Raw genomic sequence first — 72,089 nt, 5'->3', positions numbered from 1 at the left:
AACATAACTCAATACAATTCAATATAACACAATAAAATTCAACACAACTCAACATAACACAACCCAACTCATTTCCTTAAATTTCCACTTCATCATTTCATCATAACTTTCATATCATCAATACAATTCACAATTCAATGTTCTCAATCTCAATCTCAATCTCATTCCATAACACAACTTAGATTATTAACAACAAGAGTTCAATCATAAATTTTACATAAATTTTCAAACTTTTTAAAATTTCAATTAAACTTGTATATATGTAACTTAACACCTCAATTTCATGATACTATTTTCAATTTAAGCAAAACCATCATCTATCTTCGTGAACTAAACTAAGGTTTTTAAGAGAAATTAAAGTTTTTCACAAAACACTTTTTATTCCAACTCTTCTATTGCTTATACACCCAAATTCATAACCCAAAATCATAACCCAACAAGTAAACCCTAACTTTTCAAACCGTAAACCTCCAATCTCATGATTTATCACAATATGCTTTAAAATGTAAATTTTGTATTTATATAAGGAAAATACCACAAATCTATCTATAAATGAGAGTATTGAAGGAGAACTAGAAACCCCTACCTCAATGCGAACTAGAAACCCCTACCTTCTTCACTTTTTGATAAGAGATATTGGCCAAATCTTTGAGAAATGGAAGATATTTGGGTAAAAAAATCTAGGGTGTTTCGGACTTAGGATGAGAGGAAGGAAGAAAGAAAAGAAAAGTGAAGAGAATGATCTAGAAAATCACTTTTTAAACTGTTGAATTCACGTAGTCCGCTCAAGCGCAACTTCCTACGCTCGAGAGCACTTGCTTCCAACACAGATACAAAAACTTTAAACGGGCATAACTCTCTCATCCGGCATCCATTTTAGGTCATTCTTGTGTCCAAATCGAAGCCCCGGAAACAAGTTTTCCAATGGTTTTAGGCTCACACCCAAATTCAAAGTGTGGAAAAAGAAAAGAGTAAAAGAGTTATGGTTGTTCATAGAAAAATTATCCGAGTCCAAGTTTTTGGTCCAATCTTACTCTGCCATCATGTTACCACTTTGATCAATGTCCCAAAATAAAAAAAGGAGGCTCCAAATACAATAATAAAAATTTCAAGAGCAATCCCACTAGTCCCATAAATTCAGACTCCACCAGGCAAATCGCTTAAGCGTCCAATCTTGTGCTCAAATGAACAAATTAACAAAGTCGACCGCTCGAGCGACCACTTTTGCACTCAAGAAAAAATTCACAACTCTAAGAATCCCGGACAGACAACAAAAGTATTGGGAGTCTCACAAGATTGCTTGAGCATCAACTCTTGCGCTCGAGCAGAGGAAAAAATTCTAGGGTGTTACACACATAACTCAATTAGTCCAATTAACTTCAATTAAGGCCCAATTAGATTTTTAATCAAACTCCCAAAAGACTCCAAATATCAAATTAGACTTATTACCACCACCAATTTTGGTTTCTCAAATCATTAGGGCCTTTAATTTCATATCAAACTTTGAATCTCTGTCAATAAATTACATACTCAATTGAACACCTCGTAAATAAATTTAATCTTAATTCCCAATTCTCACAATTTAATCAACTCTAATTCAGACCCACTTAACAAAATCTCAATTTTACTAAACTGAATTGAATATTTAATTAAACTCTCATATGGTCTGATACTCAAAATTAAAATAATTCAATTCACCAATTATAATCGCTTGAGCCATTTAGGCTTTCAATTTCTAATTCTAAAATAAATTATCAATAGAATTATATACGAATTAGTCTCATCACTTTTCATAAATCCCAAATTAAATTAGAATAATAGGCAATTAAAATTCAAATCTCGTTAATTAATTAAATGCTAATTATTATACGAAGTGGGGTCGTCACACTTTTGGTGCTCTCTTAATACAAATCCCACAAACTACTAGGCAAACCCAAAGCAACAAGAGAAGAGAAGAGAGATAAATGTAAGAGAGTGGATGTTGTTTTAATTGTGCTTGTGTGTGTGTGTGTGTGTGTGTGTGTGTGTTGTTTCTGATCGATAATGGAAGAAGCTATTATGGGCAGTGAAACACAATGGGAGGACCGCAGTGACCACTACTTCCCTAAAAGAGAGCTCTACAACTCCTTGAAGAGGACCACCACCTCCTCCATCGCCGTCGATGGCAGCGCAACAAAGAAAAAATGCCACCATTGTTGGTTTGGCTTGTATAATTTTTTTATATACTTTCTGCATGAAATGTGGTTTGGCTTGTGATTCCTACGCGTGGCGTGTTCATTTACTTCTTTTCATGTATGAGATTGTTGTACCTTGTTTTGGTTTGTATGAATGTAGCATTTCTTTGTATGACATTTGCATCTAAATGTTTCATTACAACCTCATTGCGTGATCATAAATTATGCTCTGCATTGTGCATATCACTTGTATCTTGCCCCAGAACTACGCTGGTTTGATTCCTTGCAAAGGGATACGTAGGCAGCCTGCGGGCGCAACCGTTCTTTGTCTTGCTTGTTTGTTTGTCCAAGTCTTTGGCCTTGTCAAAAATAGATCGTCTCTGGGCTTTGACATTCACTCTTGTCATTTCATGACTCTTGAGTTCTGTCAAAGAGGGGCAACTGTAGACACGCCATTTTTGACCGTCCTCAAGACTTAGACGTCATCGCTCGTGCACTCGATGATTGTGTGTTTGTGTTCGTTTTGAGCGCCCGAAGTTCTTAGGGGAATGCCCTGTCTTTGAGCCTTTGAACCTTGTTCTTTCTGTGCCTTGTTTTGGACCAAAACTTGGTGTCTGGACCTCTTGGTGACCTGTCAACCACCACCCAAGGCTGTCGACCATGGAATGTTTTTGTCGACCATGGGTATGGGCGGTTGGCCACCAGTGGTGGCCGGTCAACTATCAGTGGTGGCCGACGGCCACCAATGCCTTTTTCCAGATATTTATTGACAGTTGTGCCAGCTGTTGCACACTGAGTAGCATCTCCATACACGTGTATGGTGAGATGTTTCTAAGCTCAAGGGGTGGTTTTTCTATATATAGGGGGGTTCCTCCCCCATTCTGGAGGGTTAGAAAAATTGGAGCAAAATATATATATATATATATATATCTTGATATTTTGTACACATTTGCATACAAGTCCTTAGCTTTTACATACCAGCCCTTAACCAAATACTCTCACCTTTGGCTGAGATTACTTGGGATCTTGTTTGAGCTTTAGAAGGTGGTTTAAGCTTAGATTGTTGGCTATTTTGTGCCTGGCTTCAAAAGTTATAGGACTTACCTTGTTTAAGCTTGTTTTGGTATTTTTGTTTTGCTATCTTTTCCAACAGTTTTTTGGCTGATTTTGAACTGTCAAAAACTCTATTTTTGTGACTTAAAAGTGTTGGTTTGAGGTCTCTTTGAGTTAGGGGGTGGTCCACCATTCTTGTTCTTTTGTTTGTTAAGCTTTCGTACCATTTTTCATCACTTTCAAATCAACTTTTTTTAGCCTTTTAACTACTGAATTTTAGAGGTTTTTCAGTGGTAAAAACCTTATTTTGAAGTCCAAAATTGGAGGGGTTAGCCTTTCCTCCTTGTGTTTATGTTAGCTTATTATTTTAGCTTTTTGTGGCTTACGTCCAACATGTTCTTGCCTCTGAAATAACCTATTTTGGCTCTATTTTGGGTTGGTTAGTTCAGTTGAGGCTTGTTTTGCATAGTTATAGTGTTAATCTTCTTCACTAGCTTGATGTTTTAATGCTTTGATCATCATTCTTTTGAGTTAATAGCATGTTTTAGTGTTGTTTTACACTCATTTCAGCACTTAGGGTCTCTGTAATCTCCCTTCATTCTTCACTCTTTTATTTGCTTTGAAAGTGGCTTTAAACCTCTTGTTTGCCTAAATATGAAATGGAGGTGTTGTACATAATGGTTTAATCCCTTAGGGAGTTCATTACCAATAGTGTAATGCTTCTTTCATGCCCAAAGCAAGTTGTTGTTTGAGCCATCTTTCCATTAGAGGACACTCACTAATGGACAAATCAATTAAAGAATGGTTTTGGTAATTAAAATGAGTAAACAAAATTGGACAAGTAAAAGAGACAAGATAAGCATCTTTCGTGTTGCATTGCATGTGTTCGAATCGGATGTTAATTCAAATATAAGGAAAATATGACATTTCATACTCAAAAGTGATGAAATGTGCCACCCTTGATCATGCATGATAGGGTGGTGGTCTTTTTGAGTCTTGTTTTGCACTCATTAAACTTGTACAAACTTGGTTCTTTGGCCATCATGCATGGAAATTGCTTGATTGGTGGTTTGAGAGCTAAGAGTTTCACTCATTTGAGCTTGTTTGATGATAAGGAGTGTAAACAGTACACACAAACCTGTGAGAATACACTGTTTTGCTCTGTCTGCTCTCTGTTGTAGCAAAAAAAAGAGTTCATGTCATCAGTGGCCGACCGGCCACCACCAGTAGCTGATCGGCCACCACCAGTAGACAACAGGCCCCTTGTCGGCCACCAATGAAATTTTCACAGTGTGTTCCTGAGGTGGAGCAGAGGTATTCTAGAAGTTGGCAAAATTTTTGGTGTTCAAATGTGCAAACAGAGGCTCGCAGCAACAAAATGGTGGCTCTTCAGGTGAGGAACCGAGCATGCATGCATCCCTCGTTTCCCGAGAACGTTTAGTTAACTTGTGGAGTTAGTTAGTTGTTCAATTCGTGTTGTAATTAATTACCTTAATTGCTTTGTAATTAGTTGGTTAAGTATTGTAATATTTAATTAGCTTAGAATAGTTAATTAGTCTCAAGTGTTGTAATAATTAGCTCAGCTTAATTAGTGTAGCTAGTTGGTTAGCTTTTATTCATTCAGACCCTTCTTCGCAAAGGCGTAATGTTGTAATAAGTGTGTGTGTGTGTGTATGTCTTCTAACCCCACATCTTTCTCCCATTTATTTAATCACTTTTGATGGTTAGATTAGAGACATATTTCAATTAGCATACCTTATGCTTGCATGTTTGTATCCATTCATTTGTTTTGCATGCACCGAGGCTTGGCGCATTATTCAAACTGCATTGTCATTTCAATATCTTCCTTGAATGCGTGTTTAATCGCATGTTGTTCAAATTGATTCATATGCCACATTAGTACCTGAGCCTATTAATTGTATTATTGCATGTGTTGCATTAGGCATCTTGTATAGTTAGGATCATGCATCTTTCTAACTAGTTTTTGTTTTGGCTTGGAGTACTCGGTGAGTTTTATGCTTTAGCATACTTGCATGAGTGTGATTGCCATATTGTCATGTTTAACATGCATTCCATGATGCTATGTGCTTAAATGCTTAACTATATGAATATCTGTGAATGAAGGCTTATTGTTTGAATTGGAACGATTCAACGAATGCAAGTTTTAAGCCCATTTGAGTTGGCAAATTCAAACCATTTTCGAAAACAAACATGAGTTGAATTGTTTCAAGTCTTACGACTAGTCTATACTTGCTTGTATGCGTCACATAGTAAAGCTAGTTTAATAATTGGAATAAGAACACATAATGTTTATAAAAGAACATATCATGATTAGTAGAGGCCGATCTTTGATCGGGCGAGCGGGGGTGTTCAATTCATGACCTTCCCCCTTTGTACCCAAGTTCCTGAGCCGAGGCAACTTTGGTGATTACGGACACGTGACCTTCGGCACGAGTCAGGGTTTTCTAAATTTCCCTAATAATAAAATATTTAGGTGGCGACTCTGTGTCTGGCAAAGCAGTCCAATTTTGGTATTATTTGATTTAAAATTGATTTTCCAAAAATGTTTGCCGGATTTGAACTCTTTTGTGATTATCAGTTTCACATTGCACTTGTGAGACTAGATTTAGAACCGCGGAAGTCCAAACTGTGAGGCCTTTCTTTTCAAACCTTTCCGAAAGGCGGGGCGCGAGAAAAAGGTGAGTCCACAGTTTCTGGCAACTCTGCTAGGGATTTAGAGAATTTGACTCGAACTCATGATATGTTGTTTTATTTACACTTATGGGTTTCTTTGCATTTGCATCGGTGCACCTAAGTCACAGTGTTTGCCATCTACTATTCTTGAGCGATTTACCGGAGGCTTGCTTGGAAAAGCTTGCCAAAAGGCTGACCGGTTGCAGGCTCTGCCATGATGGGAACACAAATCATGGATCTGGACTATCGCTGTACCGTTTGATCCTCCTTTCACTTCTCGGTGTTAGGTGTGATAGGTATATTAGGTAGTCTTGCTGAGGTACCATTTTTGACCAATCGACCTAGTTGCATATCGGAAACTATAGAGACTGCTCCAAACTAGGACAGGTTGCTTACCCGAATATAGGAATTGTATGGAACTGCTTGTTTGTGTAGTGAACCCCTAGCTCCTGATGAAATTAGGACAGGGTAACCTTACCCCATCATAGGGATGTTTTGGCTCTCACTTGCTTGATATGTGCTTTTGGAGTGAAGCTCTGCAGGAATGTATGTGTCAGTTGCAAGTCTGGATATCAGTTTGAGGGTATCAGTTTTTGGGAGGCAGAAATTCAATGTTGAGTACAGTTCTCCAGCTTATGATTGCAATTGCGTGTAGTTTCTGTCTGAGCCGAGGTACTGTGCGGTTTCTGATTTTTTGTTTCTTTTTGCTTTATTTTCTTTTTGCAAGGTAGTCTTTCACCATTGTTTCAGACAAGTCTGTTACCCCCCAAGCACTCTAGATCCAAGTAAGGCGACTTTACCGATCCAGGGATCTTGTGAGAGGACAACCAGTGTTTACTTCACTACCGTCGGTTACAAGACGGAGGAGAGTCAGGTATAATTCACTAGTTTGGCAGCTACCTTCATTCAGTGAAGTTCAAACATCTACTTCTACTCTAGACAAAGAGTGTTCATCAGTTCCGGTGGCTCAAAATCCTTCATTCACTATGGAAGATATGCTCTGCCAACTCCAACAGACTATTGAGAACATGTAGCTAGATGCTACTCAACAAGCTGAAACCACAGCTCTCCAAGCCGAGGTTGTAGCCCACTAAGCAGAGGTAATAGACAAGCTTCAACAATAGCAGTCGCAACCTGCAGTAGCCTCAACATCCCATGTACTCCTCAGCGGGAATTCCAGCACCCGGGGTCACAATCAATGTCCAAGAAAATGTTGGCATTCAAGTGGATCCTATCCTACCTCAGACCTCCAAGGCACCAGTTTACCCAACAGAGGCGCCGTTTGAATTCAAGGTCAACCCTACTACACTGAAAGTGAGCAAGCTGGAAAAGCTCTTTAAACGGGCATAGGGCGTGATTTCGATCCCTGATATTGAGGATGGCTATACTGATTCGGCGGTGACATTGCCAGATAGATTCAAGATGCTGCATATAGACCGGTTTGACGGTTTCGAGGATCCTATGGTCCATTTACGGCTATTCTCTGATATCCTACAACCCATGGGTCTCACTAAACTACAGAAGTTGTCGCTCTTTGACAGGACCCTGTCGGATATAGCAGCCATCTGGTATGCTAAGCTTTAAGACTCGGTGAAGAGAAATTGAGAGGAAATGGCCGAAACCTTCATAGCACAATACTCCTATAATACTCAGATCGAGGTCATAACTCGTGATCTCGAAGCAACTTGCCAGAAGCCGAATGAGAGCTTCTTAGATTTTGTGACTCGGTAGAGGGCCAAGGCCTCTATGATGAATATTCGGCCATCTGAAAAAGACCAAATCAGAATGGTGGTCCGTAATTTGCAAGGAAGATTATTACAAAAGATGATAGTCTTGCCTTTGTCTACTTTTGCTGACCTCAACGAAATAAGGGTGCAAATAGAGGATGCAATAAAGCAGGGTCTGATAGACCACGAGAAGGAGCAGCCCAAGAGGGCTTTCACACATAGTTCCAATGTGACTACAAGCGGTAGTGCAGCTGTTAGGCCTTCAGATGTGACCATGGTCACCACTGCACCCAAGACTGCCAATCCCTTTGTCGGCACATCCAATATAACTTCCCAAACCTCAAGCCATCAGGCCTCGTGGCCAGAGGATTTTCACTCCACTCTACATGTCTCTATCTGCGGCCTTGAGGGTCCTGATCAGAAAATGACATCTGAAGTCGTTAGAACAACGCCCATTGCCCGATCCTCTCCCTCCGAAACACAACCCGACCAAATACTGTGCCTTTCACCAACAACATGGTCATGATACTGATCAGTGCTTCAGATTGCATCATCATGACATTTAAGATCTCATTGACAATAAGGTGATAGCACTCCCCGAAAAACCCAACGTCACTACAAATCCTCTCCCACCACATAACCAAGCCCCTCCACCCCGGCAAATAAACCTCATATAAACACTGGCTGTCCCTTACAACCCCAGTATATATATCACCCCTGTCCACCTACCTAAGCCGACGTTGTTCATCCTGGAAAACACAGATTTGTGCATGATGAACGCGTCCACATCCCAACCCATACCTATGGTGGTGACCGTGGTAGATGAAGGCAGGTTAGCCTTGGTGGAGAATGGGAATGTTAGTTCAATACTTGAGGGCTCTGTGGATTTATCTGATGAATACAACCCATGCCGTTATATTGTGCCGACCAACCAGGCCAAACCAGAGGTGGAGTTACCATTAGGAATGGAGGTCTGTGCAGTCCGAGAGGATGGCCCAAGCCAGGGATTAGATGATCTAGCTGACTTGGAGGAAGACATCAATAATCTGTAGTTCTTTGATGAGCAAGATTCGGGAGATGTGCACATTAACTGGTTCGATCTGAACAGGTCGACAAACAACTCTGGGTGGTTCAGTAATGAACCTAATGTGGATGAGAGACTTCAACCAAAGCTATAACATCCAGAAGTAGGAACTACTACAAAGGCCGGAACGACCGAGGACAAGGGAAAATTACCAGAGGGCACCGGCATTAAGAATTCAGCTCAGGAATCGGGCATTGTTTGTACTGCTGATACGGAACAAGAAGCCGCACTGAAGCGGTTTAAACAGGAAAGGGATGAGAATAGTTAGAAAAATGGAAAAGCCAAACACCCTGTGAGGATGACTGTGATATAAGAGTGATTACAACAGAACCAGACAACTGTCTGTTGGTTGTCGGAGGAGTATGGTTAGAAGATGATGATCTGCATCTTGCCTACACAGACAAGGATTGAGGCCACGACCTGCCAAACGACACTTGGTACTCTGAGGAGGTGGATCATATGACTAGAAATGGGCGGTACTTCAAGCTCCTACACTTACACCAACCTGGAGCATCTAGAAAGGATAAGGAGGCTAAAAAATAGAAAGACAAACAGTTAGAAGAAGAAGTTGTACTGAGGCAGCTAAAGAAGATCCAAACCGATATATCTATCTGGGGTTTGCTCATGGCTTCGCGCATGCACCGACAAGCTCTATTGTTGACAATGGATAAAGCCAAACTATTTATCGACACAACTCCAGAGCAACTAGTGGGACTTGTCTTCCCAGGAGGTGCTTCGTCTACTTTGACCTTCTCAGATAAAGAATTGCCGCCTGAAGGCTCTACACATAACAAACCGCTATACATCTCAGTTAAGTGTAGAGAGAAGCGGGTGCTGGTTGTATTGGTTGACACTAGGTCTGCAATCAATGTTTGTCTATCTCGCATAGCCTATGTTATTGGCTTGAAGCTAGCGAATTTTGTACTAATAGCCCGGGTGATCCGGGCTTATAACAACACAAACAGAGAGGTGATGGGAACAGTTCAGATCAGAACACAGGTCAGGCTGGCCTAATAGGATGTTGAGTTTCACGTCCTGGATGTTCCGGCTACTTTCAACTTATTACTTGGGCGACCATGGCTGCAGCAAGTAAAAGTTGTTTCTTCCACCTTGCATCAAATGCTGAAGTACCCTCTTAGAAAGGGAATAGCCATTGTGTTCGCGAATTCATCTATACATCCTCTGCCAGAGGTTATTACACCCATACTAGGATTGTACATGGCGACGAGGATGTTTTCTTGTCTGGTTTTACCTTGGCTGAAGCCCGGTGGTGCAAAATATCTTGGCTGTTGATGAGGGCTTGTATGTCAGTGCTCAATCAGTGTATCTCATGAACATGCTACAGCATATACTCGGGATGGGATTAGGCAAAAATGGCCAAAAGGGCGTTACTACACTGTACTCAATGCCACATAACCCTCATGCCTTTGGCTTGGGCTACATGTCCACCAAAGAGGACGAGGTGAGGAAAGGGAAAGAAATGGCCGGAAGAGCTAGAGCAAAACAAAGTATGAAGCACTATAAGCTTGTACATAGACCAATTCAGGGAACTTTGAACGGCTGCTTTGTCCGGGAGGGGGAAGACTTTCCATTTTGCGGCTTTCCTGAGCCATAGTTGAATTCAGAGAAACGACGTCTACCCGGCTTCGAGATTTTCTTTGACCTACAACTACAAGAGAGTGAAGCCATAGAGGAAAGGGCTCAACCAACTGTTGAGGTTGCACAGAGCATAGAAAAGGAAGTCCAACAGTAGTGAACTTAAGGTAGGAGCAGCGCTGGCATGTCTCTTTTCAGATCCTCAGATCAACCCGGAGAGCTTGGAGGATGACATAACCATTTCTATGATCGGAGACCAATCAAGTGTGGACCTTTTCGGTGGTATTCTGGATGCATCCGACGCACCATCCCTCACTTGGTAGCTGGAGGAGGGTTTTCTGTCCAATAGTTTTGAATCAGGTAGTGAGCCAAAATCAGATTCCACAGAGTCTGTAGAGTCGGAATCAGATTCCAATTCTTCTGAGTCGGAGTTCGGTATTCCTAGGGTTGATAACCCGATGCCGTAGTTTTGTCCAGGTTGTCTTTTTCCTTTTCTTTTGAGTCGGTTGTAACCAAGAAATTAGATGAACTGGATTTTTTGAATGAGAATACCACTTTAGTTTCTGAGTACTTCTCTGTGCCACTTGTATATTGCATTGATCATGACTTTCAAAATTTTGATAAAAACAACGAGGAAGGAATTCTTCTAGTTTTGAAACATTTGATTGATCGGAAGGAAGAGAGGTTTGTAAAACCCTTTGTTGATGAAATCATTCCAATTAATGTGGGTACTGAGAAGGATCCGCATCTGGTCTAGATCGGGTCCACATTGTCTTCGGAGGAGAGCAAGCGCTTAGTCGCTTTATTAAAAGATTTCAAAGATGTTTTCGTGTAGTCCTACGAAGACATGCCTGGAATCGATCCTGAGATTATACAGTATTGGAGAATACGCCTGGATTGGGCTTTGAAGATTAAGGAAGAGGTCACTAAGCAGATAGACGCAGGGTTTTTGCTAGTGTCTGAGTATCCGACTTGGTTGGCCAACATTGTTCCAGTGCCAAAGAAAGATGGCAGAATTCGAGTGTGTGTGGATTTCAGAGATCTGAATAAAGCCAGTCTGAAGGATGACTTTCCTCTACCGAACGTCGATGAATTGATGGACTTCACCGCAGGCCATGCGTTGCTCTCCTTCATGGATGGATTTTCCGGGTATAACCAGATTTTGATGGTGCTCGAGGAAAGAGAGAAAACTGCCTTCACCATGCCGTGGAGAACCTACTGCTACAGGGTAATGCCATTTGGGTTAGAGAATGCTAGGGCCACCTATCAACGGGCTGCAACCACAATTCTACATGATATGATCCACAAAGAGGTCGAGATGTATGTGGACGACATGATTGTCAAGTCTACGAAAAAAGAGGGCCACTACACCGCCTTGAAGAAATTCTTTCCACGGATCAGAGAATATCAGTTGAGGCTAAATCCACAGAAGTGCACTTTTGGTGTAACAACAGGGAAAATACTGGGGTTCTTGATTACACAGAGGGGCATCGAGGTAGACCCTTCCAAAATCAAGGCCATCCTAAAAATGCCACCACCAATGACTGAAAAGGAGATGTGAGGCTTTCTAGGTAAAGTGCAATTCATAAGATGATTTATTGCAAAATTAACCTTGACTTGTGAACCATTATTTAGTCTCCTGAGGAAAGGAAAGAAATTCCAATGGGATGACCGATGCCAGTTTGCTTTTGAGCAGATCAAGAAGTACCTTTCGAACCCGCCCGTGTTGTCACCACTAGAGTCGGAAAAGCCATTGATTCTGTATCTGTCAATAATGAACACAATTATGGGCTGCATGCTTGCTTAGGAATATGAGGATAGAGTGGAGAAGGCTATCTATTACCTGAGTAAGAAGATGCTGGACTATGAGACCCGTTACACCCCGTTGGAGAAGGCTTGCTTAGCCTTGGTATGGGCTACTAGGAAGTTGAGGCACTACCTGTTAGTTCAATCCGTAATTCTGGTTTCGAGATTAGATCCCATCAAGTATCTCTTTAAGAAGCCAACGCTTATGAGTAGGCTAGCTCGTTGGTTGCTTATTCTTTTTGAATTTGATTTGAAGTATATAACTCGCAAGTCTATCAAAGGGAGAGCAGTAGTAGAGTTTCTGGCAGATCACCTAGTGAAAGAGGACGAAATAGTGGAATATCTATTCCCAGACAAGGCTATTCTACAAGTCGAGGAAGAAACCTGGACAATGTACTTTGACGGAGCATCTAACTAGTACGGTTATGGGATAGGGGTGTTGCTGATAGCACCCGACAATTCCCATATACCTTTAGCCTTCAAACTCTGGTTCAAAGTATCCAACAACGAAGCAGAATACGAAGCGTGTATCGCTGGATTGGAAGCCGCCCTAGAACTAGGGGCAAAAAAGTTGGACGTCATCTGGGATTTGAACCTGGTTGTGTCTCAAGCAAAAGGAGACTGGAAGGTTAAAGAAGAAATGATGAAAATCTATCACCAAACCTTGGACGTTCTGATTCCAAGGTTTCAGAAGTTGACCTTCATGCATCTGTTAAGAGAAAACAATAGGTTCGCTGATGTCTTATCAACTCTATCTTCTATGATAGACATCCCTTTTGGAGTCTGGATGCGTCTGATCATTATCGAGCAAAGATATGAGCCGTCATACGAGCTTATCGCCGTAATAGATGAAGTACAAGATCAAAACCCTTGGTATTATGATATCTGGAACTTCTTGGAAAAGGAAGCTTATCCACTAGGGGCAAATACCAAAGATAAAAAGGCAATACGGCGAATGGCTGCTTAGTTTATCATCTATGGGGGTAAGTTGTACAAACATGGTCATTTGGGAATACACAAGCTGTGTGTTGATGCAGAAGAGTCGAAGCGCCTAATGAAGGCTATCCATAGGGGAGAGTGTGGAGCACACATGAGCGGAGTAATGCTAGCCTGAAATATTCTCAGGCAAGGTTATTACTGGTCTGCCATGGAGAAGGATTGCATTGGTTTTGTTCGACGATACCACAAATGCCAAATTCATGCAAATCGCATGAATATTCCGCCGTCGAAGCTGTACAACATGACTTCACCATGGCCTTTTTCAATATAGGGAATTGATGTTATTGGGGCAATTATGCCAAAATGCTCGAATGGGCATGAGTATATCGTGGTGGCAATAGACTATTTTACAAAGTGGGTCGAAGCCCAATCCTATACAGTGCTGAAAGCATCACATGTAGCCAAGTTCATCAGGAATAACATTATTTGTCATTATAAGGTCCCGAATGAGATCATTTCGGACAATGGCTCCTATTTCAAGAGAGAAGTGATCGACTTGTTGGAGAAATACAACGTGGCTTTTCATAAGTCATCCACATGCCGGCCACAAACCAACGGAGCTATTGAGGCCGCCAACAAGAACATCAAGTATATTTTGCAGAAAATGATTAAGACTTACAAGGACTGGCCAGACAAATTGCCATTTGCTCTCTGGGGCTACAAGACTTCAATTCGGACATCTACTGGGGCAACTCCGTATTCTCTAGTTTATGGAATGAAAGCTGTTCTGCCAATTAAAATAGAAGTTCCATCACTGCGGGTGATGGCTGAGTACCAGATAGTAGAAACGGATTGGTAATCGAGTAGGTTCGAAGAAGTCATGTTGTTTGATGAGAGGAGGCTGAAAGCACTGTACCATGTTCAAGGATATCAATGAAGGATTGCCAGGGCCTTTAACAAGAAAGTTAAGTCTCAGAATCTTAAGGAAGGGGATTTGGTGCTGAAAGACAACCGAGCTCCCATCCACGACCCTAAGGGCAAGTTCAGACCTAATTGGACTGGTTCTTACATTATCAAGACCATTTGGTCGGGTGGAGCCGTTATTCTTATGGACCTGAATTTTTCCAACCGATCAACATGGACAAGTTGAAGATATATTACCCTTGAGTGGCTTGCTAGGCCAAAAACCTGGAAAAGCGACCTAGGCAAAAGTTAGAGCACAAAAAATTAGAAAAAAAAAAAACTAAGCTCACAAGATTGAAAACCTGAAAGGGCACCTTGGCAAAAGTTAAAGCGTAAAAGGAGAGTGTTAATACCCGAGTGAACCCGTACCGAACTACGTAAGGCCTGATTCCCATCTTCGGGATATGTAGGCAACTTTATTCCGAAGTCTGGCTGTAAATAACTCCAAATCAACTGTGTCCATATGTTTGATCAAGGCATCCTTGTCTGTTCGTTATTTGAAAAATACGTTATGATCCTTACCCTGAGAGAAGAGCTGACTACAGTGTTGAGCAGTGCTATTCAATCAAGGGGCAATTTTCCATTTCTGGATGCGGGGTTGTACATCTCGAGGATAGATTCCATGTGTGTCAAGTTGTGATCATTATCGAAAATGGTTTTGAAAAGTTTTGATAAAAGTTGATTTTGTTCAAATTAATCTTTTTACAACTTAGACTATTTTTAGACCAAAAGAAAAATTTTCAGTGTCCACAACTTCAATTTCATTTATTTCAATACAAAGTTCTCTAACTCTCAATACAAATCAAAGTTGCTTTTATTACATTCAAAAGGAAAACTTGAAAAGTTAGATCAAAGAAATAAACTTGGGCACAGATGAGTCAGGTGTTCCTGCGTCTACTTCCTGCGCTTATGGAAGCTTCCGATGCTAAAGTAGGCTCGGTTTGCACCTCATCTTCGAGCCAAGCTAGGCACTCGCTAGAAAGGGCGTAACTGAAATTGGGAACGGGATCCAGAAATTCTCTTGTCCTCCAAGTATTGGAGTATCGAGCCACCTATGAACCTCGGATTGGGAATGAAGCTAGGTATTCTACCCCCTCTTCTAGGCGAGTCTGGTCAAGTCCGAACTGACGCTTGAATTGGAACGGAAAGTAGAATACACAATGTGTCAAGCCAATTAGCTGAATGCTGGGTTACCGAGCTATGCTGTAGCTCATCTCAGGCAAATCAAACCAAGGGCAACGCCAAGTAATGATAATAACAGACCTATTGCACATCTAATGGCACCACCACCCTTTGTTCAGGAAATCAACTAGTTGCAGGCAAAAGAAATAGCCTCGTGCTAAGTATGCAGGGCAGGAGTCCACTACCTTCAACCTGTCTATGAGCCATATCTGGGAAAGGATGAAAAATAAGAGAGATTAAAGAATAGAGAGATGTGCACTGAAAGAAAAAGTGAGAAAGAGTTTTGAGAGAAAAATAGAGCCTGATTGTTGAGAGGTGTGAGAAACACATATGCAAAAATAGTGGACTTCTCTCAAATTTGGTCGTTTATCGCCGATGGAAGACGTCTAAGCCTATCAAAGTCTCGGCCAATACTAAGCCAATACAACTCTTGCCCTCTTTCAAGCCTTGGGCCACTTTGATCAAGCGAATGCTAGACCCACCAAAACTTGGAGCAAGAAGAAAATGAGCCAACATGCACAAACAAAGGGCATGCAGGCGAAATCTCTGCCAAAGACAGTCGTCGCAATCACCGGTGTCAGAAAATCGATGAATGAGGCTGGGAATATCCAGCTCTCTGTTATGAACCAGGGATCAAGCCTCATGTAAATTGAGCCCCCACATCCTTCCTAAAGCTTGGATATGACCAAAACGGGACTGGGGCAACATTTTCTCGTCACACCGGGATTCCATCAAAACTTGGAATTCTTCAATTGTAAGGCACATTTCTTGCCCCTTGAAGTTAAACACGCGTGTAACGGGGTTCTAACACCTAGCTGCGGCTTGAAGGAATGGGAAACACAGCGGAGAATGACTTAGCGGGAATAGTGCATTTATCCCAAAACTCCAGAACTTCACTTTTTCCAAGCCATCTAAAGTTGCAATCCAATTTGAGAGTTTTTTGGTAAAGAATGGCTCCATTTGTGGCAAAAACAGCACGAAGTTCCAACTTTTGTAGAAGATAAGGTGCTGAGTGGAAGACAGACGGCAACAACCTAGCGATCCCTCACATTGATGGCCGACTGGCCAGTGGTGATGGCCGACAGCTACCTTTTGTAGCCGACCAACCACCACTGGTGGCCGACAGCCTTTGTTCATCATCGGTAGCATTCTTGTTTGTCCTGTGTCTTCCTATGTGTTGAGAGTGATGAGAATCTGTGTTTTGTTCTGCTCTTTGCGCATTGTGTTGTCCTATTTTAGTTAGTTTTGTTGAGCTGCTTTGTTTCAATTTGTTTATCGAGTTGTATTTGTCTTGTTTTGTTTATCAAGTTGTATATTACTTGATTTTATTTATCGAGTTGTACATTGTTTTTCTTGTTTTGTTGGTAGTTGGTTTCATTACCTGATTAAGAAGGTTGTGCCAATACAATGTTCAAATTCCATCAATCAAGTTCACTCTCGTTTTTATGCAATGCGGTGCTCAGAATGCAAAATATAACTCTTTTTCGTATAAAAAGACTGGTTTTCATTCCGATCATGGTTACCTTTTTACAAAAGGAGTACAAGTTTTTAAAGCAAATAAAACCTGTCTAAAGTTGTACAAAGTGCTAACACTACTAGCAAAAAAAAACTAAGCAAAAAATACAGAAAATCAGCGCCAGCTATCTCAGTCTCGAGAGGCCCTCTTCGTCCTCTTCCTAGGTAGAGCCTTAGAGCTGTCTCCGTTAGCACCGCTGTCTGCACCCCTCTCTGAACCAGAACCAGAATCGTCGCTACCATCTGCCTCGGAGCCTAACTCAGCATCATCTCTACTAGCAGAACCCGAGCTAGCGTCATCATCTTCGCTCTCGAATGACTCTGTATGCTGACTCGCTGCCTCATCGGCCTCGCTGGTCTCTGCCTCATCATCGCTCAGAATGGGCTCGGAAGGGCCACTCTCATCTCGGGCGTCGTTGGCTCTGCCTCGGCTGTGTGTCAGAGCTTGTCTCTCTCTCCTCTCTGCTGCCAAAGGGGGCATTGAAGGTCTTACTGTAGCCGCCGCTGGTGCTATCAGTATGGGTGGGACCTGAAAAGGCGGTTATCAAATGTCAGCCACAGTATGTGTATCAGATACAAGTATGATGTACAGAATGAGTATATGCGGGAGTTAGATACAATGTATGAGTATAGTCTAGAAGTGCAGTATTTCAGATGCAGTGTATCAATGCAATGTGGATCAAATGCAGTGTGTCAGTGTAGTGTCGGGAAATGTTCAGTTGAAATGTCAGTTTCAATGTGTCAGCAAAAATTTGATAACTGGAATGTAAGAAAACTGAAGAAATTACCTGAATGCCGTGGAAGCCGAACAGTGCCTCCCTCCTCAATATCATGCCCTCGAATGAGGCTAATAGCTCCAGCAGATCCTCGGTGTATCCTGGAGGTGTCTACGAAAGCATTTGGGAATGATCAATGTCCAGAAAGAATGAATATCTGAAAGAGAATGGAAAAAACTGTGGTACATACCGGGGGTGCGTCATGAGCTCTAACGTTTCTATGACCAGCTCCGCAGGCTCAATAGGGATCTGATATGCCTCCCTAGTATACCGCCAATAAGTGAGTGCAGTAGGTAGCTCTGGCTAGTCGATCCTCTGCCTTGCTTGAAGAGCCCCTCTGCCATAGTCCCTGGCTGCCCTGGTCACTCTAGGCCCTATCCTCACAACAGGGGCTCTTGTTTCCTCACCTCCGCAAACACCGGTCAGAGGTGGCATAAGGTGTATCTGAATGAAGACTGCATAATCACCCTTAACTCGGAAGTACTCCGCCTCCAAGCCCACTATGAACTGGATAACTCTGTTAACAGATAGGTTGTCTGCTGATCTCATGGACTCTGGCGGCGTCATCGGTATGAACGGAGCAGGCATACCCAAAGACTAGCGTACGACTCTTTCACCTAAGTACCAGGCTTGATAGATTGGACCCTGAAGCAAGATGCGATAGTGAGAAATGTCCCAGGCCACATTATACCGGCCTCCAACTCCTCTCGGTATCGTGGCCCATGGCTACCATGAGATTTACAAATGAAAGTTGTATGGATTGTTAGTTGCTGTCAGTGGCTATAATGTGAATCAGAATAGTGTGAAAGTAAACAATGACCATGTTTTAGGTTACCTCGTGAGCAGTTACGGTGTCGAAGTAACACTTGAAGAAAGAAAAGGGCTCGCGAGTCCTGCGGCGAAACTGACCATCGTGCACCCGTGAATAGGGGACTGTCAATGGAATCTCAACCTCTAGCTCCGGGACAAGAGTCGAAAAGTATGCATACACCCATAACTGTGGAGAAAGCGTAGGGATATATGATCAATATAACATGAACAGGTATAGAAAGTACAAAGCAGAAAATACATGCGTTGAACAGATGTAAAGTAGGAAATGCTAAACAAAAAAATGTAAAGTGTAAAGGAAGAACTAAGTTATGTACCTCTCACGCTCGCCAATAGCCTCTGATCAAGTATCTAATCCCGTGGGAGGTCGAACTCATATAGCCGTATAGCGTGGCGAATCTAGCCCCGCCCCAATTGTAGAAACTCACTCGGGGAAGGACCACCAGTGCGCTCAGCAAATATAGCCCTACGGTGTTCACCCTGTTTGCGAATAGGGTGGAACCGAAGAGGAACATCAGGAAACCCCAAGTGTAATGCTCTATCTCCTCTACTGTCTCTGGCTTGGTCCCCCGAAACCGCTTCTCAAACTAGCTATATCTGACCTGGGTTGTCTGGAACAAAGATAGGCGTGCCCCTAGAAGCTCAATCCAAGCAGCCTCCCACTTCCCCATATCAGGATTGAGAGGAATTGGATCACCCCCTACGCCTAGGCCTGTGATCATGGCAACGTCGTAAGGGGTCATCATCATCTCTCCGGTAGTGGAAATGTGGAAAGAGTTGGTGGTGTCCCACTATCTCTCCACTAGTGCTCCCAGAAGTGGACAACTCGCTATGACTCGTGTCAGTTTGGAGCAGAATAGGCCGAAACCTACTTTGTCAATAATAGCTCGTACTCCGGCAGGAAGCTTGTCGTACCAATATCTGGCCGTCGTGGCCCCGTAACCCCTGTATGTGCGAGCGTCACCCTAAAGTAGAGGACAGGTGAATTAGTGTAAATACAGTTCGATAAAAAGGAAGTGCAAAACGAATGCAATCGCATTGATGAAAATACAGTCAAATAAGGGATAGTGCAAAAAATGCAAGTAAAGAATGTCAGATGTGCAAGTGCGTAAAGTTCGTACCTCAACGGCAATGGCTAAAAGATGGGAGCCTGGCTCCCTCAGTAAGAGATCCGCCGATGCATCAACGAAATCAGTGAAGTGCCTAACACCTCCGGCAGACAGAATGTATGTTTGGGGATGACACCTCGCCCCGTCAAAAGGCCTCACTCCCAGTGGTAAGGGCTCCGGCTCTACATCAGAATCAAACTCTGCCTCTGGAGAAGCCCCGTCATGTGAAAAGTCATCTGCCATCTGGAATATAGATGAAGAGTCGATGAAAAGTGAAGAAAATGGGAAAAATTGGTGGAAAATGCCAAAAGTCAACTCAAGTCAAACCCTAAGGAAGAGAAAATGGAAGAAAAAGTCAAAGCCCGGGAAAATGCGCCAAACCCAAGAGAAACTCGAGGGGAATAAGCCTCAAGTGGTGAAAATGAAGAAAAAAGCACTGAAATCAATTTTCAATCGGTTCAAAACGAAGGAAATCAAGAGGTTTTAACAAATCAACTTCGCGTGGGGCATTGGAAAATGCGTATAAAGTTCGGATCTAGAGAGAAGGAAGGTGTAGAGAAAGGGATGGAGGAATTTCGGTCATGGGGTATAGAGGAAATAAGCCCCATGACCTATACATAAAGACCCGAATGTGAAATGACAAAAAAGGCCCGACATGCCATCGATGGCTGGTCGGCCACCACTGGTGGCCGACAACCACCATTGGTGGCCGACAATGCTTGGAGGTGGCCGACAATGCTTGGAGGTGGCCGACAGGTGGTCGACACCCCTCCCTGGTGGCCGACAAGCTTCCAGTGCTCGTCCTTTGTGTTTTGTTGCTGTTTTGTGTCCTTAGTTCTCAAGAAAGTGCAAGAAAAGTTCACTTTTAAGATCAAATTGTCTTTGCAGAAGCTCTAAACCGTGTCTTCGATGCATGATACTCATCACTAATCAACATGAATGAGGTGTATCCTTTTTAACTTGTTGCAACTCTTCCAAGAGGTAAATCGGAAGTTGCCATTCAATTATTTGTTGCATAGAATATGCATTTCTTTATTTGTTGCATAGAATATGCATAGAACATATCTTTCATCATTTGTTGCATAAAACATGCACTTCTCCATTATAGCATAGAACATGCTTCCAATTATCATGCATAGAATATGCTGTCACTACACTTGCATAGAACATGCTTTGTTTATTGTGCATAGAACATGCACCCTTACTATACTATATCTGTTAAGTCTCCTTCTTATGCAAGCATGATATTGTATGTACGGTTCATTCAGAGAAGTTCCAGGTGAAATCATTCTTGTCCTTCGAACCCCTTTCTCCACTTGCGTGCGACGCATTAGGACGCCTTCGGTTAGAGACATTTGGGTGCGTCTCAGTGTTCTCGTTACCACTTTCTCCTCTCCCATGCGACGCGTTAGGACGCCTTCGGCTAAAGACTTTTGGGTGCGTCCCGGTGTTTTTATTACCCCTTTCTCCTCTCGTGTGTGACGCATTAGGACGCCTTCAATTAGAGACATTTGGGTGCGTCCCGGTGTTCTCGTTACCCTTTTCTCCTCTCGTGTACGATGTGTTAGGATGCCTTCAGTTAAAGACATTTGGGTGTGTCCCGGTGTTCTCGCTACCCCTTTTTCCTCTCGCGTGCGACGCATTAGGACGCTTCGGTTAGAAATATTCGGGTGCACCCCGGTGTTCATGCCTCTCTTTTCTCCTTTTGCGTGCAACGCATTGGAATCTTATTTAAGACCACGGGTGCGCCCGACGGTGGTGTTGCACTTCATCTTTCCTGCGCGTCGCGTAGTTAAGCTTGCATAATTTTCTTATATCCTTTTTGTATGAAATGTGGTTTGGCTTGTGATTCATACGCGTGGCGTGTTTATTTACTTACTTTTTTTTGTGTATGAGATTGTTGTACCTTGTTTTGGTTTGTATGAATGTAGCATTTCTTTGAAGAGATTGTTGTAGCTTATTTTGGTTTGTATGAATGCACCTTGTTTTGTTTTGGTTTGTATGATGCGTTAGGACGCCCGAGGCTCGGCGCATCATTCAAATTGCATTGTCATTTCAATATTTTCTTTGAATATGTGTTTAATCGCAGGTTGTTCAAATCGATTCATATGCCACATTAGTAGCCGAGCCTATTAATTACATTATTGCATGTGTTGCATTAGGCATTTTGTATAGTTAGGATCATGCATCTTTCTAACTAGTTTCTGTTTTGGCTTGGAGTACTCGGTGAGTTTTATGCTTTAGCATACTTGCATGAGTGTGATTGCCATATTGTCATGTTTAGCATGCTTGCCATGAGGCTATGTGCTTAAATGCTTAACTGTATGAATGCCTGTGAATGAAGGCTTGTTAGTTTTAAGCCTACTTTGTTGCGGCAAATCCTGTTTTAAGCCCATTATGTTTGGTAGCAAATCCACATTTTTAAGCCCACTTGAGGTGGCAAATTCAAACCATTTTCAAAAACAAACACCCAAAGGCCTCTAAACAGAATAACATAAGATAGGGGCTGCGAAAGCAAATGTACCAAATTAACATAGTCCATAGAGCTGTGCAGACATACATGGGATAGAAATTTTCAAAAACAAACTTATATATATATATATTTATACAGATGTGACGTAAAAAATACAACAGTCTTATGTCACTCAGTTACATAGACAGAGTTAAAGGGTACTTAGCCCAAGTACAGATATACAAAACAAGCTCAACTAAAGCTTTGACATAAACCTCTTAAAAGGAACCTCCTCAGGAGGCACGATAGTTGGCTGAAAAATTAGAAACATAAGCCGTCAACTCTGAGCCTGGTCACGTGCTTACTCACCTACATACATAATATAAATAATGAGCTGGAGCCCAGTGAATAATAATAGAGTAAAGAGGTTTAATGATTGTTGTTCATAACAGTTACAGAAAACATAATTCAATAGTTGTCATAAACGAATTCGTAATTATATTAAAAAATCATGGTACATAACAGATACATTTTCAGAGTCGTGGTCATAATTAAAACTTGCAGTTAATCATACGTGGTACATTCATTAGCACTAGCAGAAACAGTTAACCCATAAAGTGACGTCCATAAAGGCATACAGTTGACCCATAAGGGACAACCATAAAGGCATACAATTGACCCATAAAGGGACGGCCATAAAGGCATACAGTTGACTCTCGTGCACGGAGACGATATAATTGGCTCATGAGACGTACAGTTGGCCCATAAATGAGACGTATACATAAGGATCCGTAACAGTTGGCTCATGAGATGTACAGTTGACCCATAATTGGGACGTAACAAAATAGATAACAGATGTCATCTGAAGCTAAGAATGCCACGAATACATTTCAGAAACATTGGACAACCATTCATTCATACAGAAAATAATATTTCAGAAACAAATCATCTTATATCATTCAGAAAATACTTATAATTGAACATAGCTTTACAAAGTTATTACTCACAGATAACAGAGGCTCCAAGGTAAACAAACAGAATAAGCAAATCAGATGTCTTACGGCACATGACCTACATAACATAACAGATACATACGTTGGAACACACGCTCAGAGTGTATATAACTTATTTCATTGTTCTTAGTGTGTTTCTAGCCTTTATCCTCATTATGGTATCTTGATCTTGGCCTAGAAATGCCTAGGATGGAATGAGGATGCAAAAATGTACTTGAAAACACTTTTCAAAACTTGTTGAAAATAGGGTCCACCCTCGAGCGTGACTTTTCTCGCTCGAGCGGACATGCAAAATGAGAGGGTCCTCTCGAGCATAACTTTCTTCGCTCGAGCGGTCTGCAAACTTTGACAAAAGTACTGGTTGCTTGATTTTCATGCTTGACGCATGCTCGATCCTTGCTCGAGCGTGAGACTTAGACCTTCGCTCGAGCGTGACTTTTGTCGCTCGAGCGATCTGCAAAACAAATGAACTTCTAGGAGTATGTATTTTACGCTCAAGCAGGCTTCAGGTCGCTCGAGCGGAAGTGCACACACTCAGAGTGGTTGCTCAAGCGTGAAATCCTACGCTCGAGCGTAGGTGCAAATTCTGGAATTTCTAAATTTGTTTTCCAAGTTCAAAACTCAATCTTTAAGTATCAAAACTTAATTTTTCTGGGCCAAAACTTGAGAAACACAAAGAAACTAATAATACATCATGAATTAAGGATCTTTTCAAGAAATCATGGCCAAATAGCTTGCCAATTGTGCAAAAATTCAACTTGAAATTTATGTATATTCCATGAACAAGACATGCATGAATTTCTTTGAACTGAAGCTTCTCAAAACATGATCAAATGCTACAAATCAACATGAAACTTGATCATTTTCTAAAATAAAGGTGAATTCAAGACATGCATGAGGGAATTCTTGGAAATTAAACTCAAAATGTGAGAAAATATGTATGCATGCATGGTATGACTTAGTTTTCTTCAATTCTATCTTAATTCCTACTTGAATTCACTTGTTTTCATACATTAATCAACTACATTACAAGATCAAAGGCTAATTCTCTTACCTAAAGTTTGAATTGCACAAGTGAGGGAGCCCCAATTTCCAAATTCTTGGCAAATCTCCATTACTTCTTGGCAATTCACTCATAACCCAACTTTTGATCTCAATTGCCTTCTCTCCCCCACTCTCTCATGTTTTGCTTGAATGAGGGAGTTCAAATATGTTGAATGAAGAAGGAAGAAAAAATAAAGGCATATAAGAAGCCTTATATAGGCTCACTTGAAGATAATTAATTAAAGCTAAATAAGTGGGTATTAAATTAATCTATTTTATTCGTTCCAAATCGAATTTCAATTGAACCTACCATAAAATTCTAAAAATTCTAATTAACACATAAATCAAGTCAATTCCTGATTCGGATGCCGATGAGACTTTCAATTCACAAACCAAAATGAAAACACGAACAGATCTTTCTACGTTAAACAGATATAACCACAAATAATGCAACACATATGTAATTAATTCAGAATTTGAACTCAAGAACTTATTAGGCATATTAAGTATGAATTAACGTTAATCATGGGTCAGGATTGTTACAATAAGGGTTAGCGGAAGCCAATAATATCAAAATACATCGCCCAATGAGCTGTGAAACTAAAATGAATAAACAACCTTGTATGCACATCATTGTACAATCATCCAACACTATATCATATACATGTACCAAAAGGATATACAATACCTAGGGAATTACTCCCTTAATAATATTCATAAGACAAAATATTTGTGCTATGAGTCACTTGATCACTATACAGAAGGGTGAGGTCATAATCACCTAAAAGCCTTGGAGTTAGACCCAAAATAAACCTCGAAGAGAGGCACAACGGTTGGCTTGACAAAATAAAAGGTAGGTTGACGCCCTTAAGTCCTTTCTTGAGCTTGATCACCTACATGACTGATATAAACTGTGAGCCAAAGGCCAATGAACAACAATGTGTAAAGAGGTTAGGACTAATGTCCATTTAAATGTTAAAGCTAAGTCACATAGCAATAGCATGTTTGTTAAAAGCATAGCAATCATAAGGATTTACGTGCACATATGACGGTCTTTCAATCATAACCTTATAACTCGATATCTCGTACACATTTAGCCACGGTACTATTACTCCCAGGTGAGGGCCACGTAAATATAGACCACGGTATTATTACCCCAAGTAAGGGCTATATAAACATAGACCACGCTATTATTACCCTCGGGTAAAGGCCATGTGAACATATAGCATGAAGTGGACGCATTCATTCAGTAAATCATATCACTGTAGAACAAACTTTAACAATAACAATAACAGTCAAAAAGAATTATAACTCAAACATAGCTTTATTACATTGTCACTCACAGTTAGTTCTGTGTAGCACGTGACTAGGATGCGGTGTCTGATCTACATAGACACATGAAAGCACAATGGTTCAATATACGGTCCTTCAGTTCAATTAGTCACTAACTTACCCGTTATTGATCCGTTACTTATTATTTAATCCGATCTCATTCATTCTTTCATTTCCTCTTGTGTTCATACAATGCATATGCACATGGAAACTAGGGATGTAATCGATTCGGTACGGTCGGTATTTAGGTAAAAACTTACACCGAACCGATAATGTCGGTTTTATTATTTTGAACATTGATACAAATCATTTCTCACATCAAACCGTATCGAACCGAACCAATTGAAACAGTTCGGTTTTGTGCGGTTTAATCGGTTTAGAATTTTTTAAACTTGAGCCACTTTTAAATATAATCATTAATCTATATAAAAATATTAAATTAGTTATTTGTCTACCATTTCAAACATACCCAATCCATCCATTTAATACATACTTTTTAATTCCTAAATTAACAAAAATAAAAACCAAAAAAAGTTTAAAAATACTAAGGTTTCAAGAATAATGAGTTAGAGTTAAAATTATATATAATAAGAGTTTACAAACTTAGGTTATAAAGATGATAAGGTTAATTAATTAATGTTAATAATTTATTATACTTATTAATATCATTAGATTATTAGATTATATATAAATATATATATTATAAATACAACATGTGTTGAAGCGGTCGGTTTCGGTTTAGATTGGTGCACAAAGTGCTTAAACCGATACCGAACCGAAAACCGAAAAAATTCAAATTTTAAAACCGCACAAACCGATTCTTATTAAAAAACAGACCAAATGTAGTCGGTTTGGTCCGATTCAATCGGTTTGGTCGATTTTTTCGGTTTTTCTTACATCCGTAATGGAAACAGTTGAAAATCATGTAATTGGAGGCCCGGAAGTCAGAGAAAACAGAAGGAAAATCAAACGGGGCTGCCTTGCTGATCACACGTGCGATGGCCTCAGCCTCACATGCAGTGGTCTAGCCACTCGTGCGGTGGCCTTGGCCACACGAGCGGGTGAACTTCATAACCGAATTTGGCCAAAACAAGGTTGGCTACTCATGCGGTGGCCCAGGCCACACGAGCGGTATGGGTTGCAGCTTAGGCCGAAAATCTGCTCTAAGTTTGAAGTCCCATTTTTGCAACCTTAATCAAATTTATGCAAATCAAAACCCAAAACTCACAAAAACAAGTTGAATAACTAAGTTCTAGCTTTAACCTAAACCATGATTACAAGACAAGACTCATTTGTTATACAACAAGATCAATTCTAGGCTTTAGGGCCAAAAATCAACAATTATGCAAAGGTTCACTTACCAACTCAAAATCCATGGAGTTTCATCCTCACTTTTCAAGGATCATGCAAGAAATAAGTGATTAATCATAAAAGATGACATGTATGAGAAGATTTTGAGTTATTCCTACAAGTTCTCCCTTTAGGGTTTATAACATGAATTACATCTCCCAACTCCTCAATTCAACTTAAACCCTACAATCTCAAGTGTAAATTAACTTAATCTCAAGAATTTAGACAAGAATTCTTACCTTTGATTGTGAAATTGATGAAGTTTAACTCTAATCCTGTTGATTCCCTTTCTTTTCTTCTTGAGCCCTCTCTCTCTCTTTTCTAGAACTCTCTCTACAACTCTAACTCTCTCTTCCTTACCTATTATTGAGTTCCAACTTACAAAATAGCTAGTCTCAATTTTTTTTAATCAACTTTTAAGCTTAAAATAACTTCAATCCAATTCACTTAATCCAGTCAATCCTCATTATAATCGAATTAACTTAACCCAAACTTAATCTTGCAAAGGTGAATTAGGTTTTAACCACCTAGTCCAACATTTAATTTTTTTAACCTTCTAATTTCACAAACCAGACATGTCTTTTCACAAATTATCATATCTGTTAATTAAAACATACATCAAACAATTCATGGCACATAATTTTCATCCATATAAGCATATAAATCACATAAGGGCACATAATCAAAGTAACTTCCAATTTAACAGGTAATCAAGGAGGCGGGTGTTACACTTATTATAGTTAAGTTTATTGGTGAGAAGCCCGTATTTATAAAGGGATACGACATTAGGTTGTGGATTAATTACCTTGTTTGGTTTTGAGTTTTTAAAAATATTTTTTTGAATTTTTAATTGTATTTTTATGTTTTTAATGCATTTTTAAAAATATTTTAATCAATTTTTTAAATTTTTAGATCTACGTAATCTTAATATACTTAAAAAGTAAAAAAATTATATAAAAATGTTTTTAAAAAATCATTGAATACAATAAAATACGAAAATGTATTGAATTTTTATTTTTTTTATTTGGTGAAGTTTTTTAAAAAAAATTCACAAATATTATACATTTTAAGCATATTTAGATTAGGAAAATGTCTCGTAGCTCAAATTTTGTGGCTCAAAAGTGGCTCAAATGGCCAAAACGACGTCGTTTTGGCCATTTTTATGTTGTTATGTACTCAAAACGACGTCGTTTTGGCCATTTGAGCCACTTTTGAGCCACAAAATTTGAGCTACGTAGCATTGTCGTTTAGATTATGTGTATCTAAAAAAATTGAGTAAAATATTAAAAAAATACTAAAAAAAAATACAAAAATTAAAAATTGAATTTTTTGAAACCAAACATGATGAATATTTTTTTTAGTGATAAGAATACGTCACAAAAGTCAATGAAAAAGTCACAGGGTCAAAAAATTAGCCAAAAAAATCTTTGGCTGCAGCTAGCAGTGGTAAGATGGGTCAATATGATCAAATGCCACTTATATGTATACTTCTTGTTCATTTTGACTTATTGACCAAAAAATAAAAAATTTGGACATGCAATTTAAGGTCTTATTTGACAATTTTATATTTTACTCTAAAAGTTATTAAAAAGTCAAAAAGCGAATAAATTATACAAAAAAAAAAGTCTAAAATTCTATTTTTTCTCTACTTTTTATGTAGTTTTTCGTAAATAATAAAAAGTCATCCCAAATATAATAAAATTTTTACCTCATATTTTAATAATTTTTTTATTTATTAAAATAGCATATTCTCAAATGAGGTCCGTCCATTATATTTTTCCAAAATATGAGGATATTTTGTTTTTGTTTTCTTATATCAATTAGTATGAAATTATTTATGAACATAAAGAGATATACATTTAACTAAATAATTATTGAGGATAATTAGTAAATGGTGGGTCTATAAAGGTAGTTGGATCCACAATTGTGCTGGAGTAATTGGTCGGACTTTGGGTCTTACCATACTGATTCGGCAAAGAAATTCTTGAGAATTCATCGGTAGATATCCTTTTCCATAATTTTTTGACGATCAAATTAGTTCTCTAGAAGATAACATTTTAATGAATGAATGTAGAGAGATATGGTTGGCATCACATTTTATTTTTCTATCAATTATGACATATTAATTATGGTCAAATTCGATTATACTCTATCAATTCAGATTATAAATTATCTTTTTAATTGATTATGGCCACATTTTATTATTTTTATCATCCATTATTATTATGAATAATTAATAATATTATTATTGTTATTAGTTTGTGCAGGGTGAACTTGCTTATTAAGAGGCCAAAAGAACTCCTCAAAATCTGAAGGAGTTGTACAGAATAAGGGATCACATGAACCACTCCTTGAAAATAGGTAACAACCTAACAGATGGGTCATGGCAACGGGTGTGGAGAACTTTAAGGAAGTTGCAAGCTGTGGCTTATAAGTATGATGAGAAAAGATAAGCAAAGAATTATATCTCAAATCACTTAAAATTGGTAAATATCTAATTAGGAGTAATTGAATTAGTAATTTTAAGAGTAAGTCAATATTTTAGTATTTTCAACCCCCATTTATTTTTTTTCTATCGATGGTTGTATTTTTCAGTTTTTTATTTTTGTTTAAGTTCTTACAACTTATAATAAGTAACAATTTATTTGAATAATACATATTCTGTTTTGTTTTATTTACTCTTTATTTAATTACTTATAGAGAAATCCACACGTCTAATATATTTGTGTTTGTGTGAAAATTCATTTAACTCTATTGATTAGACTTAAACCAAATTCGTCTATTTTTTTTCAATTTCTTTTTTTATAAAAATTAAAAATAAACCATACCCAAACCATCCCTTAATATCCCCTTGTCTATACTCATCAATTACAATTTTAAAAAGCACGCGTTTAAAAATTCAACAACTAACATTAAAAAAATCATTTAATAATAAATAAAAATAAATAAATTATAAACACATTTTCTGATATTTACATAAATTACAAATTATCTTCTGTATTTCTAGAAATTACATTATACCTCTTAAAATTTCTAATTTCATAACAAATATATCTTTTTATTAATAAATCATCAAATTAATTAACAGTTTTTAATAAAGTTAAAATTTTATTTCAATTAATAATTCAGATAATTTTATTATTATATAGGTGAACAGTTAAAAATTTTACTTTTTTAATTAATTTTGTTAAATTAAAATTTTTGACAAGAAGATATTTGTAAATTTTCAAACCACAAAAAGCTATTCAGTGTGTTTGGTTTGAGTTTTTTGAAAACTGAGTTTTTTTAATTTTTCATATTTTTTTGTTTTTAGTGAATATTTTTAAAATTTTAAACATTTTTATTTTTATTTTTTAAATGCACATTACTTAGATATATCTAAAAAGTAAAAAATTTGTGAAAAAATATTTTAAAAAATTAATAAATACATAAAAATATAAAAAATATACTAAATTCTAGTTTTTTTTATATTTTTGGTATTTCATAAATTTTTAAAAGGTCATTTTCATAATTTTTTTACTTTTTAAGTATATTTATGTTAGATATATTTAAAAAGTAAAAAAAATTACTTAAAATATTAAAAAATTTTAATAAAAACAAAAAAAATATAAAAATAAAAAAAATAAAATTTTTTAAAAAATATTTTTAAAAATATGAAACCAAACAAAGTGATTCGTATTTTAAATAAATCTCGTGCGCACAATTAGCCATAGGATGATTGGAGCAAATCCGACGTCGTTTCACCCCGACGAACAGTCAATTTGGATGAAGCAGTTTCCCCAAATTCCAGCAAATCAAATCTTTCCACGTGGCGTTTTCACTTCACCACCTCATCGAGAAAGGTTCTTCCCTATCCCTTCCCGGTAGAGAGAGAAAAAGCGACGAACGCAGAACCAGCGATACAGAGAGAGAAGAAGAAGAAGAGAGAGAGTAGAGAGAGAAAGCAAAGAGTTCGTCATCGCTACAGTCCCAGCACTCTCTGCATTTCCAATTCCTAAAGCTTCAAAGCACATTAATGGCTACAGAGCCAAGGTTCTAAAACCAGAGCCAGAAAATCAATCCCAATGGAGTGTATCGGAGCTCGAAACTTCGCTGCAATGGCGGTCTCCACATGCCCTACTTGGAGGTATCGAAAGAAGAGACAGAGAAATACGCTGACTCGTGTAATTCACAGACACAGTTCTTATACATCGTCTCTTCGAGTGAGGTCTAGTAGTGCAGGAAGCGAGAGCTGTGTCGCCTTCAAAGAAGGATTCGCCGACGAAGAAGACTACATCAAGGCCGGTGGCTCTGAGCTTCTCTTCGTCCAAATGCAACAGAACAAGCTTATGGAGAAACAGTCTAAACTCGCCGACAAGGTTTGATTCACGAGCTCTTGTGTGATCGTGTATATCTTTATCTATATATATGTATGTATGCATGCATGTATGTATGTATATATATATATAGAGAGAGAGAGAGAGGGGGGGGGGGGCGTTTTGTTATTTAATTGTTATGATGTTCAATTGGTTAATTGAAAGTTATCCTCAAGTGCTAGTATGATTTGTTAGAATGAAATGCTAACCACAGCGGCCATTGTTGTGTGTGTAAAAATTGTATTGATATATGTAAAAAGGTATGAAAATGTATGGTAACATGTGAATTATGGATTGGAATTTGCATTATTTAGTTGTTGCAAATGCCCGTTAAAGCATCAAACTCAAAACCAAAGTCGTGGGTTACCAAAGTCTAACGGGCGTGGGCTATTTAGTTGTTAGCAAATCCAATTCAAAACCAGGGTTTGAATTCCTATGTGCCTGTTGTGACTGGGTATCTTGATGCAGTCATACAAGAACAGGAATACAAATGTTGTAAGGGTTTCATATTTTTAGAGGGAAGAAAACCCTATTAATCCTAGAAGGTTACATTTGTATTTTTTTTATGGGGGAAAAAGGATCCCATGTTGCCGTTGCTGTAGCTTTGCTTTCAGCTTTGTTGTTCAGTAGTTTTACTTGCAAATTTATCCAAAGTCAAATTAAGTTTATGAAATGTTACGGTCTCCGTCAACAAATATGATATACTACAAGTTGCTAACATTCTCATATGCATCATTATAGTCTTTTGTTTTTGCAATAGTACTATGTTATGATTACGGGTTTTGGTTTTGAAATCTATTCCTTATTGTCTGCCTTTTCAGTTACCCCGTATATCGGTTGGAAACACTATACTAGATTTGGTGGTGATTGGTTGTGGCCCAGCTGGCCTTGCTCTGGCTGCAGAATCAGCTAAGTTGGGTTTGAGTGTTGGACTGATTGGACCGGATCTTCCTTTTACAAATAATTATGGTGTATGGGAGGATGAATTTAGAGGTATTGATGTTCCAGTTGGAAAACGATTTTAATGCATTCATTCATTATATGTGCAATATTTTGAAAAATTTTACCATAAACAGCAGAAAATGTCTGTTTTTTTCATGCTAGTCAACATCAGGACATGCAACCTACTACTTTTATAAGGTTATCCTTTTTTATCACAATGTTGGTTTTCACTTTCACTTTCACAAACACAATCCCTTTCAATCTCATGCTTTTGTGCCATTTTCATGGGTGCATTAAACATTAAATATCCGGTTATTTTTTCCCTTCATACAAACTTTCTGAGGTGGCTTAGCTAATTACAAGTTCAGTAATTATTGCTGGGCTTCATCTGAGTTAGTATTCTGTGAAGGATATAGATGTCAATGTCATTGTATGTTATTTTTCCAATTATGGAGTTTTGTGGAACTTCATGTCTGCGGCAGCAATAACATCCCTGCCTGTCTGTTGTTTTCTGTTATATGTTGGTTAACAGCTAGACTCGAACATCTAATCCCACCCTCCTTTTGAATGGTGTTCCTGCACCACTATGCTACAGCGAACTTGGTTCCTTTATTTGTACTTAGTTTTGGCAAAGCATAGACTATCCATTTTAATCAACCAAGTGTCCTATCAGTAGCTTGAACCTTCTCATACTCTACAAACTTTGTTATCATTCTATTTTTCAAGGATTGGTAATTATTAAAAAATACCTTTTGTGGAACTCTGATATTGTTTGCCCCCATTTGTAAGGCAAAGCTTATTTTAAATATTTTTTCAGATCTTGGACTTGAAGGGTGTATTGAGCATGTTTGGGGAGATACTATTGTATATCTTGATGACAATGATCCCATTCTGATTGGCCGTGCTTATGGGCGAGTTAGTCGATACTTGCTCCATGAGGAGCTAGTAAAAAGGTAAGATAAGATTTTTTCTGGACTTGTTTGTTATTGTTGTTTTTCTAGCAGTCGTCGTTTGTTTCATTATATTGTCAACTCACCATTGTCTGGTGCTATCGTATAAATTTATAATTGATATTAATTTTCCCTAGGTGTGTCGAGTCAGGTGTTTCATATCTTAGCTCAAAAGTGGAAAGGATTATTGAAAGTACAAATGGTCAGAGTCTCATAGAGTGCGAACAGAATGTCGTTGTTCCATGCAGGTAAAATGAAATATTCCTTACATTAAGTACTATTTACGGCAGCATAGTAGTTGTACTTTTGTGTTAACTATTACCACTTTTTTCAAGCTTTTACCATATTATTATTATAGGCTTGCTACAGTTGCATCTGGAGCAGCTTCGGGGAAACTTTTGCAATATGAGGTTGGGGGTCCTAGGGTTTCTGTCCAAACAGCTTATGGCATGGAGGTTGAGGTAGGAATATAGGATCTTCTGTTTTAAACTATACTAGAACTTCAAGTAGTTGATGAAGTTACATGCACTGTTAGAAATATCAATATAGGCCTTTCCAGCATTTGTCGTGAAATACAGGGAAGAAGATGCATATCTCACCATATGAAGTTCCTCCAGTGGGTTTAAGTGTAATTATGATGCACTCTTTATACTGTATCTTCCATTGAAGTCGTGATGGCATGAATGCACCATGCTCAGTAGATACATTAAGGACGTAAATATGATGATTTTGTTCTATCTTCAGTGTAGTGAATTTCTGAGTCAGTCATGACTGCTTGAGTGCACGATGTTTAGTAGGTACATTACGGATGTAAGTATATTGTTCTATCTTCAGTGCAGTCCATTTCTGAGTCTCTGTCTCTGACTATATTTGCTTATACTGGTATCATAACTAAGCTAATTCATCCCAAATTCTGCTTCAAGCTCGTGAGTTGAATAATTGTGCCGATGTTTGTTTGGTCCATCACCAAAGATAAATTAAGTTTATGTTCCATGGTTTTCCAAAAGGCGAGCCGGGTGATTGGGAGGGAGGGTGGAAGAGGGGAAGAAATTTGGAAACTTATGATAACTATTAACTCAACTAGTAACATAGAAATTGTCATTAACTATACCTCTTATCCTCTCTGCTAGCATTTGGAAGTTTAAAGAAATTGTTTGGAGCTGCCGCTTAGTGATCATTTGCAAGTTTTCTTTCAGGTAGAAAACAATCCATATGACCCCAACTTGATGGTTTTCATGGACTACAGAGACTATGTCAAACCAAAAGTTCAGTGTTTAGAAGCACAATATCCAACATTTCTTTATGCCATGCCTATGTCCCCAACAAGAGTCTTCTTTGAGGTTTGCTTGATTTGTGTCAGTTTTCATATAAATTAGAATTACATTTGTTTCACAATTATGTGAGTATTCGTACAAAGTCTATTGCAGGAAACATGTTTGGCTTCAAAGGATGCCATGCCTTTTGATATATTAAAGAAAAAACTCATATCCAGATTAGAGACAATGGGTGTCCGTGTTATAAAAACTTATGAAGAGGTAGTATTCTCGAGCCCTTGCCTGAGCATGTAAAATTTTGGGACTTCTATATTGAATCTAATTGCGTTGATAGATACTCGCTGCTATACTGCTTTCTTTTTATATGCAGGAATGGTCATATATTCCAGTTGGTGGATCATTACCGAATACAGAGCAAAAGAATCTTGCATTTGGTGCTGCAGCTAGCATGGTTCATCCTGCAACAGGTAAGAAAAGTGAATCAATCCGCATCTCCTTCAATTATTGAATCATGTTTCCAGTTATTTTACACCACCATCAAACAGGCTATTCAGTTGTGCGATCACTGTCAGAGGCTCCAAAATATGCTTCTGTAATAGCAAATATTTTGAAGCAAGGACATTCAAGGGACAAGCTTTCTCGATCTTGGAGTACTGAAAATATCTCGATGCTAGGTACAAAACTATTTAAATTATTTATATATGCTGTGTTTTCTGTCAATATTTACCAATTTAATATTACTCATAAGTCATATGATACACAGCAATTTCAAATTTCAAATTTCTAGGTATCAAAAGAAAAAGAAAAGGGATAAGTGCAATCAATTCCCATGTGGACATTTACGCATGGGATGTGTATATGCTAAGCAAGCAAGCGGATTAGGCTATAATGTGCGTTCAATTCAAAGACAGTACCAATTACTTAACATAATTAACATTTGGGTTTATTACAGGTTCTACCCCTAAACTATTATTAAATTGTCTACTTAGTCCCTGAACTATCAATTGAGGCTACTTAATTCCTTTAGTATATAAATTAAAATCTATTTAGTCCCTAAACTATCTATTGAATCTATTAAGGCCCTAAAGTATTTAATTAAAACCTATTTAGTTCCTAAAAGAATTACAAAAATAAAATATAAGCACATAAATATTATAAAATAGTAAAAGACATCTAGTTAAAATTTAATTTCAATTTTTTTTTTAAATTTTCAAAAAATGGGCGTCAATTCTTCTGGTGAATTTTCTTTATAAGGGTAAGGATAATTCTCAATAATACTTTCTTACTTATCTTTTACAACGGCTATTTGCTTGTCTTTACCTAGTATAATATACCATATTTTGTTTATAATTTCTTATTGGTTGTTTTTAAGTTTTTCGATAAATTCTTTTTTTAACTTAATTAATGTATTATTTTGTCTATTATAATTTGTTTAAATTATCTAATTCTTCTTCTTCAATAGTAAACCAGCCTCTGATATTAATTTAAACATAGCAGGAGAAAGAAAAAAAAAAAACCTTTTAAAGAGAAAATAGAAATTTAAGATTTTTCTAGAATAAAATCTTAACTTGGTAGCGTTTTTTACTAATTTATAATACTTATGAGCTTATATTTTATTTTTATAATCCTTTCAGGGACTAAATAGATTTAAATTAAATACTTTAGGAACTTAATAGATTCAATCGATAGTTTATGGACTAAATAGATTTTAATTGATATACTTTAGGGACTAAATATACTCAATCGTTAGTTCAGGGACTAAATAGATAATTTGGCGATAGTTTAGGGGTAGAAAGTGTAATAAACCCTTAACATTTATTTCAAATAATTGTAAGAATGGTATATTAGGAAAAGATGGAAGAGGGTTTCCAAAACTTAGTCATCTCCAAGCTCATCCCAGGATTGAAATAAGATGTTTCTTTACTCTAATAATCCTACTCTTTATGGTAGTTTGGCTTTAATTGAGTGGGAGAGAGGAAGAAACCCACCATTCATGGAACGAACCCAATGTAGTTATGACCCAATTTAAGGACTACAATTACAAACACAATTTTTGTACCCAATGGATGCTCAGCTCAGGAGGCAGTTTATCCATTATTATTATTTTTTTTCATTACCCGGTTGTGTTCTCTGTTCAGTTCTCTATTTGCTGCGAGCCGGGGGCCTGGTCTCCATATCTACACCATCTTCCTCTTCAGTTTCTTGGTTTTTGGAAAGAGGAAGGAAACATTTTTCACTCTTACTCAACTGTGCAACCAAGATTTTGGGGGTGAAGGTGTAAGTTTAGAGAGAGAAATCAACACTGCCTTGATCTCTTATTGCTAATAGTCTGTACTTTATACAAAATGAAATTGAAACAAGCCCTAATTAAACAAAGAAAATATACAAAAGTACCCTTGACCCAAAAACGAAACAATGATACTAAAACTACATATTCACAACAAACTTAATGACTTTAGATGACATCCATCCCACCTTATGGTAAATCCTTGATAGAGTTGTGGCTTATGCTCACAATATCATTTGGGCTTATTAGTTTGCTAAGAGACCTTTGGCTTAGTTGTTAACAAGAATTTTGGAGGCCGCTTCACCCTTTTTTAGAGTTTTGGAGTTAGTTTCATTTGGCAACTATGTAGGTAAGTGAACCTTAATTGGCTAGTTACATAATAAAAGCAAGAGAAAAAAGAAAAAAAAGTGAAGGGCATTGGTGTGTGACTTATTCAGGCTACGTGTGGATAGTAATAATAGTTGAATTTTGTAATAAGGCATTAAGGTTGAATATAGAGAGATAATAGAGACAAAAAAGAGAAAAGAAAGAACACATAAGATTTAACGTGGTTCAACCAATATTGACCTACATTCACACACACAAAGCCCTATGGACTATTTCTTTCATTCACTCACCTTGATACTATTGTTTAAATGATATACCGTATATATAGAGTGGGAGATATACAATCAAATATCTTCTGTGAAGGAATTAAAATAAATCAAAGATATAAAAAATCATAATAGGCACAAATCATGGGATTTTCATATATTATGATATCTTCTATATCTTCTAATATCTTTGACAATATAATCTTATCTCCAACACTCTTCCTCAAGTTGGAACACAAACGGTTGTAGTGAAGTGTCTAACTTAAACTAAAAAATAAGATGATCATTACAAACGACTACACTGAAGTTGCCGAAGGACCACAACAATTGTAATAACTCCCTTCATCGACAACTTCGAAGAACATAGGCAAGGAATCAACATCTTGCAATTGAGAAACATGCTTGGAATCAATGATGATGGCAGCAAGAGAAACCAATCGGGAGAGAGAGAGCAACAACAAATCACCACAAACAAAAAGGCCGGAACAATGGCGTCCCACAAAGAATGTTACCGAACACACCAGTAGTCCAAAAACAAGAACCAATTATGTGCTTACCATATCAGCATAGGGACCTAAAATGGTAGAGAAGTAGTCGGAAAGCTCGGTGTATCATAGAATAATGCTACTGAATACACTGACAGCCCCGAAACAAGTAAAAATCACGAAGGTTGCTTATCACATCAGCAAATTATTGGTCAACTCAAGGAAGAGAGAAAAGCACCTTGATAACAAAAAAAAGGTGTAGTGAGAAAGCATTCTACAGAGAAAAAAGCCTAGGGTTTGGTAGGGTCATACCAAGTTGAATTTTGTTATAAGGCCATAAGGTTGAATATGGAGAGAGATAATATAGACAAAAAAGAGAAAAGAAAGAACACAAAGGTTTAACGTGGTTCAACCAATATTGGCCTACATTCACACACGCAAAGCCCTATGGGCTACATCTATCATTCACTCTATTTGATACTCTTGTTTACATGATACATCATATATATAGAGTAAAAGATATAATCAAATCCTTCAGTTAATGAATTGAAATAAATTAAAGATGCAAACAAATCATGGGATCTCCATATATTATGATATATTTTATATCTTTTGATATCTTTGACAGTATAATCTTATCTCCAACAATAATTGCATAAATGCAACATGGTTGGTAAATAGGAATAGTGCATATCATAGCAATATGATGTGGGAGTAGGACTCTGTTTTATTGTTCTATAAACCTGTAAATCTTTGGCAGTGGCCCTGCAGCTAAGCTCTCCGACATTAACTCACCCATAAAACATGCAACCTATGTTTAAACTCGGGCACCCTTTAACTGCACTACCTCATTTTGGCACCCCCTTTTATGGGTCAACTAATTATATAAGGTGGTCAATTTTTTATATATAAAAATGGAGTGTCTGCCCTTTCACATTTTCAAATATTTACTATTGTTGTCTCAATAATGGATCTTTTATGTTCCTGTTCAATGTTAGATTCTTCTTTTCAGTGATTTGTATGTAGAAGCAACTGCATGTGATGGATAATTGAATGCAGTACCAAGGTGGACTAATTTACCCTTAAGAAGTTGCCGCATTCTGAAGTTGTAACTTGCAGCATGTCAATTATAATTCTTTTCGTTTTGTTTTCCAGCTTGGAACACTCTTTGGCCGCAAGAAAGGAAACGCCAGAGAGCATTCTTTCTCTTTGGACTGGCGCTTATTCTGCAACTGGATATTGATGGCATTAGGACATTCTTCCACACCTTCTTTCGTTTACCCACTTGGTATGATCAAAGTTTGACTTCCTTCTCTCAATTGTGTTGTAGATCTTTTTTTATCTATGGCATCAAATGAATAAAGTCACTGATGAACAGCTGAGGTTCAACCTGTTTAAAAGTTTGTTGAAGCTTGTTCATTAATTAGCAAACCAGGCTTGAACTCATTTTACAACCTCAGTTTCTTAATAAACCAAACCTGAACACAACTAATCTCTGCTTCCTTAGGCCTGTAAACAGTTGGTATGGTGTCATAAACCATGGGGATTGAAGTCCTCCATGAAAATATTCAAAACAAAAAGTGATTTTTGGTTAGCAATATAAAATTAAGTATAAGAAACAAAAAGGTTTATTTGAATATATTAACCTTTTTGTCTCCTTTTATGTCTCGAATTTTGAGAAGTCAAAACGTTTAATTGTCACTTTTCCATATCACCTTATTTGTAATACACGTTGAAATACAATCCCAATTCCCCAAAAAAGATTTGATGTGAGGGCATTTTTGGAAATATATTTTAATTCTTGGCTTTCCTTAAACTGCATGCATGGTCAACCATACCACAAAATGGAAGGACTACAAAATGAAAGTGCTAATCTGAATTAGTCCAAGCTAAAATTGCTAGATTTGAATTGAGATTTAATTTATCTTGCAAATAAGCTCATTAGAGACCCTTGTGAGTCGTGACAGTAGATCTAAGAGTACGATGGGGCAATATGATAAATGGCCAGTTTCATGGTAGTTGGGGTGATACTAAGAGTAAGATGCTGTTGAGAGCAGTTGTGAGTCGTGACAGTAGATCTGTTCTTGTTGTGTGAATCGTTGTTCTGTTGTTTTACCAGTACAAGTTTGCAATGCTGCAATGATTTGGGTAGAATTCCATTGTTCTGATCTGCATAGACTTCTGGTGGACCCATGTTCAAATCCAAACATTGGGCACCCAAAACTGAATACCACAATCTAGACTTTGGCATTCAATCTGCTAGTACAAATAGTTTGGGAGAAGGTTGCTATTGCTAGAGATCTGGACAATGGGCATGCTTACGGACATCAATCTTTTAGTTAACTATCCAAGTCTATGCATCAAATTAGCTAATGTCCCAAAAAACTTAGAAGCATGAACATGGACATGGTCATGAACACATACATGGGTACATGTACGAAAACACTGGACACTATGATAACCAAAAAATTAGGATATGGACATGGAAGGGATACGGGAAAAAATGTATTTTTCATATTTTTTATTTATTTATTATGTAAAATATATGAACATAAATTTAGAATACATATATATGAGAGGCATATGTGGGTGTATTTTTATTTTTTTCCTCTATATTTTTATATATTTTACTTTGACCTCAAATCAACTTTCTAAAATCATTATAAATAAAAAAAAACTGCAAAGGTCTCCTGTGGCATGTCCTAACACTGGACACACGTGTCCTTACACATCCTACAAAAAATAATAAATAATAAAATTGAAATGCCACATGGTATGTCAACAGATACAACACCCATCTTGAAGTGTCAGTGCTTTACTTAGGTCCCAAATGGATTATATAACATGGCCGGGTTGCATTTTGAAACTGGAATTGGATTTATTGATGGATTAATTGCATTTGCAGGATGTGGCAGGGATTTCTTGGCTCTACTCTTTCCTCCGCCGACCTTGCATTATTTGCCTTCTACATGTTTGTTATAGCTCCAAACAACATGAGAATGTGCCTCGTCAGGCATCTACTTTCTGACCCAACTGGGGCTACTATGATAAGAACATATCTCACAATATAGTTTATACATGTGTGTATATATATATTTAATTTCCTTCCCGTTACGCTTCCCTTTTTCTTTTTTCTTTTTTTTAATGTCATTGCTGTAATATATCTTTGAGGATTATGTATATAAAAGTGTGCATTTACGCGCCTAGATCTTGGAACATTTTTTTGTTGTTGTTGTTGTTCTTTTACTTGTAAGCTATTGAACTAAGATAAAAATGCGTTGTTAGTTAGGAGATCTCCTCCTTTGTTGTCATCATTGCCTTTTAACTGTGCACATTATTGCTAATGATCTTCTGGTTCTGACCTTTTATTCCCCATGTTTTTATTATTTTTATCTTGTCTACCCTATGTTTGCCTGAATACTTGTGGTTAATGATAACAAGTCATGTATAGTTCTCTACTTTTCACTTAATGCTAGTTGACACCATGTTTGATCGACTTTCTAATCATTGGAATGATATATTTTGTCTCATTAGAAAACTAGAGAAGAGAAGAGTGACTCAAGTAAAATCAAAGTGGGGGAGGGTATGGCAGTGGTTGCCGGAGGTTGGAGTTGGAGAATGAAGAGGAAGAGAGAGGAGGGAGGAGGGAGAAAGGAAGAAGAATTAAAAAAAAAAAAATTCTCTACTTTGCACTGGATTTTTAAGGTTATACTAGGCGGAATAGCTGGACGTTGTAGGTAAAATAAAAATAGGCTCCGTTGAAAACCATAATAGTTGATTAGGGATTATGTAATGTATGAGAGGGTTCAAGAACGTCGTTGAAAAATTTGAAGATCTTTGAAGAAAAATTTGAATTGTCTAGAAGATGATAAGAGGCTTTGATTTTTCAATAGTCTCGACTAAGAACACAAGAGCAAAGAGATGATGGAGATAAGAGATTGGGTGAAGAAGGCAAAGTCGTTAGAGAGAAAATAATGGCAAGGCTTTCCTATGGATCTCCCACTTTCACTCTCAAAGTTGATAATAGAGAAGGGAAATTAGTTCTTTCTCAAGAGTTATCTCACCAAAATTTATCCCTTGTAAAGTTATGAGTGGGTGCTATTTATAGACACCTCATGATGTAAGATGGAGCCCATGTGCAAGGCACATGGAGAATATTCTATCTAACCACCTTGTCCGAGGAGGTGACCTCTCCGAGAATGAGGAAAACCCCGAAGAGGAGATCAACCTCTCGGCGAACCCTTCTTGTTAGCCACACCTAACAAATGATCCCTAATCATCCCAATGGGCCGAGGTAGTCCTAGAGGACCCTCCATCGCTAAATATTGCAGAGTCTCATGGACCCCCTGGGATCGTGCCACCTCGACCTGGGTATAGGCTAGTTTAACCGAAGAGTGAATTTATCTCCACTCACCGTCCTCGGGATCGGGTCCTTTGTTCGAACTCCATTACGCCCATGGTTCTAGTGCGTAGATCCCGAACCCGGGTATAGGCTAGTTTAACTAAAGAGTGAATTTATCTCCACTCACCGTCCTCGGGATCGGGTCCTTTGTTCGAACTCCATTACGTCCATGGTTCTGGTGCGTAGATCCCGAACCCGGGTATAGGCTAGTTTAACTAAAGAGTGAATTTATCTCCACTCACCGTCATCGGGATCGGGTTCTTTGTTCGAACTCCATTACGCCCATGGTTCTGGTGCGTAGATCCCGGAAAACTCCGAGCCCGCAAGTGTTCTGGGACTCATTAACGGAGCGACTTCTAGATTGCATTCGAATCTGTTTGAAGCCCGAGTGCCTTGGATCTCTAGGCTTGCTCAATACCCTTTCGAGTCCAGGTCCAACTAAGTCTCTAAGTTTGTGGATCCGAACTCTTTCGAAACTTAGAGCAATCTGGCCCGTTTGATGGCGATAAATCTGGGTCCACCAATCTTGGACTTGCTATAAATTCGGGCCCACCAACCCTGGATTATTGGGCTTAATTAATTTTAGTAGGCTTATATTAGCTCCTCTTACATTTGCTCCTTGCGTGTATGAGAAATTTTAATTTTCTCAAACATGCATAGTTTCACCTTGTCAGCCATGCTTCGCTTCATTTTTTGGGCATGTGTTTTGTCTTCATGTGGCCTTTAGATAAAATTGATGACTCATCATAACTCATGGATAAAGCTGAGGATTCACCGTAAATTACGGATAAAATCGACAAGTAATATTAAATAAATAAATAAATATCTTTTTTTTAATTAATTAATTTATATATATATATATATATATTTGCCACTGATTTGCTTTTCGAAAGTCAACTTGAATTCTTCAATTCTCTGAAAAGCTTGCATGACTTCAGATTTTTGATCCTTCACGAACAGCCGAGGGTCCATCAATTTATTTATTTATTTATTTTTAGAGTCAAACCACACACGTTGCCCACTTAACGTGACGTGTGTGGTTGTCGACTCTTCTGTGGCACCACTGTTGCCTCCGGCTTCGACTATCCAGCGCCGATCACTTAACTCGCGTGGTTTGTTCATTTCATGCCTAGCTCTTGCACCGTTGCTTCATTCGTCAACCGTAACTGATTATTGACCACTCCGCCAACTCAATGCGGCGTTGGTCTACCTATATTATTTCTCGCCTACTACCTGTGCTGTTACCGATTTACTCTGGCTATCCTCGGTACTGGTTCCACCCATTCGTGGCCTATTTTCTGCTTCCCACATTGACTCTGACTCAGTCGTGCTCTTCCTTCATTGGCGTAAATCTGTGGGTAAGCCCTCTGAATTTTTTTATTTTGGTGAAAGTTCCTGTGTAAAAGAAACATTGTAGAGTCTCTAATTTCAATGGATTTTTTGTAGCCCAAGAACTTTAATCCATTGGTCCTTAATATTTGTGGCTTTAAATTCCACTAATGTTAAAACTTGTAAAGCTTGAGAGTGATTAATTTTTTTTTTTTTTTACAAGCTTGTGAGTGAATACTCAAGCCTTGAACTCTACATCCTTACTCAAAAAATAAATAAATAAATTCCTGTTCCAATACATTTCGAATTTGTGAACTCTGGTGGTAGTTTTGACCTCAATTTTGAACTAGTGCTCTTGAATCTTGAACTCATAACTCAAACTTTGTAGCTTTCACTGTTGATATATATATATATATATATATTTTATCACTCCATGTTAATAATACCGAAAAGAGTAGAATAAACAAAGATGTTGTTATTGTTGATGCCTGATGGGGTGATTTCAGTGATGAAACTCATAATGTTGAACATAAATCTTGTTGTCGAGTATTTGATCATTGTAGTTTCGAGGAAGATAATGCCATATCCAAACCATATATATTTGACGAATAATATTCCGACACTTTGAACCTTGTAAACATTTTCCTTGAGGGGAATCAAAAAGTCGTAGTATGGAATAGGGCTATATATTGTTGTTTGTTGATCTTGTGAATACCCGAGAAAATGAATCGTTGATGACGTCTGAGGTTGAATTTGTTGATAAACCCAACATGTTGCATGTAAATCTTATTATCAAATGGATGATTGTTGCAACCCTTAGAATAGGAGACATCGTGCCTGAATTCTTGATGTAAAATTCCTCGTAGAATTTGTTGAATTTGTGGATTCTCTGAGAAATGAATAGTTAATGCCAAAATTTTGTTTGAATTCTTATTAATTTGTGTTGCTTCAATTTCAATATTCTGGATTTTGATAAGATCGACTCCTTGCTATTTATACCCGTTATTTCAGCTATATGTCTTTTCACAAGAAATCCGTCGTCCCCAGGTCATCAGAACCGGCTCTCATGAAAGAGAGAGATGTGCCTCTGGCGTCCGAGTGGAGGAAATCTCCTTATTTTGGTCGGAAGAACCCATTATGGCGAGCAGCTACCTCTACCATTTCTCTTCTGTCTCCAAAGAGGGCTCTATTATGTCTCTCTGAGGACACTGACTCCAGACATAAGGCCCTCATTTCCCCTTCTTTGGTGCTACACTTTAGGGTTGAGCGAGGGGACTTTCTATACTGCTATCCCCAGTTCAAGGCCTTCTCAAACCCTCCTTTTGGTTGGCAGGAGTGGGTCGATGATGTCCTCTCGGACAGGGGCCTCTGTCAACGGCTTTAGGAGGCCTGGCTATTGATCCTAGTGAAAATATCTCGATCCCTATCCATCCGCCGCAACAATGCTAGCCTTGAAGCCATGGCTCTCCGGTGGAGCATCGAGACACACACTTTCATACTTGGCCAGCATGAGATGGGGCTCACCCTCGAGGATGTGTTCATGTTGCTGCGTCTAGAAATGACTGGCCCTGATGCCTTCTACCCTGAGCGGACACCCTCCGAGGATAATTCTCTAATCCAATCTCTAAAGCTAAATCTTCAAGTTTGTGGTCGGTGGAGTTCTGTATTTGATGGTTTAGTGAGGAGGACCAATTGAGTGAGGACGGACCATGCCTCATACACCGTATGGATCCGCCACTTTTTCAGAGATCTTCAGCCCCTGGCTAGAGATGCTGACCCTGATTCTCGAGAGTACGAGGTCGGCCCGATGTATGGCTCTAGGCTCTATTTTTTGGGATTTCTGGCTTGTTTCCTCTCATTCTTCATTCTTCCGAATACACCTTTAGATTCTCTCAATCCTTTTGTCTTTCCCTTGGCAGTTAGGCTCTTCAGAGGGGATCAGATTCCTTTGGCTCCGCTATTTCTTGGGATCTTTATTACCGGTTGGATCTACTACATCAAGACATGGTCCGTTTCGTGGGTCGATATAAGTCTGTCTTCTTCATCCACAGCCAGTTCCTGCTTTGTTTTTTCTTCGAGAGGTTCCCAAAGTTTGCCCCTACTCCGACTGTATTCGAGGCAGAGGTTCTTCGGGAGATAGTGGATAAAGATGGTATCCCCGTGCTTAGTACTGACGGGTCTCGCACATTTGAGAAATCGAAGACTTACCAGCCATTAATCACACGTTGGTCACGTGTCATTTCCACCCTGTCCCTGAATTCTTTGGTGAATGATCCTCGGCGCTTTGTGGCACGCCCCTATGTATGCCCACCGGTGGGTGTGGCAACGCCATTTATCTATCATGGTTCCTTTTTCCTGGTGTCCTTTCCCTTACCGATGGGCATCTCTGCATACCTTGTTGATATGCTAATAATAGTTCGTCCGAGTTCACTACCAGTATGGCATGAGGAGGGCGTTGATAGCACCGTCTATAGACTTGACAGAGTAGCATGCCAATTCGGGTTTGACCAGTGTGCCCCGGGGCTAGCACCTCATTTATTATCTTTTTCAGAAAGCTACGAGCACTTTACTCGCGGACTCGTACACACCATGTTTCCGCTATCTGGCTCTTTGACGATGCTAGGCTTGAGCCGAGGAGGGGGTTTCACACCCTCTTTCAGGAGATCTTAGCGAAAGAATATTGATGCATTTATTGAGTTTGTCCAGAGCAGACCGTCCATATGTTTGCCTCCGCCGATTTATAAGGACTCTTCTCTTTGGCTGCCTGAGAGTCGAAAATCTGATCATATGTATGCGAGCTTCTTCGCTTCATCTGCTCCAACTGACCCTCCAGCTTGGACATTTACTTCCAGCTTGGTAATTGCTTCTCCAGGGCCAGTCCCTTTGAATAAGGCCTCTGGTCCTCGGATGACCCGCCTTAAGAACATGGCCCACAAGAGGGCTTCTGATGCCAGTCCTTCCACTCCTCACCTTTCCAAAAGACACCATCAGGTACCAGATAGACATCTTAAAATTTAAAAAAAAAAATTGATTTGAAGTTACTTTCCTTCTAGCGACTATACCTTCATAAATGAACACTTTTTATTTTTTCTGTTGTGTAGGATCTTACTCCGTCTTTTGACCCTGTGGTTGCTGACACTCTCGGTACCGTGGCTATTGGCCATGCTGCCCCTACTAGGCCAGACTTAGACTTGGATGATACTCTCCCTTTGTCTGCAAGACTCGTGAAGATGCGCACCCCTTGTATAGCAGTTATAGATGATGATGATGATGATGATGATGATGATGAGACTAAGTCCTCCGATCATTTTTGTGACCTTGTCCCACGTATGCGTCGTCACCGTCTTATTGTGACTGAGGATGTCTTCCCATTGGTCAGATGTTTCCCTCATCGCTCAGTTTTAAAGGAGGAGCGCTATCTTGGTGACGAGGTTATCGGGGATCACTGTTCTGATGTTGAGATTATTGAGAACTGTGGTTTAACTAGTGCTCTTGAATCTTGAACTCATAACTCAAACTTTGTAACTTTTGATGTTGATATATATATATATATATATATATTTTTTATCACTCCATGTTGATAATACCAGAAAGAGTAGAATAAACAAAGATGTTGTTGTTGTTGATGCCCGATGGGGTGATTTCAGTGATAAAACTCATAATGTTGAACATAAATCTTGTTGTCGAGTATTTGATCATTGTAGTTTTGAGGAAGATAATGCCATATCCAAACCATATATATTTGACGAATAATACTCCGACACTTTGAACCTTGTAAACACTTTCCTTGCGGGGAATCAAAAAGTCGTAGTATGGAATAGGGCTATATATTGCAGTTTGTTGATCTTGTGAATACCCGAGAAAATGAATTGTTGATGACGTCTGAGGTTAAATTTGTTAATAAACCCATTATGTTGCATGTAAATCTTATTATCAAATGACTGATTGTTGCAACACTTAGAATAGTAGACATCGTGCCTGAATTCTTGATATAAAATTCCTCGTAGAATTTGTTGAATTCATGGATTCTCTGATAAACAAATAGTTAATGCCGAAATTTTGTTTGAATTCCTATTAATTTGCGTTACTTCAATTTCAATATTCTGGATTTTGATACGATCAACTCCTTGCTATTTATACCCGTTATTTCAGCTATATGTCTTTTCACAAGGAATCCGTTGTCCCGGGGTCATCAGAACCGGCTCTCATGAAAGAGAGAGATGTGCCTCTGGCGTCCGAGTGGAGGAAATCTCCTTATTTTGGTCAGAAGGACCCGTTATGGTGAGCAGCTACCTCTACCAGTTCTCTTCTGTCTTCGAAGGGGGCTTCATTATGTCTCTTTGAGGACACTAACTCCAGACATGAGGCCCTCATTTCCCTTTCTTCGGTGCTACGCTTTAGGGTTGAGCGAGGGGACTTTCCATACTGCTATCCCCAGTTCAAGGCCTTCTCAAACCCTCCTTTTGGTTGGCAAGAGTGGGTCAATGATGTCCTCTCTGGCAGGGGCCTCTGTCAGCGACTTCAGGAGGCCCGGTTATTGATCCCAGTGAAAATATCTTGATCCCTATCCATCCGCCGCAACAATGCTAGCCTTGAAGCCATGGCTCTCCAGTGGAACACCGAGACACACACTTTCATACTTGGCCAGCATGAGATGGGGCCCACCATCGAGGATGTGTTCATGTTGCTGCGTCTAGAAATGACTAGCCCTGATGCCTTCTACCCTAAGCGGACACCCTCCGAGGATGATTCTCTGATCCAATCTCTAAAGCTAAATCTTCAAGCTTGTGGTCGGTGGAGTTCTGTATTTGATGGTTCAGCGAGGAGGACCAATCGAGTGAGGACAGACCGTACCTCCTACACCGCATGGATCCGTCACTTCTTCAAAGATTTTTAGCCCCTGGCTAAAGATGCTGACCCTGATTCTCGAGAGTATGAGGTCGGCCTGATGTATTGCTCTGGGTTCTATTTTTTGGGATTTCTGGTTTGCTTCCTCTCATTCTTCATTCTTCTGAGTACGCCTCCAGATTCTCTCAATCTTTTTGTCTTCCCCTTGGCAGTTAGGCTCTTCAGAGGGGATCGGATTCCTTTGGCTCCGCTATTTCTTGGGAATCTTTATTACCGGCTAGATCTACTACATTGAGACATGGTCCGTTCCGTGAGTCGATATGAGCCTGTCTCCTTCATCCACAACCAGTTCCTGCTTTGTTTTTTCTTCGAGAGGTTCCCAAAGTTTGCCCTACTTCGATTGTATTCGAGGCAGAGGTTCTTCGGGAGATAGTGGATAAAGATGGTATCCCCGTGCTCAGTACTGATGGGGTCTCGCACATTTGAGAAAGTGAAGACTTACCAGTCGTTAATCACACGTTGGTCCCGTGTTTTTTCTACTCTATTCCTGAATTCTTTGGTGGATGATCATCGGCACTTTGTGGCACGCCCCTATGTATGCCCACTGATGGGTGTGGCAACGCCGTTTATCTATCATGGTTCCTTCCGCCTGGTGTCCTTTCCCTTACCGAAGTGCATCTTTGCATACCTTGTTGATATGCTAATAATGGTTCGTCCGAGTTCACTACTGGTATGGCATGAAGAGGGCGTTAATAGCACCGTTTATAGACCTGACAGAGTAGCATGCCAATTTGGGTTTGACCAGTGTGCCCCGGGCCAACACCTTCTTTATTATCTTTTTCAGGAAGCTACGGGCACTTTCCTCGCGGACTCATACACACCATGCTTCCTATATCCGGCTTTTTGATGATGCTAGGCTTGAGCCAAGTAGGGGGTTTCACCCCTCTTTCAGAAGATATGGGCAGAAGAATATTGATGCATTTATTGAGTTTGTCCAGAGCAGACCGTCCATATGTTTGCCTCCGTTGATTTATAAGAAGGACTCTTCTCTTCGGCTGCCTGAGAGTTAGAAATCTGATCATATGTATGCGAGTTTCTTCGCTTCATCTGTTTCAATTGACCTTCCAGCTCGGACATCTACTTCTAGCTTGGTATTTGCTTCTCCAAAGTCAGTCCCTTTGAATAAGGCCTCTGGTCCTCGTACGACCCGCCTTAAGAAGATGGCCCACAAGAGGGCTTCTGATGCCAGTCCTTCCACTCCTTGCCTTTTCAAAAGGCTCCATCAGATACCAGATAGACATCTTAAAATTAAAAAAAAAAAATTGATTTGAAGTTTCTTTCATTCTTGCGACTATACCTTCTTAAATGAACACTTTTTATTTTTTTTGTTGTGTAGGATCCTACTCCATCTTTTGACCCTACGGTTGTTGACGCACTCGGTACCGTGGCTATTGGCCATGCTACCTCTACCAAGCCAGACTCAAACTTGGATGATACTCTTCCTTTGTTTGCAAGACTCATGAAGATGCGCACCCTTCGTATAGCAGTTATAGATGATGATGATGACGATGATGAGGCTGAGTCCTCCGATCGTTTTTGTGACCTTGTCCCACGTATGCGTCGTCACCGTCTTATCGTAACTGTGGATGCTCCCCATTGGTCAGATGTTCCCCTTATTGCTCAGTTTTAGAGGAGAAACGCTATCTTGGTGACGAGGTTATCGGGGCTCACTGTTCTGATGTTGAGATTATTGGGAACCGTGGCTCTAATGCTGAGATTATTGAAGGGATTGGTGCCACAGAAATTGATGTCGCAGGCCATGCTTCTGGAAGCAATGTAGAGATGAGGTGTGCTTCCCCAAGACATGTTTCTGGAGGCAATGCAGAGATGAGGTGCGGCTTTGGGAATAGTGTGGAGGTGGATGTGCTAGAAGTCTCTAAGACTCGCTCTGGCAATTATGGTGATTCTCATCCTCCGGCCTTCTTTCATTCTTTAGGGAGGACTACTACTGTTCTGGCTTCATTAGACGTTGAGATCGATCAGGTGCCCCTTGTATGGCCAAGTGACTTTGTTGATGCTAGGAGCCCTTCAGTTGCCCTGACTTTGCATAATGATTCTCCTTCAAGTAATCTTTCTTTCTAAAGTTTGTCATGTACTTCTATCTGTGAGAATTTTTTTACTCAACTGGCTTTACTGCTTCTTGCCCCTAATAAGACTTCTTTATCTTTTCTTCAGTGTTGGCCGCTATCGGTGTCCTGTCTTCACCTGCCTCGGACTCTGCTCCGACTCTCTTTGTGACTCCTCATGGTTCTTCTTCTCTAGGGGAGAGACCTGCCTTTGAGACGACTGCTAGAGGCTCTTCATCGCAAGTGCCTTTGAATGTTTTGGATCTGAATCTCATTGATCTCCACTTTGATAGTGATGTTTTTGGTCTTTCCCCTTATCGATCTGTATTCTCAGGCTCGGGACCTCTGCCGGAAGTTACCCCTTCGGGTGGTTCATCTAACCTGATAGACATTGGGGAGATTCCTGAGACTAGTACCTTTCCGACCCCAATTCCTTCTTCGGCTTCTGGCAAAGTATCATTTCTCTATTATTGGGTAGCTCCTAAATTTGCTTCAGTTCTACAGCTTGTGCATTCGAGTTACCCTAAGACCTTTGCTTCCTTTGCTTGCCAATGTCCACTCATTCAGACTGCTTTTCTCGAGTCTTTTGCCACTATCCTATTTAGCTTGGACAGACAACGGTTGTGTGACCTTAACGGAAAAGTAGTTGAGACAGCGTATCAGGGGATCTCTAACATAGAGCATCACCAAGTGGATCTATCATGGCTTCGGAAGCGCCTGGATATAGCTTCGAACGCCAGTCGCCGAGTGGAAGTTTTATCTATGCTTGCCTTTTATCGGACCTCTATAGATGAGACAAAGGCAACTCTTCGTGCACTTGAGTCGGGCTATGCTCGGGCTTTGGAGACTTTAGAGGCACACTCTGTTGTTTGTCCTCAGGATGTAGATGTGACGGGCAGCTTCTTCGAGGGTGTTTTTAAGAGAGATTGAGTTTTTTTTTTTTTTTTTTTACTTTCATGCCCCTTTCGATAAAAATGTTTTATCTAGGACAATGTAATGAAATGACAAAATCTTTGCTGTTTGGAGATTTTCGCACTGTTTTCTCATTCTACTTGATAAAATATTTATTTCGAATGATACAATGGAAAGAACAATCATATGCACATGTTTATAAAAGCTGAAATATTTTCATTAATTCTTCAACTTTCTTGACAAAAGTATAATATATTCACTTCAAGTGATAGGATAAACATACACCATAAAGGAAACCAGCTTCTTCATAACGTAAGGGAAATATAGCTTTTAGACAAAATAAGAAAATGAAAATGAGTTTCAACATAGATGAGTCTATCTACGGGTAGTAACGCTTGATAAACTTTGCATCGAGCGGGCCAGTTCAGAAGCCATCTTCAACCCTTACAAGCCTATAGTACCCACTTGAGCTTGCCTGAACCACCATGTAGGGCCTTTCCCATTTTGGAGAAAACTTGGGCAAGGGTTGTCCTTGCATGATTGGGTCTATGATCTTCCATACTAGATCACCTTTTTCGAACTTTCTTGGCACCACAGTCTGATTATAGGCTCTGGCGATGGACTCGTGATACCTTTCCATGACTTTTGCGGCTCTGTCGTGCTTTTCCTCTAATGCTTCCAATCTGGTGGTTCGAGGCTCTAGCACCATCCTTGAGGCAAGAGCCATCCGAGCAGATGGTGTTTCCAACTCTATAAGTAACACTGCCTCGGATCCATACACAAGGGAGTAAGGAGTTGCTTGAGTTGGCTTTCTCTTTGAGGTGTAATATGCCCATAGGGCTACTATCAACTGTTCGGACCAAGTCCCACCAAATTCATCCATCATCTTGCTCAGAATCCTTATCAGTGTCTTGTTTGTGGCCTCTGCTTGCCCGTTCCCTTTTGGATAGTAGGGTGTGGATTTGTGATGCTTCACTTGGTAAGTCTCTAGGAGGCTCTTCACATATTTGTTTAATAAGGGTGTGCCGTTGTCCGAGAGGATGGTGTTCGGTACTCCGAACTGACAAATGATATTTTCCTTGATAAAGTTCGCGACTGTGGGCCCCGTAGCATTCTTCAGAGGGATTATTTCGACCCACTTTGTGCTCAATTCCGTAGCTGCGAGAATCCACTTGTACCCCTTAGAAGGTGGGAGATGGGCCCTATCAGATCAAAAGCCCATATATAGAACGACCATGGCGTTCGGATGCTATGCAGGTCTACGGCTGGAGCATGGATCAAATTTTTGTGTTTCTGACAAGTCTGGCACCTCTTCACGTGATGGGACGCATCTGACTCCATGGTCGGCCAATAATACCCAAAGTGTATAAGTTGCTCGAACAGCCGAGCCCCTCCTTGATGTTCAATCTCGTGGGCTCTTCCGAGGACTAGATCTGACTCCTCCTTGGAGAGACACCTCAGGGGAGTGCCCTCAATACTTCTTCTATACAGCTTGTCCTGATCAAGAAAGTACCACCTCGCTCTCCTCTTGAGGTGTGCAATGTCCCTCGGGCTCTCAGGTAGTGTTCCCTCTTTGAGATAGTCAATGTAGACTTGCCTCCAGTCAGGGGTATCAATTTCAAAGCAACTCTCATCCTCCCGGATGTATGACTGACACTTGGGGCATTCCTTCTGTAATTGATTCGAGTCCTTCTCCATCTCGGGCCAATAATAACCTTGTCTTTGGATTCTTCTATACAGACTGATATCCCCATCCCCGCAGGACTCGTCATGAATCTGTTATAGTCGGAAGCTTGCTTCTTGTTGGCCAACACACCGAACTAGGAATCTGGTACCTCATCGGAAGTAAAGTTCACCTTGAATAATTATGAATTGGGCAAGCTTGGAAGGTCTTTGTTCTCGAGTATTATTGAAGGCTCTGTTCTCTTCTTGATAACAATTGTCGCCTCTCCTCTAGAATGTCAACTCTTGCCCCTAATGTTGCGAGGGCATCTGAAAACTTATTGTCGGAGCGAGGCACATGCTCTATTTCAACTTTCTGAAATTTGCCAAGAAGCCTTTGGACTGTTGTTCGATATGTGGCCAAGGCAGACTCTTTTATGACGAACTGTCCTGAAACTTGCTTCACTATCAGTTTTGAGTCTGGCCCCCCAGATTCGAATCTTCTTGATACTGTGCTTCTCAGCTGCTATCAAGACCAAAATAAGAGCCTCATACTTGGCTTCTTCATTCGAACAATGGAAATCCAGTTTATAAGACAAATATAACTTTTCCCCACTTTTGCTTGTAAGGACTATCCCGGTTCCTCCTTCCCTCTGGCTGCTGCTCCGTCAAAGCTCAATGTCCAAAAGCTTTCCTCGGAAGCCATAGCTGCATGCACTTCTCCTCTCAATTCTTCATTCACTGGTTTATAGTCACCACTTAGAAATTAGGCAAGGAGATCGGCTAAGGCTTGGCTTTTGATCGCCTTGGTAGCTACACACGTGATCTCAAATTCACCCAGTACTAACAACCATCTTGCCACCTTTCCTGTTAAAGCAGGCTTGCTGAGGAGGTATCGGATTGGATCACTTCTAGTAACAATCTGAATCTGATGTGCTAAGAATTAATGTCTAAGCTTTTGGGCAATGAATACCAAAGCTAAACAATGTCTCTCTACCAGAGTATATCGGACTTTTGCTCCTCGAATCTTCCGGTTGATATAATACACTGGGCGTTCTGCTCCATCTACATCTTGGACCAATAATGCCCCTATGGACTTGGGGGTTGAGCTCAGGTACAACATTAGAGGCATCCCGGGCTACGGGGCTATCATGGTCTGAGGTGAGGTCAAGGCCGCCTTGATTCTCTCGAAAGCCTTTTGGTGCTTTTGGTTCCACTCGAACTTGGCATCTCCTTTTAATAACGAGCTGAAAGGGGCAGAGATCTCTGCAAGTGCTGGGATAAACCTCCGAATATAAGACACCTTCCCGAGGAACTTCTTTAACTCCTTCTGAGAATGCGGGGGAGGCATTGCTTTAATAGATTTGTCCTTGTCTTCATCTACCTCGATACCATGTCTATGTATAAGAAACCCCAGGAACTTCCCAACCGTCACCCCGAAAGCACATTTAAGAGGATTCATCCTCATTTTGAATTTCTGACACCTCTTGAATACTTTCTTAAGGTCTCGAAGATGGTCCTTTTGTTTTTTGGATTTCATCACTAGATCATCAACGTAATCTTCCACCTCATGATAGATCATGTCATGAAAGATTGCAGTCATAGCCCTTTGGTAAGTTACTCCGGCATTCTTGAGTCTGAAAGGCATGACTGTATAGAAGAAGTTTCCAAGAGGTGTTCTAAAAGTAGTCTTTTCTGCGTCCTCTTCAGCCATCTTAATCTGATTGTATCCATTGAATCCATCCATGAATGAGAACATCTGGTGTCCCGAGGTGGCATCCACGAGGGTGTCGATATGAGGTAGAGGAAATTCATCCTTCAGGCAAGATTTGTTCAAATCTCGAAAGTCTACACATACTCTGATTTGACCATTCTTTTTCTTTACTGGCACTCTGTTTGCCAACCACGTGGGGTACTGTATTAGCCGGATGAAACCAGCCTGTTGAAGTTTTTCAATCTCCTCCTTAATCTTCTCTTCGAGATCTGGATGATATTTTCGAGCAACTTGCTTGATTGGCTTGGAGTTTGGGAACATATCAAGATAATGGGAGACTAAGTCAGGATTTAGTCCGGGCATTTCTTTATATGACCAAGCAAACACATCTGAGTACCAGCTTATCAATTTTAACAACTATTTCCGCTTCTCTAGGCTAAGGCTCGAACTTATGAATATCGGCCTTGGAGCATCTTGTCCATCACTCAGATCTATTTCAATAAGTTGTTCGAGCCGAGGCTTCGGCCCATCTTGCATGCATTCTCGAGCCACTTCAGGCTTTATTACTATGTCATTGTTAGGAGGCTCTTCTTTTGACTCGAAGTTGGTGGCTGAAGAAACCAACTCTCCGCACCTTCACAAATAGTACACCATCTTGCCTCCTTTTTGGACTTTTATCACCTTTCGAGGAATAGGCGAACTTTCTGGTTGAGACATCGCTCGTTTACTTGATTCTGCCCTTGGCTCCTTATCATCTTTGATATCCTCCCAACGAGGAATTTTGACCCCTAGAGGCTTAGAGGTGGTGGGAATTTCTTCGACAGCCAATTCAGTGAAATAGATGGCATCAGAATAATAAGCTTCATGGGTCTCGAAAGGCCTTTCTGTAGCCTGAATTATCACCGCTTTTTTTTCCCATTTAGCCTTAACACACTGATAATAACTTGACGGTACAACCCCATATCTATGCATCCAGGTCCTCCATAGAATGATGTGATAATTTGCCTCGGAATCGATAATATGGAACTTGGTGGCCAAGTGAATCTCTCCGACGGATAAATCAACTATTACGCATCCTATAGTAACTCTCCTTTCTCCACCGAAGCCAGTGATGACTAGTGGCTGCTTCACAATGCGCTATTCAAAGATTCTGGCCTTTTCTAAAGTAGCGCGGGTCATAACGTTGATAAAGGCTCCACTATCTAGAAAGGCCCTTTTGAACTTAACCCCGTTAATAAAAGCAGTCACATAAAGTGCGCGATTTTGAGAAAAGGGATACTTTCGATCAGTCTCGGAGAAGGTAATGGCACTAGATTGCTCTTTTGCCTTCCTCGGGATAGATCTCTCGGTCGACATGCATTCCTCATGGTGTGCCTTAGCTATATTGATGATAGACTTGGTAGTTTCTGTTCTTGCCTCCCTGGAAAGTCCAAACTGGTCAAAAAATTGCTTGAACTTTACACAGTCTTGCAAGGTTTTGGCATAATGATCCAGATCTTTTTCCACTCTTGGAGGCTCGTAGTTAACCATCTCCTCGATCTCTTTAAAATAAGATACCACATAAATATGGTGTCCTCCTCTTCCATAGTACTCTTCTCCTCCTTCTGGGTCGAAGGGATCTTCGACATGACTCATAAAGGTTCTACCCTCTGGATCGAGAGCACTTCCATAGTAAACTTACTCACCCTCAGGCTCGAAGATGTCGTCCAAATAACAATCATCGTCATCAAGATTGGCGACAGCCTCAATCATCGGGTCCTCATAAGCTATCATAGCAACATCCTTGCCTTTGTCTCGGTGCTGAGGATATGATTGTTCTCGGATGTCTAGAGTCCCTTACTTTTTGAACCTCAATTTGTCTGCCTCGACTTTATCTCTGAAGATTTTCCCAAGAGTCCAACACTTCTTTGTTAGATGTTTCAATGTGCGATGATAGATGCAAAATTTGGGGCTCTCGCGATCCTTCTTTGATGGCATTTCTTCGACATAAGGCAATTTTAGCTCTCCATCGGCCACCCATTCCTTAACTAGAGCTTTTACCTCATCGATTCTACATGGATAAGAAACATTGCCCTTTTCACCACTATATTGCTTCCTCTTCTGGCCTCTATGACTCCCTTCTTGTGACTTTCGGGTATTTAGGGCAGAGGCAGTAGCAACAATAGGTCCACGAGACGATTTGAAGCTTGTCTTGTGACTGCCCTTAAATCCGGACTCTTGAGCGTGAGGAGTGCTAATGTTTCGAGTTGCTTCTATTAGTGTCGAGAAGGTGGGTAGCTTGTGATTAACTAGAAACATTTTGTACTTGCACAATGCCCCCTCCAGGCAGATTTGAACCAGATAACTCTCATCCACAGCTTCATGGCAATACGCAGCCTTGTCCTGAAACCTTTTGACGTAGTCAAGGATGTCTTCACTTTCTCACTGCTTTTCTTTACACAATGTAAGTGTGGTCACCTTCTCCGCCACTTGAAAGAACTTGGAGTGGAATTTGTTAACCATTTCCTCCCAACTTCGGATAGAGTTTGGGGCCAAATTAACATACCAACTATATGCTCGGTCAGTGAGGGACTTAGAGAATTCTCTTAGCCAGAAGACGTAGTTTGAACCATAAATACCCAGAGTCTCGATGAATCGCACAACATGTTCTCGAGCATTTCCTTGTTTGCCATCGAATTTGATGAACTTCGGCACTATATACCCCTTAAGGTATGGATAGCTCAGCATCTCAATAGGGTAAGGCGGCTTGACATCCGGATCAGGCAAAGAGGGTAAAGTCCTCTTGCCCCGTTCGAGATCGAACATGGCTTGCACATCGGCGAGAGTGAGAAACTATTAAGGGAGAGAGTTTGATGGTGGCGTTCCCAGAACTTGGCTTATGGACTCGAAGACTGGGCTAGAGGCGACTTGGCCATTCTGGTGTTGCGAATTCATCATTAGTGAAGACATTTGACGATACTGGCCATCAGCGCCTATGGACAAGCCAGTTGGTGATGGAACATTGAATTAAGGCCCGTAAAGTCCACCGCATGGAGCCGCTATACCGGGTTGGGCTTGCAAATTTGTTGTCGGCACCAAAGGAGGCTCGCTTGGTACTTGAGTAACATTTACTAGTGGTGTAACAAGATTAGGTACGAGCAGAGCTCCTTTTTGTGCCATTATGCCCCTTATATTTTCCTGGACACCAACAGTCGCCGAAGCGCCATTCATTACACCAGGACCTCCTCTAGTCACTATTGGATCTTGGCTTGGCACGCCATGGAGCCCGGGTGTGGGCAAACTGTTGCCGCCTACTATGGTTTGAGCATGTGTTATTGCGGCTGTGTTGCCATGAGCCACAGGCTGACTAGGGCCTACTTTTCATTGGATTTGATTTTGCACTCCGGCGGGAATAACTCCACCGCTAGTTTGATTTCTGTTTGGCGCCGGCGCAAAATTAGAACTCATCACCAACATCGTATGAGTGAGATTTTGAAGAGTGGTAAGAATCTCCTGCTGAGTATTTTGAAGTCCTTGAATAGCTTCGAGTAAAAGTGGTTGATCTGGAGCCACGGTCTTGTCATCACCACCATTAGAGGATCCTTGTTGGTGAATTTCATCTTCTCCCACCATCCTTACTGGAGTTGTGTGGGTTCCAGATCTCGTTCAGACCATTAACCAATCCGTCTCCCCAGTAGAGTCGCCAAATGTATGAGAGGGTTCAAGAACGTCGTTGAAAAATTCGAAGATCTTCGAAGATTCTTGAAGAAAAATTTGAATTCTCTAGAAAATGATGAGAGGTTTAGATTTTTCAATAGTCTCAACTAAGAACCCAAGAGCAAAGAGATGATGGAGATAAGAGATTGGGTGAAGAAGAAGGCAAAGTAGCTAGAGAGAGAATAATGGCAAGGCTCTCCCACTTTCACTCTCAAGGTTGATAACGAAGAAGGGAAATTAGTTCTTTTCCAAGAGTTATCTCTCCAAAATTCATCCCTTGTAAAGCTATGGGTGGGTGCTATTTATAGGCACATCATGATGTAAGATGGAGCCCATGTGCAAGGAACATGAGGAATATTCTCTCTAACCACCTTGTCTGAGGAGGTGGCCTCTCCGAGGATGAGGAAAACCCCGAAGAGGAGATCAGCCTCTCGGCGAACCCTTCTTCTTAGCCACACCTAACCAATGATCCCCAATCATCCCAATGGGCCGAGGTAGTCCTAGAGGACCCCCCACCGCTAAATATTGCCGAGTCTCATGGACCCCCCGGGGTCGTGCCACCTCGACCCGGGTATAGGCTACTTTAACCGAAGAGTGAATTTATCTCCACTCACTGTCCTCGGGATCGGGTCTTTTGTTTGAACTCCATTACTCCTATGGTTCTGGTGCGTAGATCCCGGACCCAGGTATAAGCTAGTTTAACCGAAGAGTGAATTTATCTCCACTCACCGTCTTCGGGATCGGGTCCTTTGTTCGAACTCCATGACGCCCATGGTTCTGGTGTGTAGATCTCGGAAAGCTCCGAGCCTGCAAGTGTTCTAGGACTCATTAACGGAGTGACTTCTAGATTGCGTTCGAATCTGTTCGAAGTCCAAGTGCCTCGGATCTCTAGGCTTGCTCAATACCCTTTCGAGTCCGGGCCCAACTAAGTCTCTAAGTTTCGTGGATCCGAACTCTTTCGAAGCTTAGAACAATCTGGGCCGTTTGATGGCGATAAATTTGGGCCCACCAATCTTGAACTTGCGATAAATTTGGGTCCACCAACCCTGGACTATTGGGCCTAATTAATTTAGTGGGTTCAAATCAGCTCCTCTTACATTTAGTTTTGTTACATTATAATTGATTGGGACCATAAGCAACGAAACCTCTAGAGTGAGGATTATGTAGTAAACACAGATCCAAGACTGGCAACATTAGATTATAGATGTGTGCTGGTAACATTATTATTGATAAGTACTTAACATTAATCAATTGCCCTATTTTGGTAGTTAAGCACTTGTGAATTGTGGACTTAATTATATGTATATGCATTTGTTGGGGGGACTATCTTTGTGACAACCGATGTATCCTTAATTTTGAAGTGAATCACATAAATATTGTGTTTTTATGTGTAATTTATAATTTTTATTTATTTGTTTTTCTCTATTTTTTTGTGTCTCCTCGATCTTTGGCTTGCTTGTTTTTAGAGTTAGGTTGGATGAGATTGTTAGTGTAGGAATTGTTAATGAGGATATTGTTAGTGAAAGAATTAAGAAAAATTGTGTTTGTTTATGATATATCTTAGTCAGGGGATCAACTATATGAAATACCATAAATACCCTTTGGAGTTTTTGATATATGTTATAAATATTTTTTTGTTCTATATTATTTTAATATATATATATAATAATGTAATACTCAAAAAAAAAAAAAAAAAAACTACACACACACATCATGGGTAAAATAGTTTTTTTCAAGCTAATTTTCTCACTAGTTTTAGAATCCAACTCTTGAAGGCATTTGTTTATAATCGCCTCCTCTAAGGTCCGTGCTAGTCCTTCGAGTAGCAATCTCAAATTCTATTTTGCAAACAAATATGATTTTAATACTCTCAACTCATTAATAGTCCAATTCTAAGCTCCTATCTCCAAAAACAAACAGAGAGAACATTGGTTTCGGCTTTGGCTCCCAATGGAGTATCATTTAATTCTTTGATGTCAAAAATATTTACAATAGAATGTTTAGGGACACGGGATTCAGGAAGATACACAATGCACTTTTTTTTGTGTGCAGCAAAACTTTATCCTTTATCAAAAAAGCCTATTATAATGTTTAGGGATAAATTTATCACAGTAAAAAATGTTTTTAAAAAATATAATTCAATTATTTATACTTTTCAAGTCATATTTCAATATAAATTAGCACAAATAAATTAAAAAATAATCAAAACTCACAACAAAAGAAAAATGTCAAAATGTCTAAAGTATTTATCACTTTGATAAATTTCTCAATATCATGATTCTTTTTCTTTTTTTTTTGAAACAACAATATCATGATTCATTACTTGTATGAAATGATAATATTCTACAAACATAAAACACATCTAAAAAGTTTTAAAATTTTATTATTATAAAAACAAGGAGTAAATAAGTAAAAAAAAAAAAAATTACTCAGAATTTATAATAAATTCAAGGGACATTTACACACAAGTCCTAATTTATGAATTTATATTTCATTAAGTCCTAACTAAAATTTTTTAGATCTTCAAGTTCTATTAAATTTTTAATAGTCAAAATTGCCCTTTCAAGCAATAATTGTTTATCATTTATGATTATTTATAAAGGAATATGATAATTTGACATTTATTTTGATTTTTAAAAATTTAAAATATCAACTTTCAAATTGAAAAAAAAAATTATGTGCAAAAAAAAAGACTGGTTTTTTTGAAAACATTGAAAAAATTAAATTATTTTTTTGTACAAAACTGAAAATTTTATTTATAAAGGAGCATGATGATGAAACATTGATGTGCAAAACTCAAAAAAAAAAAAATTTAAAAATGAAAAAACTGTTAATGTTCTCGGTTTTATTGGGTAGCTGAAACAAATCAATAAATAGAAAGGCAAAAACGTTTAATCTCATACTCTATTTTTTTTTATCAGTTAGTGAAACAATAATCTAGAACATTACTATATAAAATTGATAATGTTCTTAGTTTTAAAAAAAAATTAAAAAAATGATAATATTCTCAATTTTACTAAATAAGATTTATTGATTCAAAAAATCTTAAATAGAACCTGATCTACTATAACATTTGTGAATAGGACTTTTGGGTAATTAACTCTAAATTGAATCAATATTGTTGGTAATTATCCTTAAAATTAGCTGGAAAGTTACCTATTTCATTTTTTGGAAAAATTAGTCTAATATCTCTCTCTAATTTTGGATAGGAGGAGAGGTTTATAATTTTTTTTTTCTTTCTGTTAGATAAAATCCCTTACATCCTTTACTTCTATTTTATTAAATAAATTTTACTCTCACTTTTCTCTCTTCTATCTTCTCTCTCTAATATTTTTGCCTCTATTCTCTTCTCTTCTCTTATCTCTCTCTCTACATATTTGGGTCTCTCTTCTCTCTCTCTCTCTCTCTATATATATATATATATATTTGTGTCTCTCTTCTCTTTCTCTTTCATCCATCTCTCTGATCTCTTTGATCTCTCTCTTCCCAAACCCAAATCCATTATCTCCTCACTCTTCGACATCACCACCTTCGCCTCCTTTCGCTCCAAGAGCGATGTCATCACCGTCACCAGCTCTCACTCTAGCATTGTCTTTCGATTTATCTTCTCTTTTCTCTCTCTCTACAAATTTGGATCTCTCTACCACCTCACATTCTTCTCTTCTCAAACCCTAGAACCCAAATCCACCATCTCCTCGTTCTCCGATACCGCTACTTCCGCCTCCTTCTACTTTGATGACCACTTCATCACCGTCGACCTTGTTCTTGTCTTCAATGCTAAGTTTCGAACCCCCCTCCGCCACTTTCGCAGCCACGTCTACCTCGTTTATCTTGTCTACTACCATAAGGATGTATCATTTATCTATTTGTTGAAGAATAAGGAATGGGTGATTATGGACAACAATAAACTCACGGATTTTGAGGAATTTAAAGGACCTGTTGAAATTTCTCTAGACCTATACTAGAGAAATTTTACTAGACCTATACCAGGTAATTTCTCTAGACCTATACCAAAAATTTCACTGGACCTATACTAGAAATTTCTCAAGACCTATACTAGAGAATTTGGAGGACCTATTGAAATTTCTTTGGACCTATACCAGGTAAAATTAATCTAAATTTTTCTTCATAGAGAAATTTGTCTAAAATTTCACCAGACCTATGCCAAAGAAATTTATTCATAAAGAGATTTTTTTTTTTTGAAATTTCACTGAACCTATACCAGAGAAATTTCATTAGACCTATATTTGAAATTTCTTTATCATGATAATCTTCTTTGGCCATCACACACCTGCAACATGAAATTTCACTAGACCTATATCTGAAATTTCTCTGTCATGTTAATTTTCCTTGAAATTTCCCTGCAAATGTAGTCAGAGAAATTTACTTGCATGTTGATTTTCTTTAACACATTTGATTTTCTCTGAAATTTCTCTGCAAATGTAGTCAGAAAAATTAACTTGCATGTTGATTTTCTCTAACACATTTTATTTTCTTTGAAATTTTTTTACAAATGTAGTCAGAGAAATTTACTTGGATGTTGATTTTCTCTAACACATTTGACTTTCTCTGAAATTATAGTCAGAGAAAATTACTTTCATGTTGATTTCTAACTCAATGAAAATTTGTAAAAAAATTTCCCCTTGAATTTCGTATTCATCATAGATCTTGACAAGAGCATTCTAAAAATATTTTTTTTTTTGTTGTTAATGGACATCAAAATCAAAAGTTATTAAATTTTTAAATTTTGAAAATTTTCAAAAAGTGAAAGACGTTAGACTGAATGTAAAATGCAAGGATATTTTGATTGAATAATTTTGAGGAAAGAAACACGTGTTTTTGAGGGACCTGAGACAATATAAAAATTTGGTGTGTCCTTTATCTCCTACAATTGTAAATTTAGGGACCTTAAAAAAATTCCTTCATTTTCAGTGGTTATTTTTGATGATACAGTTACGATACAACGAGTTCCAGAGGGAATGGATCGGACTGGTCCACGCTTCTCCAACCGATATCTGAATGGCCGAGCCCACCTGAGAACCTGCACAGGAGTTTAACGGGGAACGGGGAGTCCCCCAGCGAACCCTCCAACGAGCAAGTTAGAGAGAGAAGTGGAATGTAGAGATATGAATTAGAAATAGAGAACTTAACCTTCTTCTTATCTTCAACGTCTGCTTATATCCTTTTGTAATCATTTCGTTGTCCCGTCCGACCTGTCACCTTGGCCAAAAGTCTATGCTATAGCTTACCTTGTTCAGGGTAAGGGCGTGCTGTCCCGACGAAGAGGTGCTGTCGTAATAAATGCTGTGAGGGGCTGCATTAATGGTGATGTGCAGTGGCAATAACTTTGTAGATCTTTGTCTGCTGAGGTGGCTTGCCCTTTACCTGCCACGTGTCTGAATATCATTGATCCTTCATGTCATGTTGACTTCCAGCTGTGCTGGGCCTTATCAGTTGGGTTATGCATTGGGCCCTAAGTAGTAGGCTTGGGTTGTTCATAGTGGGTTATGGGCTTTATGAGCCTATCCACATCAGTAGTCCCCCATTCCCAAGTGCAGCTTTAGTCCAACAAAGGGAATAAATAGTGAAAGGAACAGCCGACCAGAAGTGGCCGAGTGGAGGGACTGACCGTGACGAGGGCCGACCATGAAGGGTAGACAAGCGGGGGGACCGACCATGAGGAGGGCCGATCGCGAAGGGTAACCGAGTGGAGGGACCGACCATAAGGAGGGCCGACCACGAAGGGTAGCCGAGTGGAGGGACCGACCATGAGGAGGGCCGACCGCGAAGGGTAGCCGAGTGGAGGGACCGACCATAAGGAGGGCCTACCGCAAAGGGTAGGGCGCGGGGCTCGAGAGGTGGCGGGTCACATGACGACTGGAAGTGGAAAGGGGGCAGTGAATCGTGGTCGTACACGTGGCAGCATCTAGTGGGGGGAGGTCAGGGATTGGGCCAGGAGTGAAACGATAGGTCATTATAGGGTGTTGAAAAGACAATGTTGGCGGTTTTTTGAAAAAATTTCAAACTGGCGAAATTTAATAGGGACCCTTGGAATACGGGCAAACCTTGGGCCTTTGGGATTACTCGCTTTACCTATCTTTTCGTAAAACATCAAAACATTCAAAGCGTAAACTCTTTCGTTGCCAACGATACACCCCTGCAACACTTCTGGAATTTTCTTGCGCCCGCATCCGAAGCTATTCGAAGACATACAATAGGGATGGCACAAGAGGAAGCAACCACCGCAAAGGTTGATCCCCTAGGGGATGATGACGCGGTGAACTTGACAGAACGATATAGGAGGGAGAGGCGAGTGGAGAAATCAGGGAAGCCGGCGGGTTTAGCTCGTCCGTTGACGATGATAGCGGCTCCGAAACCAATCAGCCAAGCTGAGCCAGATCACTGGCATACGAAGGTTGATAAGTCAACCGTTACAGCGGAGGAGTTGGAGGGTATACGGAAAAAATACCAGGTGCCTGAAGAAATAGAGTTGATGTTACCGACAGCAACGGAGAGGCCTTCCGATGCCCGACCGAGGGAGTTTGCCCTATACGAAGAGGCGTTGAAGGGAGGGTTGAGGTTGCCGCTTCCACAGGTGGTAGTGGATGTCCTCAACCGACTGGAAATCGCGCCAGGCCAACTAATGCCCAACGCATGGAAGATTGTATTGGCCTGTGCAAGTGCGTGGCCGAAGGCGAACGAGGGAGCGGCCATGAGGGTGGATGAGTTTTTTGCCTGCTATAAGGCCTCGGGCCAGCAAGAAACTTGGGTCACGTGCAGGCGGCAGCAGGAAGGGGTTTGGTGGCGGGGTTGCCGTCATCAATTAAAGGATGGAGGCCGTGGTGGTTCTACGTATCTGCGAACAGCGGAGTTAGAGTACGCACGGTGTGGAGGGTACCCACCAAGTCTATGGAGCCAAAGCTGGGGGCTGCAGCGGAGGAGAGAGTGAAAAAGGTAAAGGCGTGGAGGGAGAATGAGGGGGTCAGATGGAATGACCTCGTTCAGCCATCAGCTTTGTTTGCCGCAAGATTGGGCCCTCAGCCGACCGGTGGGGATCTGGCACCGGCAGAGCTTGAGGCGAAAAGGAAAACGCAAGAGGTGGAGGACCAGGCCATTTTTGCCAAAGCCAATAAGTTCAAGGAAGTGCAGTTAGGCCCACCACCAAAACCGGTCGCGAGGGAAAGAATCCAACCGCGCCCCAAGTCGCTGAGGGGAAAAGACTTAGGCAGTTTCGAGCCACGACCGCCCCCCGTTGATCCAGTGAAGGAAAGGGCAAACAAAGAGGGGGGGCTTGAAGAAGAAGAAGAAGAAGAGAAGGGTTGCCCCTGAGGGGGCCTCAGGCGCGCCTGGGTCGAAGAGGGCAAGGGTGGGTGGTGAGGGCACTCCGATGGCAGAAGAAACAGGGGAGAAAGGGGTGGAGGCTACTCCAGAAGCGGTCGTCGTCCTAGAGGCGCAGGAGGAGAAGAGCCAAGGGGTCTTAGAGGAAGAAGGGCATGCGAGCGCCCTGGACCCCAAGGTGTGACTAGAAAGTGGGTCAGCTGACCCTAAGGAAGTGATGGGGCAGTAGCCCAAGGGGGGCCCTGCACCCCAAGGAGAAGGGGTCAGGCTGACGACTGCAATTTACCACGCTCGCACCGTGTCTGGGCGGCTGGAGGGAGAAGAAGGCCCAGCCAGGGCAGCTGCAGATCGCCTTGTGGGGATTATGGACGAGGTAGCCGTGCGCTCGGTTTCTAGGTTCAATGAAGATGAGCTGCTAAGGGGGTTGTGCTCTGCCCAAATGGAGGTAACTACCTTAGTAGGGGCTCTACTGAGAAAGGCGACGGCTGCAAAGGTCAAGTCGGAGGAGGCTAAGGCCCAGCTTGCAAGTTTCAAGAAGGAGAGTGCAAGCTAGAAGAAGATTGCGTGAAGTGCGTGTGCCAGGGGTTGGTAGGAGGCTGAGAAGGCAAAAAAGATAGAAGTATTGGCGATCGTGCAGGGCAATGTTGCCGACCGTGCCCATGCTGAGCTGCTGGCGGTCAGGTTGGAGCAAGAGGACGAACGCCGCAAGGTAGTGTCACTCGAGTTCTAGCTGGCTGGCGAGCAGAAGAAGCTGGGAGATGCCCAAAATGCCTGCACGGTCGCCACCGAGCGGTTTGAAGAGGCGATGATCAACAATGAAGAACTGCGCGCCCAGCAAATCAAAGAGAATGATGAAGCAGATGTGAAGATTGCTGGGCTGCAGAAGGAGTTGGAGGACGAGCGTGCTAGGGCAATAGAGGAGAAGGCAAGGTTGCAGAAGGAGTTGGAGGATGAAAAAACCAAGGTCGCCTCTGAAAGGGCAGCATACCCCGATCTGTATGTCGCAGCAGTGGAGCAATTCAAGGGGTCTGCTGAATTTCAGATGGCGGTCGATGCCGCAGTCGCCAGCAACTTGGCAATGGAGGTGTTTGGGGGGACGGGCCTGTCTGGAACAACCATTGGGGGCAGGACTGAAGCAGAAGTTATTGAGAGCTTCCAGCGGTCGGACTTCTACAAACACGAAATGGCTGAGTTCTGGGACAGTGGCTGGAAGATGTTCAAGCGGAAGGCAGAAGAACTGTTCCCAGACTTGGACCTGAGTGGTGTATGGATTGATGAAGATGACGTGGCCCAGACCCCCCTAGATGAGGGCGTTTAAGAAGAAGACCTCGTTTCAAGTGAGGAAGAGTGATTATTGGTGTGAGTTGTACAAGTTTTTGTTTGTTGTTGTTGTTGTTTTTTTTTTTTTTTTTTGATTGCTATAAAGAACGTATGTACAAGTTTTGTGAATAAATAAAATTTGAGTTGTGTTTTCAGTCCATTATTTTTCCTTATGCATCTGAAATGAATGAGAATAGCGACTTGTATAAGGCTTATGTATAAATTATTGTAAAGTGTAAAATGTAAGGAAAACTCAATATAAAGTGAATTTTAACTTGTAAGAAAAATTCAATGCAGAGTGAAAGTGAGAAAAACTCAATGTAGAGTGAATTTTAACTTGTAAGAAAAATTTAACGCAGAGTGAGTGTGAGAAAAACTCAATGCAGAGTGAATTTTAACTTGTAAGAAAAATTCAATGCAGAGTGAGTGTGAGAAAATATGGCCACTGTGCTTATGATCATGAAGTCGCAATGGTGGCTTCGGCTTGGCTGGGGCTTTAAGTGACTCGGTCTGGCCGAGCTCTTCATGCTCAGTCTAGCTGAGACTTTTTGTGCTCAGTCTGGCTGAGGCTTTAGGTGACTTGGTCTGGACGAACTCTTCATGCTCAATCTGGCTGAGTCTTTTTGTGCTCAGTCTGGGTGAGGCTTTTTGTGACTCGGTCTGGCCGAGCTTTTGATGCTTAGTCTGGCTGAGGCTTTTTGTGCTCAGTCTGGCTGAGGTTTTTTATGACTCGGTCTGGCCGAGCTCTTCATGCTCAGTCTGGCTGAGGCTTTTTGTGCTCAGTCTGGCTGAGGCTTTTTGTGGCTCGGTCTGGCTGAGGTTTTTTGTGACTCGGTCTGGCCGAGCTCTTCATGCTCAGTCTGGCTGAGGCTTTTTGTGACTCGGTCTGGCCGAGCTCTTCATGCTTAGTCTAGCTGAGGCTTTTTGTGCTTAGTCTGGCTAAGGCTTTAGGTGACTTGGTCTGGACGAGCTTTTCATGCTCAGTCTGGCTGAGTCTTTTTGTGCTCAGTATGGGTGAGGCTTTTTGTGACTCGGTTTGGCCGACCTCTTGATGCTCAGTCTGGCTGAGGCTTTTTGTGCTCAGTCTGGCTGAGGCTTTTTGTGACTCGGTCTGGCCGAGCTCTTCATGCTTAGTCTGGCTGAGGCTGCAATCAAAGCGTTATTGGAATACCATAGATAGTTGAGATATAAGCTTGCTGTTATACAAAGTGTAGCCCGTGGGGTCACAAATTTACACTATATGAGGAGAAAATGATAACATAGATTGTCCAAAAGAAAATATAACATTTTGGACGATACAAAAATACAACTTTTATTGAAAATAGCGCTTCAAATGTTCAGCGTTCCAAGGGTGGGGGAGGTCTCGACCTTCCATGTCCTGAAGTTGGTAAGTGCCCGGTCGTGGTCTGGCTTTCACAACGTAAGGTCCCTCCCATTTGGCTGCTAGTTTGCCTTCAGTCAGATTTTTGGTGGCAAGAGTTACTTCTCGCAAAAGAAGGTCCCCTACGGCGAACTCCCTTGGTCGGACTCTGCGGTTGTAGTGTGTTCTCATTTTCTGTTGGAAAGAGGCCAGTCTGACAGCAGTGGTTTCTTTGAGCTCTTCGATTAGGTCAAGGTCAGCCCGACGGAGCTCTTCGGCTAGTTCTGGGTTCAGATGTAAAACCCTTGGGGTAGGCAGATCGACTTCCACTGGGATGACCGCCTCAGCACCGTATGTTAAGCGAAAGGGGGTCTCCCCAGTGGGAGTCTGAGCGGTAGTACGGTAAGCCCAGAGTACATTCAGTAATTCCTCAGCCCAAAGTCCTTTAGCAGCTTCTAACTTAGTTTTGATGATCTTCAGAAGAGAACGGTTGGTAACCTCGACTTGGCCATTGGCTTGGGGATGACCTGGGGAGGAGAAACAGGGTTGAATCTGGAGGTCTGCACAGAACTTCCTGTACTTGGCGTTGTCAAATTGTTTTCCATTGTCGAAGACGATGGCTTGAGGGATGCCAAACCTGCATACGATCGACTGCCAGATGAATTTGGTTGTGTTCCGTTTGGTAATGGTGGCAAGGGGTTTTGCCTCTACCCACTTGGTGAAGTAATCAATGGCGACAATCGCGAACTTGGTCTGGCCTCGGCCAGTGGGAAGTGGTCCAACTCAGTCGATCCCTCATTTGGCGAACGGATAGGGAATGCAAAGTGTGATCAGCTCTGTAGGAGGAGCATGGGAGATGTTGGCAAAGCGTTGACACTTATCACATTTGAGTATGAAGTCAGTCGCATCTTGGTTGAGAGTAGGCCAGAAATAACCAGTGCGAAGTATTTTGTGGGCTAGTGACCTGCCGCCTGAATGATTACCGTAGATATCCTCATGGATTTCTCGCATCACATAGGTTGCTTGAGCCGGATTGAGGCATCGCAGATACGGGCGTGAAAAGCCACGTTTGTACAAGACACCACCGATGAGGATATAATTAGACGACCGGGCCTTAACTTTGGCGGCTTGCTGTTGGTCATCTGGAAGTTCTTCCGTTATCAAAAATAGAAAAATGTCCGACGCCCAAGGGATGGGCTCATTCTGGAGGAACTGTACTTCTTGCTGGTCGGGAGAAATGGCAGGGTGGGCTAGGTACTCGAGATGGACACCACGGCTGAGGTCGGACTGGTCTGCAGAAGCCAACTGAGCCATCTCGTTTGCCTTAGAGTTTTTCGCCCGAGGGATGTGCTGGATGTGGAAAGTATTGAAGAGACGAATAAGGGGAAGTGCAATATCCCTGGAAGCCCGCATTGTGTCCTCTTTTGCATCGAATTCCCCCGTAATTTGTCCGACAATGAGGTGGGAGTCGCTGAACACCCGGATGTGGCTGACACCAATGTTCCTGGCTAGGCGGAGACCTGCTATCAATGCCTCATATTCAGCCTCATTGTTACTAGCATCGAACAAGAAACGAAGAGCACATTTGAAATAACCACCCTTAGAGGCGGTGAGGATGAGACCCGCCCCGCTGCCTTCTCTGCGGGATAATCCGTTGACATTGAGAGTCCAAGAATGATGGTCTTCTGGCTCGGTAGGGGTTGGTGGGGGTGGAGGGGCCGTGGTTGGGGTAGGATTAGTGAACTCCAGGATAAAATCGGCGACAGCCTGCCCCTTAATTGCTGTTCGAGGTCGGCAGGAGATGTCAAATTGGCTGAGTTCCACCGACCATTGCATGAGTCTGCCAGAGAGCTCTGGTTGCTGCATTACCTTCTTCAAAGGTTGGTCGGTGAGGACCACTATGGAATGGGCTTGGAAGTAAGGACGGAGTCGTCTAGAGGCAGTGACCAAGGCCAAGGACAATTTTTCTAACAGTGGGTAATTCTGCTCGGCGCCCTTGAGGGCCCGACTGATGTTGTAGACCGGCCGTTGAACAGAGTCGTCTTCCCTAATAAGAGCTGCACTGACTGCGGTGCTTGAAACGGCTAAATAGAGGAAGAGGGGTTCGCCAGTGATTGCCTGAAAAAGGAGGGGGGGTTGGCCATGCACTGCTTCAACTGCTGAAAGGCCTCTTCGGACTCAGTCATCCATTCAAAAGTTTGCCGAAGAACTTTGAAGAAGGGGAGGCACTTATCCGTTGCGCGGGAAATGAAGCGGTTGAGGGCGACAACTCGGCCAGTGAGTCTCTTAACTTCCTTAACCGTTCTGGGTGACTGCATTTCAATCAAGGTCTTGATCTTTTCAGGGTTAGCTTCAATGCCCCGCTGACTGACCATGAAACCCAAGAACTTCCCAGATCCTACGCCGAAGGCGCACTTCTCCGAGTTGAGCTTCATTTGGTACTTCCGTAGGGTGGCGAAAGTCTCTTGCAGGTCGGTCAGATGGTCAGCGGAGAGTTTGCTCTTGACTAGCATGTCGTCGACATATACTTCCATGTTTCGACCGATCTGATAATGGAAAACGGCGTTGACCAACCGTTGGTAAGTGGCCCCAGCATTTTTCAGTCCAAATGGCATCACACGGTAATGGTAGGTGCCTCAGTCGGTGATGAAGGAGGTGTGTTCCCGATCAGATGGGTGCATCAGAATTTGGTTATACCTAGAGAAGGCATCCATGAAGCTGAGTATTTGGTGACCGGCCGTGGCGTCGACCAGTAGATCTATGCTAAGAAGAGGATAACTGTCTTTGGGGCAAGCTCGGTTGAGGTCTGAGTAGTCGACACAGAGTCGCCATTTACCATTGTTCTTGCAGACCAGGACCACGTTTGACAACCATCTAGGGTAGTCCACGTTTTTTATGAATTGTGCCTCAAGGAGCTTGTTGACCTCTGCGGCAATGAGAGTATTGCGCTCTGGATGGAAAATGCGCTGTTTCTGGCTGTAAGGTTGGAAATGGGGTCAATACCCGACATGTCTGAGTAGGTCCAGGTGAATACATCGTTGTGCTCAATCAGGAGGGCAGTAAGGTCGGCCTTTGCTTTGGGGGGCAGTTGGCTACCGATTTTGGCGGTTTTCGCCGGGTTGGTGGGGTCGATGGAAAACTCAACGAGCTCCTCCACAGGTTCCCCTCTGACCAGCTCGTCCTCATCCCGGACGTCAAGTCCCTCAATGATCATTGTCTCTTTCAGCTTGATTTCTTTGAGTGAGGCGACATAGCATTCCCTGGCCACGGTCTGTTCTTCCCTTACAGTCCCGACCCCCAGATCGGTGGAAAACTTAATGGCAAGGTGATAAGTTGATGTGATAGCTTGAAAGGCATTTAGGGCGGTGCGACCAAGGATGATGTTGTAGGCGGATGGGCAGTCGACAACAAGGAAGGTGAGCAACTTTGTAGTCTGTTGTGGGTACTCGCTGATTGTGATGGGGAGATCGATGGAGCCGATGGAGGTCACCCGGTCGCTAGTGAAACTGACCAAAGGGGTTTGGAGAGGAGACAGACTTTCCTCCCCAATTTTGAGCTGACGAAAACAGTTGAGAAAGATGATGTCTGAAAAACTGCCGTTGTCGATGAGAACTCGTCTGACCTTGTAGTTAGAGAGGAGGGAAGAAACGACGAGAGGGTCATCTTGAGGATAACAGATGCCTATACAGTCGGCGTCCGTGAAGGCGATAGGCTCGGTCCACTGCTTGGGCTGTTTGGAGGGTCGGTCGACCGTGGCAACTGCTTTGCCTGAGCCCTGCCTTATCTTTCTGAGTTTTGCCCTCTGAGCCAAGCGGGATGGTCCCCCACAAGCAAGGCCGCCTGAAATGACTTTGATTTC

General features: G+C 40.7%; 2 protein-coding genes across 4 annotated transcripts; one reads left to right on the top strand and one right to left on the bottom strand.

Moving 5' to 3' along the window:
- Positions 1-30,445: 30,445 nt before the first annotated feature.
- Positions 30,446-40,834, top strand: LUT2 (Lycopene beta/epsilon cyclase protein). Of its 3 annotated transcripts, none has more exons than XR_014349209.1 (12): positions 30,487-30,995; positions 31,814-31,985; positions 32,752-32,887; positions 33,022-33,132; positions 33,243-33,345; positions 34,081-34,224; positions 34,312-34,419; positions 34,529-34,625; positions 34,704-34,832; positions 38,536-38,589; positions 38,679-38,811; positions 40,429-40,834. XR_014349209.1 is itself a non-coding variant. In XM_028218415.2 (11 exons), exons 1-11 carry the CDS (start codon positions 30,702-30,704, stop codon positions 40,592-40,594), a joined length of 1,593 nt encoding a protein of 530 aa, XP_028074216.1. In that variant the 5' UTR covers positions 30,446-30,701; the 3' UTR covers positions 40,595-40,834. The 3 variants fall into 3 exon arrangements, 1 of the variants encoding a protein (XP_028074216.1); XR_014349208.1 differs by having other exon boundaries at positions 38,522-38,589; XM_028218415.2 differs by lacking the exon at positions 38,536-38,589 and having other exon boundaries at positions 30,446-30,995.
- A 10,730-nt stretch (positions 40,835-51,564) lies between these two features.
- On the bottom strand, positions 51,565-52,023 carry LOC145805541 (uncharacterized). The gene has a single exon (XM_082900700.1). It carries the CDS (start codon positions 52,021-52,023, stop codon positions 51,565-51,567), a length of 459 nt encoding a protein of 152 aa, XP_082756826.1.
- Positions 52,024-72,089: the final 20,066 nt, after the last annotated feature.

Source organism: Camellia sinensis, chromosome 13, assembly GCF_055761805.1.
Source record: "Camellia sinensis isolate YWXY chromosome 13, ASM5576180v1, whole genome shotgun sequence".
Taxonomy (NCBI): Eukaryota; Viridiplantae; Streptophyta; class Magnoliopsida; order Ericales; family Theaceae; genus Camellia; species Camellia sinensis.
This window is presented reverse-complemented; position numbering and strand designations above follow the sequence as displayed.

Bases quoted from the DNA above. Each gene is read 5' to 3' on its own strand.
- LOC145805541 (XM_082900700.1), bottom strand. From the start codon at position 52,023: ATGGATGAATTTGGTGGGACTTGGTCCGAACAGTTGATAGTAGCCCTA.
- LUT2 (XM_028218415.2), top strand. From the start codon at position 30,702: ATGGAGTGTATCGGAGCTCGAAACTTCGCTGCAATGGCGGTCTCCACA. The intron at 30,996-31,813 runs GTTTGATTCACG...CTGCCTTTTCAG, and splicing joins AGTCTAAACTCGCCGACAAG to TTACCCCGTATATCGGTTGG. The intron at 34,420-34,528 runs GTAGTATTCTCG...TTTTATATGCAG, and splicing joins TTATAAAAACTTATGAAGAG to GAATGGTCATATATTCCAGT.